The following is a 61703-nucleotide window of genomic DNA, read 5'->3' on the forward strand; positions in this document are numbered from 1 at the left end:
AGTTAGCCACGAGGATCCTGGCCCTAATTCTCAAAGACTTAGTATTTTTGCACAAAACTTGTGGGATTTGGAACTCAAGTCCAAGTAGTTTTGCTTGGGTATTGCACAAAACTTGTGGGATTTTAATTACGAAATAATTAAAATAACTATTCATAATGTTCATAATGAGAAGGAGGTTAAAATAGAATATTTAGGGTTTATCTTTTATTGTGTGAACACTTAAAAGAGTTCCTTCACTTGGTTCCCCGAACGTGATGTTGTGGCTCCCAAGGATACTAGGTCTATGAACCATGGAACCCAGAATCTCTGGTTCCTTGAACTGTAGGATCTTTGTCCATGCTTATTATGCAATGGAGTTTTGTCCTTTCCCTTTATTCCTATAGGTCTTGCATAAGAACACAATATACAATACACATATCCTTAAATAATTGTTAGTTTCTTAAATTAGGATATACATTTTAATACATATACATATATGTAAATGAATTTCATGAGAATGAGTTAGCCACGAGGATCCTGGCCCTAATTCTCAAAGACTTAGTATTTTTGCACAAAACTTGTGGGATTTGGAACTCAAGTCCAAGTAGTTTTGCTTGGGTATTGCCTTCCAAGATAGTTATGTGAGGAGGATTTTGTGGGAGAGAGTGATATCTGATGTGTGCATATTTTGGCATATGTTTCTTTGGAGGCTAAGTGATATTTTGAATAATCTCAAGGATATGGGATGAATTCCTACTCCTTGGCTCTCTCTTGTTTTGTCTCTTTTTTCTTTCCCTTCCCTTACTGGGCTCTTAAAGCTCTAAGAATATATCTTTTGAACCTCTGAACTCTCCCTCTTTTCCTCCTTCTGAATCCCCTTTCTTCCCCCCCCCCCCCCTTCTCTACTATACCTTAGTGTTCCTTTTATAGTGGACATAGTTTGGTACCCCGAGCAAGGACGTTTCTGGTTTGCTGGGTAAAACCATGTCCTTTGGAATCTAAAAAAGTGCATTGGGCAGAGGTTTAGCTTAGTTAGGCAATTATAACTCAAAAGGGGCAATTTGCTTTAGCTATAAATGAAAGATTCCTTCTTGGAAAGTCAAAGGAGTGGGTAGGTTGCTCAATGTATTGGATGACAGCTTTAGTTGAAAGTGACAATTAAGAGGAAATTGTGGGGAGGTGTCATGCACATGGGGGAACTGAGTTTTCCATTGGTTCATGCATTCCAAGCAAATATATGAACCAAAGGAAACCTTCGAGATCCTCCTTTCACCAAAAATCACTACCCTACCGACCAAACCACTTCTCCCTTACTATCCACTCTAGATCCCACGGGTTTGGACCATGGGTTACAAAGATAATACTTGGTTTTGCTGGATTTTTTAATGGTTTTTTGCTAGAAATCTGAACATACACCTTGGCTTTCCCATATGTCAACCAAGGTCCTCTTCTCAAGGCTTCAAAAGGACACATCAAGATCCTAGGGCCTTGATGTTAATTCTTCTTGCTGCATATCCTCTAGCCCGACTGAGATCCTTCTTCTTGCTACACGTCCTCTGGCCCGACCGGGATCCTTCTTCTTGCTGCACGTCCTCTGGCCTGATCGCGATCCTCTTCTTTTTTCTTTATTATTATTATTATTATTATTTCTTTCTTTTTCCTTCTTTTTGGGACTTTAGGCTTTCATGGTCCCTCTTAACTTCATGAATTGGGTCTTCTTTTGTTAAGGCCTATAGTCTTTCCTTACTTTTCATGGAATGGGCTATCAACACCCCTTTTTTAATAGGCACACTAGAGGAAAAGCCCACAATCAGGTCACACCCTGGCCAAGAAGTAGGGAAATCATTGGCATAGGACACCCAGCCACCCCTAGTAGTGTGTCACTCCATAAAACTAGTTTTGCTGCTTATTGCAGATGACACAACACCAGTAGTGGGAAGAGCTAAATGCTTGTTGTAAGAAGGAGTAGAAAAGAGATCAAGGTCAGGGTCAAGGACCCTTCCAATTGTACTTGAACCAACAAAGTCTAAAAAGGACTTATGAATCCTCCTCCAATAACCAATAAAGCCACTCAAAGCAAAGACTACTCATTGGGAATTTGGCACCACAAACTGGGGGCTCCTTCGTGACCAGTAAGAGAAGGCTTGAAGCCTTAGGAGTGGATCTAGAGATGGAAGAGAAGACACCACCTCTTTAAACACCGGTGGGATATCTTGATCGAAGCCAAACTGCCTAAGCACCCGATGCGCAGAATAATGAATGTACTTCGGGCCACTTGTTAAAGGAACTAGAAGCCATGAAGGGCTGGTGCAGGCTAGGTACGCCAAGCTGCTCTCATCTCCTCAGCATAGATCAAAAGTGTGGCCTGGAGAGTTCAAGAAGGAAAACAAGACAGAATCACAAGCAAATCCAAGACTAAACTCGCGAGGGGAATGCCAACTCAAATGCCACCTCTGATCAAACAACTTCATAAGGTTGACATTACCACCTTTCAAATTAGACCATCAAAAAATGATGAGGTGGCCATCAGTAGAACTGCCACATAAGCCCTTTGGTGACATTTAGGGACCCCTGGAACTTATCCTTCACATACTTCAGATTCCTACACTTTGCCAAAGTGGCAGAAGAACAATCCCACACAAACACTTGAAGAATGGTGTAGTGCAAAGATGAAGTTATGGCATAGCAAGAATTACCTTCAACTTCATCACCATGGAGTAGGTCTAACTGGGAATAAATGTGACCTAAGAACATGGGAGCTAGAGGAAACCTGGTACCCCAAGCCAACTTGATAGCTAAAGGGAAGAATGCAGACTTTATTCCATAGCCAGAAAATTCACTAAAGAGAAATTTACTCAGCTACAGTGCTAGGAACCCAGCTTGCTTAACAGTTTTGTCCTTTTCTTGAGAAAGGGTCACTACCCACTTACCCACCTTGGCTGGTTTACCCTCGAAAGAAGCAGTACACCCACCAAAATGCTTAAAGAGTCGCTCCTCAACCTTGAGATCCCCAGTGGAGAGCTGGATGTCAAAGGGATTCTCATCACCAAACACAAGGAGGAGGAAATTATTAACCACGTCCTCCAATGTAATGGTGAGTTCGCCGACAGAAAAAAAGAATGTATGAAGAGAGGGAGACCAACGGCGCACCAGATGTCTCAGGCCTTTAGCATCCCTAAAGCCTTCCAAGTTCCTAGAAATTGCCATTAATATCAGGATCCCAGCATGTTCCAAGCAATTGGCAAAGCCCCCATCAGATAGCTCCCCATCCACCCAACTAGACCAACCAATGATCTTCCCTGAAACAAAATCAAAGAAGATGGGAACCACCTCTCGGGATCCTCGCCTGATTTGAAGGTGCAGGATTTCCCTTGGGTGTGGAACTTATGCAAAACTGGAAAACTCGGGCTGACAAGAAAACACCCAAGCATGTGGAGAAGGAGAAGCATTACCGTGAATGACTTGAAGGAAGAACAAACTAGGAGTATACCAGGGGTTTCACTACGAGAAGGCTGGGCGATCTGAGGCTTCCTACACCTTATATTGCACTGACCTTACTGACGAACCCTCACCTTCAGAAGGAGTAGGTGAACGCTCTTTCCTTTTTCGTGTAGAAGAGGAGGAAGCCATGAAAGAACAATATAGCAGAAGAATAGAAGAGGCTGGAAGCAGAAGAAGATGGTGGAAGAAGAAAGCAAAGGGGAAAGGGTGCACTGGGAAAGATTTTTTGAAAAGGGTGAAAAGTGCTTGAAGGAAAGGATTGAGGTGATGGCAATAATGGCGTGAAGAAAAAGTTGAAGAAGATGAAACATAGAAAATGCGCTAGTTGCCAAATTCAATTTTATTGGAAGGTTATTTGTCAGTTATTAATGGGAGTTATAGGAAATGTAAAAAAGAGGAAGAGCTTTACCCAGACACTTAATCTTCAATTGCCACGTTTCTAGAAAAGAGGGGAAGTTACAAAAGAAGTGGGATATGTGAGATCAAGATACCAGAAAACAGTGTGAAGGGCCAAGATCCTAGAATAAGAAGGAAAAAGGACCCCGAAGGAAGTAAAAGTACCAACCACAGAGCTTTGGGGAGGTCAAAATCTTGTCTAGCTCACGCGTGAGCTGCAAGCAACCCATGAGCTCGAGGGGCTAAATGTTGAGGTCCAAAATATCACAAGCATTGTGTTGAGGCCCAAAAACAACATAAATATTGAAATCTAAAATCCAAAGGGCCCCCCCAAGGAAGGCAAGGCCCAATCCACCAACCAAGGCCCACTTAAAATGAGCAAGAGAAGGCCCAAACCCATGAATAGGCAAGCCTTAGGCCTTAGAAGGAAAAAGAAAATGGATGCTCAGCCCAGCCTTTGTGAGAAAATTTTCTTAGGGAGCCTAGAAAGGGACTGGACCAGGATACCTTGGGACTCCCAGAAACCTGGGATCCTCAGGAAATGTAAAAAGGGATCAGCTAGGATTGTGACAACTCAAGGGAGCATGCTCATGGACACAAGGAACGAAGATAGGCATGTCCTATCAGCCGCTCATGGTTTAGAAAAAGGCTAATAACTTAGGAATTAGCACTTCATGAAAAGGAGCCCGATACCTCAGGAAATACAGGAAGATGGCTGAGGATCTTTCAGCCTAACAAGAAGGAACCTGCCCATTTAGAGAAATGACAAAGGTGAAGCAGCCAAAAAGGTGGGTCAAAAAATGAGCATCTAAAAGCTTTAGGAAGAGAAGAATGAAAGTCAGCTCTTAGGACTTCCCAAAAGGGGAGGGTCAGTTGGGGACTTTTGGGGGGAAAACCTCAAAAGGGGAAAATAATGAGAAAATAAGGAAGGGACTAGCCACCAATGTTGCTGGCACAATATTGGTTCTGGTACTCAAGGCAACAAATGGAGGGAATTAGTGGTACACCAAAAACCCTAGGAAGGTACTATAAAAGGGGGGAAGCCATCAGCAAAAACCAGTCAGCAGTAAGGAATGATAGCAAAAAGATTATTTGAAAAACTTTTTTGAATTTCAAAAAATGAGAAAAAAAAAAAAAAGGGAAAACACTGTGAGGGATCCTAAGACAGGCACTAGAGGATACACTTGGATTCAAACCTCACAAGTCATAGAAGCCTACAAAGAGCTACCTAAGTCTGTGACTTTTGAATTTATTTGGACGTTATGACATATCCCAGTGGAGAAAGGACCCAATGTACTAAAAACTTAAAAATAATGAAATATATTATTTGTCATTCAGAGGATCCTTCACATCCTTCACATCCTTAATTGCCTTTTTTCTTTATTTCTTTGCTGTTCCTTAGCCATTTGCTTTGCAATATATATATATATATATATATATATATGTATGTATGAATATGTATGTGTTGTAGGATCCATGTTTTGTGCATAACTTGGTTTGTAATAAGCTCAATATAGTTGCAGTGAACCAAGCCCAATCCACTAAATCACAAGTACCAAACTCTTTGGGGGCCCAGGTTTCTTGATTCCACTTGGGCTTAGATACTGTCCAAAAAAAGAACCCACATAGGTTTACTTATTCCATTACATTACATCTTATCTATATATCTATATATAATAATAATAATAATAATAATAATAATAATAATAATAATAGGTGAAGCTGAGAGAAACTCAAATTAAAATTCCAAATTAGAATTCCAATTTTGCGCCATCTATCCTAAATTATTTATTTTTAAAGAGTTTTATTTCTTAATTTTAGAATCAAATGTGGGACCACATTATAAATATTCATCCAAGTGAGTTATTAAGTACAAAAACTAAAAAGTTTAGAATAAATGAATCGAAAAAGAAAAAAAAAAGTGCTTCACAATAATAATAAATAAATAAACATGAGCAATTTACATTTTATACCTAATAATATCCTTACAAAATTTTTAAAGACTTAATAAAATATAAAAATGACTGTAGGGACACGATTTCTTTAACGGCCCAATAATGATGTTGGGCTCATACATGAAAGATCCCTCACAATATGATTTGTAGAGAGTGGGCTTGAAAGGCTTGCCTTTGATCACGGGGCGATGGTCCGGTCCTGTTTTTAGAGGAATTCATATGGAAAATAAGAGTTGGATTTGAACATTTAAGCTCTATAGCATTACATCCTGAGGGGTTGGACTCCTCGGACTTAGTCCGAGGATCATTAAGGTCTTCCTCTGGTTATCCGGCGGTGATTTTTTGTGGTCTGCATACATCTTTAAGTGGTTTTCACCCATGGAGTCTTTCTCCTCGAGGTAGGATGAGAGTCCCTGATTTTTTATCCATTGTTTTCTCCTCTCCAGATTACTTACTTTCTCTTTTATACTAGCCTGTGTTTGCTGTCCTTCGTCCACGTGTAAGGTCAACTTTTACAAGACTGATATTTGTCCCGTCAGTCTAATCCCAGAATTGTTGGGAATGGTTGATAAAGCCGGAGAATCCGGCTCTGCTGAGTGCAGAGTCTTATCTGGAAGGGTAATGAGGGCAGCTTTCCCGAGATATTTTGGATCTCCTTTCCAGTCTGGTCCTATACCGTTTTTGCCCCTCTTCTTCGGTGGAATTTTGGGTCTGCCGAGGACTGAACTGTCCTCGGCAATATCTCCGGGCCATTTGGGCTTTATGTTATTGAGCTTGGGCCGTAGCTTTCTTTGGCTTGGGCCTTTGGACTTCCCACGAGCAAATGGACCTGACCCATAAATTATTGGGCCCCACAATGACTATTAATAGTATTTAAATTATATATATAGGAATTATATTATACATCTTATAGTATATCTTTGGGTACATTTGGTATGCTGTAATAGCTCCTGTAATTGAATAATTATTCATGTGTAATAGCAATTTGGTCATTTGGTTGCATTTTTATTACATGGATTAGTTATTACATTGGAATGACTATTCTTTAAATTGAAGAATAGCTATTCTTCTTTAAAATGGATGTAATAGTTATTCCTTAGTATATAAGTTTTAAAATTAATATATTTCCAAAAATATAAAGTTCCTTATACATCAATTTTTACAAGCTTTCCATATGTAACAACCAAACTTATGAATAATAATAATTATTCCATTACAATGTCTTCTATTCCCAGTAATAAAGATTACTATTCCTAATGTAATCTACATTCAGTGTACCAAACGTACCATATCCATGTATATACATGAAATTATAAACTAGTTCTTAGTAATGAAAATTACAATTTCTGTTGTAATCCTTAGTGTACCGAACGTGCCCTTTTAGAACCAACCCTATGAATATGTTAAGTTATTTGTGGGTCTGAGTTTGCTGATGAATGTCTGCACCAAAAACCATCTTCACTCCGTGGGCCGATAAAACTCAAACAGTCAATATCTCTGAGGGAATGTGTAGAATAGTTGTTAATAAAGATTCAAAGTAGTAAGTTAGGAACCGTTTCAAAGTTTTAAGAAAAGTAACATCTCGAGTTTTAAAAACTCGAGATTCAATTAAAAATCGAGTTTTATAAACTCGCTTTGCAGTTGTTGTGAACTGCTAAGTTGGCTAAAAACTGTTACATAGATCTCGAGTTTTAGAAACTCGAGTTCCTATTGTGGCGTTTTTAAGTCTTATAGTGACGTTTTAAGGCTCTATAGCGGTGTTTCCCTGCAAAAATTTTTTTATATGATCACCCCACACTTCAGGGAGCCCTATAGTGGCGTTTTTAATCCCTATAGTGGCGTTTTCCTGCAAATTTTTTTTTATAAGTATGATCACCTCGTACCAAGTTCAGGGAGCCCTATAGTGGCGTTTTTAAGCCCTATAATGACGTTTTAAAGCCCTATAGCGGCATTTTCTTGCAATTTATGGAACTCGAGTTTTTAAAACTCGATTTCCACGTGGATTTTTTCCACATCAAACTCATCCACTTACAAATCGAGACTTAAAAACTCGAGTTTTTTCTTGAAACTCGAGTTTTAGACACTCGAGATGCTACTTTTCAGCATTGTTTTGAAACGTAATAACTAACTAATTTTTTTGATATTTATTGATATTTGGAAAGGGTGTTCCAATATCTCTCGTTTGGTTAATTTGACTCAAACTTGGAACACAAAAAGCGACACCGTTTTCCTTCTTTCCCCTTGTTCTAAAACTCGCAGTTCGCAGAGAAACCCTAGAAGAAGCAAAAATGGCAATTGCACGGACCGGAGTGTACGTCGACGACTATTTAGAGTGTAAGCCCTTCTCTATATTCTCAATCCCTAGGAAACACCTTTTTTTTTTTTTTTTTTTTTTAATTTGCTAATGAAAATAAAATTTGGCGTAAAAATGGCACAGACGCAAACACATTACCCGCTGAGCTTCAGAGGCTCCTCAATACCATTCGAGAACTCGATGAACGCTCCCAATGTAAATCAATCCCTTTTATATTCTTCAATTTTTTCAAATTTTTTACTTTTCTTATTTAATTTTTGTGTGTTTTTGTTAGCGATGATGAACCAAACGAGGCAGCAGACGAAGTACTGTTTGGGATTGGCTTCACAGAGCTCAAAGAAAGGGAATAATTCTAATTATATTAACAACAACAATAATAATAATAGTAATAATTACAATTATAGTAACTATAATAATAGTAATGGTAATGAGGAAGACGATGCCGCCTTCGAGAAAATGCGAAAGGATATTGAGGCAAATCAGGACAATGCGTTGAGTTTGTGCACTGAGAAGGTTTTGTTGGCACAGCAAGCTTATGACTTGGTACCCTTCTTCTTTTTATTCAAAATGCCATTGGGTATTCTTATTTTATTTTATTTTTTTATCATTCTTTTTATGAAATTATGCTTTTTCTGTTGTACTTGATGCAAATGATTAATGGGTTTTAATAGTTGAAGTTTCAATGTTCTATTTGATGTACTTAGGATGTCACTAGTTCATGATAGTGTACGGTTTTGCTTTTCTAGTGGGATTTGTTCTAACGTAGGTATATGAGGTTGAACAAGAAATCACTGGTGGACGACGTTATTTTGGCATTGAAGGCTTCTAGGATTAAATTGTTTAGAAGTACTAATGCAAATAATAGGAAAGGTTTTCTTTATGGCCTTTTTTAATCAATGTAAGAGTTTAAAATATGTAGACGGTTCCATTAGTAGAATGTCCCCTATCTCAGAAATAGGATTTTGTTAATATCTTATAATGGAAAGCATTGGTGAATAAATCACTTTCTTGTATGTTCCCACATATCTGTGATTTAGATGCTTGATAAATATGCAATTGAAGAGCGTTTTCCTATGCAACATCCTTGTAACAAATATGGGCTTTCCAAATACTTGTCAAACAAGGCTTGAATATATGCTCATGATGTAATTCAGTTAGTCCTCTCTATAGTGACTATCAAAATAGGTGTTTTTCACACCTTATAATTTTATAGAGGGGATCTTGTGTACAATTTGAGCAAATTTTTGGTGTGCAGTTGGCTTAGACTTATATGCCCCCTCTATCTCCCTCTAAATGTAAACTATTTCATAAAATCCTTTTCAATAGAATGTATGAATGGATAAATCATGGATGAACAAAGCTGAAAGTTTTGTTAACATTGTATTGATGTCATCAACTTGAACTCAACTAACTCTAAGACCACTTGAGGGATATGTTATCATTGTAATTGAAGCTTTGCATTCCTTGGGATAGGCACTGTATATTATACATCAGCATGAGTTATATTGTGGAAATAAAGTTTGTTTCTCTACCCTAAAGAATATTTAGCTGTGGTATTGGTAATTCTTAAAGCTATTTCTACAGATGGAGAGATTGGAGCCATTTTCTTTGACCAAATTGACATATGTTTTTGTTGAAGTCTCAACTCCTCCAGCTGCTCTTTCTATCAACCATTAAAAGTTGACATTATTATTAATTAGCAATTAGAACATCTTTTGAGCATTTGCAGCAGATCCACCAAATGCGAAAAGTAGCAGAAATTTTGCGTAGCCACTCTGAAATCCTCCGCATCACAAATGCAGCAAATGAACAGTACCTTGCCTGAGTTATTGAGGTACTGGTCATAGCCAGTTCTTTAAAAAAACTACTTTGTTATTTGTTCACTACCATCAAAGAGGAGATGAAAAGTGGAGAGGTGAAACCGGTGGTCCATCAATCTGGTGCTGGTGGTCCAATGGTTGTGCAAGGGGCTTGGATCTGGTTCATCAATCTAGTCTGAGGTGCTTCAATCTGGTGCGACTTGGTTTGTCGATCTGGTGTGGGTGGTCTGGTGGTAGTTGATTTTTTGGGTTGATTTGGGTTGGATATGGTTGATTTTTTTGGTTTGGGTTGATTTTTGTGGTGGTTGCTGTGGTGGCTTGCAGTGGTTGGGATGATTTGTTTGGAATGGGTTGCGGTGGCTTATGGTGGTTTCTTGGGATGATTTTTGGAAAGAGAAAAAATATTATTTAAAGGGTAAAATATCATTTTCATCCCCAAACTTTCACAAAAGTTTGTTTTTCGTCCCTAAACTTTGCAAAACGTTATACTTTTCATCCTTCCGTCTATATCTGTTAGTTTATGTCCTTCATGGCTTAACAGAGTGCTGATGTGGTATCTGACTTGGACTAAAGTTAATTTATTTTTTTAAATTATAAACATATGGCACACAATGATCGGAACACATGGATTTAAATTTTCAGTGAGACAAAATTACCCTCACCCACACAACCCGATCCAAACAACTCAATCTCCAAAATCCCCAAATCAGAAAGGACGAACCCCAGGTCCCCAACACCATGGTTGTAATGTCATCTTGCTCAAAAGCATCAATAGATCTCCTTATTACCTCATCATCATCATCATCATCTTGACTTTCAATTATCTTCTTCCTGAAACGTTTTATAGTGGTATCTTTTTTTTTTTTTTGGTTACAGATTTATGCTCAAAAACAATATTATCTTCATCAATTTCATCATCCAAAATAGAATAAATCTTCTGCTTTCTCGCCAACATTGCAGCTTCCCTCTCTTGTTTCTGATAAAGGTTTACTACACCACTACCAATCCAGGGTACTCTAGTAAAGATTTGTTGAGCAAACCCATGAAGGCAATTCCTTTTCTTATTCAAAAGTCTTCTCATCTGTGTATAGCAAGAACACTCAAACTCTTTGTGTTGCTCTAGTACCTGTTAGCTTCAATAGCGGAGGGATCCCTGCCTTTGAACTCTTCATTGCCGGTTGGGGTCGCCGATTGAGGCCGGTGGGACTATGGCATTGGGGACCCGGGTTCATCATTTCATATTTGAGGATTTTGAGATTGGGTTGTTTGGATCAAGTTGTGGGTGTGAGGGTAATTTTGTCGCACTAAAAAATTTTAATCCACGTGTGCCGTGTGTTTATAATTTAAAAAATAAATTAGTTTAGTCCAAGTCAGATACCACATCAGCACTTCATTAAGCCACGTAGGACATAAGCTAACAGATATAGACATAAGCATGAAAAATATTACGTTTTGTGAAGTTTGGGGATGAAAAACAAACTTTTGAAAGTTTGGGGACAAAAAATGAACTTTTGTGAAAGTTTAGGGATGAAAATTATATTTTACCCTTATTTAAATGAAATGGATATAGAGTATTGAGGCTGATGTAGTGGTACCTGAATAGTAGATTAGTTAAAGTAACAAAAGTGGAGATTTTGGGGTCAATTTGGCTAAAAGTGCATTGAGCTTGATGCTAATGCTCTTAGTTATTGCACAATTCATCTTTACTGGTTTTTATTCTTTCAAATTTTAGAAAATTTATGTTCTCATTATCCTCATGAAATTCTCTACTTGAAAGAAAACCTAATTACGAATTAGGCCATAGACAACACATTACATGTGACAAAAATGTTTGTCTATGCATGTCCATTTTTGGATTTACTAATTTGTGTTTATTGCCCCTGCTGTAGTTTTAAACAAAATTAATACTTTCAAATGATTAATTTTGTTTATTATTCTTCAGAGCCTAGTTTACTCTACTATAATCTGATGTGTTACCGTAGAACTGCTCTTTTAAATTGTCTACATTTTTACCCCAAATTCCCCCCCCCCCCCCCCCCCCAAAAAAAAAAAAAAAAAATCTAAGATTTAAATGTCTTAGTATGTATTTATTAATACGTAAGGGAGTAGGAATTGTTTTGTTCAAAAGTTTGTTCCCCAAAAAGTTGTCAACCCAAACATGATGTTATGGTTTTTGTTTAAAGCAAGCCAGCATGATGCAGAACAATGAACTTGATACCCAAACTCATGCAGCTCAAAATTCTCCCAAATTTTTTCAGAATATCCAAAATAGAAAAATAAGATAAACCTAGCAATCAGCACCTAGAATTGCTTGGAATCTGCACCAAGCTGGATAGAAAACTTAGGAATCAGCACTTAAGGTTGGTGGGAGCCAACATCACATAATTAGAAATATTCAAACTGAAATTCTATTCATCATAAACTTGTCTCCATGGGAGTACAATAGCTTGCTACCAGGGCTAAACTTTGATCCTTATTTACCTGGATCAAAACCTAATAATTGAATCACAAAATAACCTTGACTCTAAGAAATTAAATAAAATACTAATAACCTAATTAGCTAGTAATACCTAAAATAAAACCCAAACGTACCAATAATAAAAGTACAATTGACTATTGAAATTAAATAAAACTGAATCAACATAAAATTGTATTCTCACTTTCCACATCATTCTCGCTTGGGTGGAGATAATTTGTCTTGAGTTTTGATAGTGTTTTAAGAATAAGAATTCTTCCATTAATTCTTGAAGCACCTTTGGCAACACTAAGAACAAACAAGCTTTGTGTTCCACCATCTCATTAAATTCATTTGTAATGATAAAATCTATGGGTGGATACAATATAGCCTTATCTTGATCCATAGAAAGCATCATTGTATCAAGCTTTTCTACTGCATGCATCATGGAGGATTGGTTAATAGCAGATGCATTAAACTCATTTTTCACAACCTATTCACCCTTTATTTCTTTGCCCTCCTGTAAACTTTCTCTTCATCAAACTCATTTTTCACAGCATGTGCACCCTCTAATTCTTTGCTCTCTTGTTAAACTCTCTCTTCATCACACTCATTTTTCACAACATTTGCACCCTCACATGATTAAATCTTTCTTCTCAGTGATAAACAATGTACTTGACTTTTCAATAATTTGTATTAAGTCTACTACACATGGTCCAGGTATTACAGCTCCACTCTTTAAACTCTGCAATATGTTCTTGCTGTGCTAGCATTGTGGCAACATCTATTGGCACCTTTTTTATTCTTTCAACACTAGGTTTTGGCAGTTCAACGTTGTCATCTGAGTGGGAAACTTTACCTTTGAGACTAGGGGGCAGAGACTAGTTGGGCAGTCTCTGGATGGAAGGCTTCTTGGATCCCAGCTGAGCACCCAAGATATCAAACCTAGTGTCCAACTTCTCGACCTTCGCTAACCGGTCTTGGATGGCTTATATTTTCTAGAATTTGTTATATGATCACTACCCATATGCTTGCAAGCTTATGCTAAAATATGGATGCAATTGAGATCAATAGAAAAAACTATTAAAAAAAAAAGATCAATAGAAAAAACTCTTTGCAAATTAATTTTCAATATAAAATTAAGGTTAACCAATCAAAATTTCAAATAGAAAATTTGGTCAATAATTTTAAATTAACTGCAATTAGATACTGATAGAGTTAACAATATTGAAGCAACTTGGTGAAAGTCAAAATTGTAAAACCTGTGTGATTGGCCGTCATGGTCTCACAGAAAACTTGGTTGAGCAGTGATTGCTGACTTAGTTTTGGTTGTACAAACAAGAAGCTTATTGACAGATCTTAGCAGTAGAACGACCATCAGAAGATGAGTAGATATGGCTTTTTGGTTTTGACATTGTCAACAACGTGAGGGGCGACGGTGGGGAGACAAGACCAATGGCATATCTTCAGATTTGCCTATTTGATATTGAAAAATCAGATATATGGGTTTGGAAATCAGGTATATTGTTTATCACTGAGAAGGAAAATTTCCTGCTACTTGAGGAAGAGAGAGTTCAATAAGAGAGCGAAGAATTAGGGGGTGCACATGTAAAAGTCAAGTATACTGTTTATCACTAAAAGAAATATTTATGGTGAGATATTAGCATTATTTGATCAATATATGGTATCCTAGTATTGCTTTATAGGCTGAAATTTTGACATATGTTATGTACCAAAACCTTCCTCCATGGCTCCAAAATTTATACCACTTGACCTATCTTTAGATCTTCTTATTTGATATTGAATTGATTTTTATCATTATTTACTACCCACTAGAAAAAGTAGGTGGCTTTCAGTTAAAGCTTTTTTCTCCACTCTTGATAATAGCTTGAGCTTAAAGAAATTCATTGAAATATGGCATCTCCTACTGATGAAAAGATGAGAGAGAGTCACTTGAGATGGTTTGATCATATGCAAAATAGATCAATTAATACATTAGTTAAAAGGAATAACTTGGTTCAAGTTAAGTGAACGAAAAGAGTTGGAGTAAGAGCTAAAATAACGTTGGTAAAGTAGTGGAAATAACACGTTAATTAAGTAGGTTATAGATAATATGATTTTGGAATTTGGATAGGATAAAATGAAATAAAAGAATACTTGTGGCCAACCCAATTCATCTATTCAATCCATAGCAGACCCCAAAATTTTGGAGTGAGGGCATTGTTGTTATTGTTTTTATTTTACGTTTTTTTTTTTTTTTTAAATATTAATTTTGGAGTCCCTGGATACCTGTACTTGGTCCCCTGAAACCTGTTCAAGGGACTGCTCCCCCCCCCCCCTCCTCCCTTTACTTTTTGGCGTGTTTATTATTAAATTTTCTTGTTTAAACTTTGATTTTGTATTTTAGCTGGAATTTTCCCATGGAGCATATATTATAAGATTTTCATTCATAATGTTAGCATATAAATTAGAGAGCTGTTCTACTCTTAAATATCCTTGACTCCTGCTAACAAAGATTTTCTTGTTTACGCATTGCATGATATAATACCCCACTCTACTTGAAAAACTCTAATATCGCCATAAAATCACATAGAGAGTCACTCCAGCCAATCATTAGCTGCTTCATACACGTTAAAACTAATGGCCCTCTTTTCTTTTTCTTATTCTTCATAGATCCAACTTTCATACCCAATAAGAACTATTTTCTTTTTTCTTTTTGTAACTTTTCTCTTTTTTGTCCAGGCAATAATTGAACTGGACATAACAGCCCAAACCCTCCAAAAGGACACTATTCCGTACTTGTGTCTTCCTAGGATAAAAGTACCTTGAAAAGGATTCATAGTTTTGTTAGAAGGGGGCAAATGCCATAAGCAAAGAGATTCATACACTAATATGCCTTGAAGGATTTAGTGGATTTAGGAATTCCTGAAATCCTTCTCTTAGATATAAGTTATCAGTATTAATGCAGCATCTGGAAAAGATTTAACAGCTTGGCAGACACCATTCAAATCTCTTTCTCATTCAGAATAGCCGCTGATGGCCATTCGATTTCTGGCTTTTATATATGTGTGTGTATATATATATATATATATATTTCCTTTGGATTCCTTTATTACTGTTTCCGAAATGTATAGTTCATCTTAATGATATGATTTTGATGATGTTCCAACTTATAACTAGCTTCCTATAAATTTTCAAAATGTCTTTCCAACTTCTCGTTGTTTATGTGCTTTCACTGATTGTTTAAGCTTACCTCACCTGGTAGCTTTATTGCCTCTTTGATTTCGTTTTATAATTTGTTGAGTTTGACTTTATTGCATAAAATTAACATGTTTGTGTGTGTGTGTATTTGACTTGAGAAGTTTAGGAATGGTTTAAGCTGCATATGTTTCATTTGAGTCTCACCTGTACACTATATGATGCTTTTAGTTGCCTCAACATTTTCTCTCTTACTTATCAATTATGTAATTGTATAATATATGACATCTGTTCAAGCACTTTACTGCATAATCTAGAGCCAGTTTTGTGGATTCCTTTTACCTTACAGTTTGTCTTGTATTTTGCATTTGTTTCAGATAGATAGCCATGTAAAAAGACTTGATGAGGACCTGAACTATTTTGCTGAAGATCTAAAGCAAGGTAGATAACTTCTCTATTATCTTCTATCATGTCTTGTATAATTTTGTAATAACTCATTAAAAAAACCAACTTAAATTACAGTGCATTCAAAGAAAAGAGAGACTCATTGACTGGAGGGTGGGGAGGTAATCCTCAACCCAGAGGGAGGTATTCCCCCATTATCAAACCCAAGTCTTAAAGACTAAATTCTCAGTCAATTATCAAAAGCTTCCTTTTACAAGGCTGTAACATGGCTCTTAATACAAGAAAGAGCTAGTTATGATTACATCATCATAACTAACTAACTAATTCCTAAGCACATGTATATGAATTTGTCACATGCTAAAATAATCTTAAGCTAAGCGAATACAACATTTATCCCACTTCTTAATCAATTAAGCACATGTTTAAGTAACTTCTAAATCAGTTGCACATACTTCAAATAAATGAGCACATGTTCTAAAAGATAGCTTTGCTTGGAGGTAGGACTTGTCCACATGACTTACCCTTGTGGAATGGCCTTGATTCAGCCACCTCATCAAGGCATACTCGGCCCCATCTTCAAGCTTTTTTAAAATGAAAATCCTTGCCTAAAAAGTGCTGCATTAGGACTCCCCCTTTGAAAGAAACATGTCCTCACGTTTAGCATTCAACTCATGAATAGGGTTCACATGATCCTCCATGACCATAGCTCTATTCTTCATCAATGATCAATCTTTCTAATCTTGACCGTGTGTTTAGGACTCGCTTTCTCCTTCTTGGGCAATGGCATAGGTAGAGTCTTGGTTATCATTTTTGTCAAGGCCCTTCCATTCTCAAAGTCTCCTCCACCCATCCTTCCAAAACGTTTTAAAATTTTGGGCTCCCATCATTCTTTGACATCCCATCAAACGAGAGCTTGGTTTACCACAATTATAGGACTTTGCGCACTCTTCTTGAGCTGTCTCTCACAGAACCAACACGGCTGGCTTTAGGTTTGGTTGGTGGAGGCGCAAGAACCTTGTCATTGCTTACCCTTCACTCCATCAAGATTGCCTCCTTGTCCATGCTTGTTGAAGAATCACCTTTGGAGTCACTTTGGCACTGCTATACGGGCTTTGAGACACTAGGATTTTTTGGTCTTTCCACCTTGAGTTCATACCTTTTGTTATGATTCTAGTGTCTCACATGGATTAAGTGTAAGCTTAAGCATGTGTTTATAAGCTCTTGGGCACCCTCCCCTTGCAAGTCGGTTTTCAAGAGTGAGTTCTATCCATGGGTTCTTAAGGGCTTGTTTGGATTAAGGAGGGAGTAGAGGGGAATAAAGTAGAGTTGATTGGAAATTAGTATTTGGTATCATAGCCAACCACCACGTCAAGTAATCAGACATAGCTCAATGAGTATGGGATCAAATGAGTTGCGGCATTATGGTCAAATCCCGAAGGGGGCGACTTAGAGGCTAGATTAAATTAACTGATAGGTGAGTGGAGCCGCCAAAAAGAGAAAGGGCTACAATCGGGTCAGTGTCAATAGAGTGAGCCATTGTGGATGTTGGCTGCAGAGCGTGGTAGTATGTTATGATCCTAGTGTCCCACATGGATTAAGTGTAAGCTTAACCATGTTTTATAAGCTCTTGGGCACCCTCTCCTTCCAAGCCGGTTTTCAAGGGTGAGTTCTACCCATGGGTTCTTAACACCTTTCGATAGAAGATCCAAAGGGAGTCTCAAAACAGCGAGAGCATTAATGGGTTCATTGCTTTTTGCACAATGACAATCCAAGTGTTGCTCTACACTTTTTGCCAAGCATTGCACCAGCTTTCTCTAGGCAGCAAATTGCCTTCTCAATTGCATAACTTCATTTTTTTGAAGCCAAGATTGATGAGCATCTTCTGGTTCCATGCAAGGAGAGAATTTCTGCATCTTGGTTGGAATTGGCTTCATTCCTTGTCCCTTATTCCAACAAGCCATTGCTTGAATCACATCAACAAGCATTCAAGTTCTTTGAGAATCCACTCATTGATTGGCAGGTGGGGAGGAAATCTTCAACCCCAAGGGAGGTATTTTTCAACCTCAAATCCAAGTCACAAAGAGTAAATTCTGATTCAACGAACATGGCTATTTAATCAACAAAGAGTTTGTTATGATGACGTCATCATAACTAAGTAATTCCTTAGCATATGTTAAAATAATCACAACCTAAGCTAATACAACATTTATCCCACATGTCTAAATGAATTAAGCATATCACTAACTTCCTTCTAAATTAATTAAGCACATGCCTAAAATAATTGAGCACATGTTCTAAAAGATGGCCTTGCTTGGAAGTATGACTTGTTCACATGGCTTGCCCTTGTGGAATGCCTTGATTCGGCCACCTCCTCATTCTTCACCCCCCCCCCCCCCCCCGCCCCCCGGCGGTTTCCACTTTCCCCATTTGTTGGACAAAGTAATATGTTGAGGAAGTGCTAAAGTTGTTGTTAGAGTTCTTCATCTCAGAAGCTAAGATACTTTATTAATTGATTATCTGTCTTATGTTTGATTTTCCTTTTTCCATTTTTTTTTTTCAGAGGGAAAAATAGCCTCAGATGAACCAGCAATTCTTCCCCCATTACCTATAGTCCCTAAAAGTGATAAGCGGAAGCCTTTCTATGGAACACCTCAACCAAAGAGGCTGGATTACAGTAATAGGGAATGGGATCGGGAGCGTGATAGGGATTTTGAGCTCATGCCTCCTCCAGGAAGCCATAAAAAGGAATTTGCTGCCCCCATGGATGTTGAGCAACCTATTGATCCCAATGAACCCACCTACTGCGTCTGTCATCAGGTCCTGACTTCTCGTTTTTAATTTTTAAATTTTCAAATTGAAAGTTTTAGCATATTGTTTCAGTAAATTATTTTTTTGGATGAACATATTTTATATTTTTCAGTTATGCTTCAACTGCTTTTACTCATTTACTAAAGTGCAATAATTTTCTTGATTTTTTAGGTGTCATTTGGAGATATGATTGCCTGTGACAATGAAAATGTGAGTGTTGTGTTTTCTGCATTATTTATATTTTTCTCTGATTATCTAGTTAATAATATTTTCTTATGACTGGAAACCAGAACCAATAAAAAGCCTCAGTTGTAGCTTACTTGAAAACTTTGCCAAATATGCCTGTGGATTCACTTGGTAATTGGATCTAGTTCCTTTGGGATATCCTACAAAATATGCTATAATTACATGTTTTAGAAACTGAACAACATATGATTAGAACATTGGGTTAACTACTACTAAACCATTTTCCTCTTTAGATTTATCTTGTAATATTATTATTAGCACCAATATGATATGAAAGAAAATTGGAATATCTGAACACCAACACCTTGTGGTTTGTCTTTCTCTGCGCAAGGTACTTTCTGGAACTTTTTAACATATCCACATAAACAAATTATTGCAAGTAACCATCACTTTTATGTATTTTAAATTTCCTCTCTTGAAAGTATGAACACATATTTCTATCATGATATCCTAAATGAGTTAGGATGGTTTCATTAGATTCTTTGTAGTTTCTGTATCACTTAATTGTTGTTTTCTATATTCCTGTATGGATTAGCTAACCTATTATAAAATGACAGTGCCAAGGAGGTGAGTGGTTCCATTACTCATGTGTCGGGCTGACACCGGAGACAAGGTTCAAAGGAAAGTGGTATTGTCCAACCTGCAGAATGTTACCACAATGTCAATGAAATTGCACAATTGTAGCTGCTTGATGTAATTAATCATTGTTATTTCATTATCACTTTCAGAGGAAATAAGTGGGTAAAAGTTTGGTGACTGATGTGATTAATTGATTTTGTTACTTAAAAGAGTTGTGATCTACTAAATTCCCACAATATTTTGTTCCATCCCCCGCTCCCCCGCTACTGAAAAATTATCTTATAAGATGGTCTCGTTAGACCTCTCTCTCAGAATGTTTGGGTTCCACATGCTGTGAGAGAGTGGTCTCGTGAGATGCCTTCTCCTCCCCACCCCACCTTGCAAGAAGAAAAATGAAAACCAATAGACAAATGATGAAGTCCTCATAAATCTGTATGCTGGGGTCTAGAACTGTAACTCAAAAGTCGATTGATTTTTGTGGTAAATTTGACTACTTTGAGGGAACTTGGAAAGAAGGGTGGGGGTGGGGGTATGAAAGGAAAGATAATTATTTTGATCAAGCCTTGGGTTTTTTTTTTTTTTTTTTTTTTTTTAAGTAATTAAAAAAAAAAAAAAAAAAAGGGTAAAACCCTGAACTAGCCTCAATCATTTGGTGTTGAGTTTGTTGTCCTCCGTGTGAACGCAAAATAGGAATGTAAATTGCGAAGGCGCGAATTGCTCACTTATAATATGTCACGTCTTACAAGTGTGACCTCTGGGCTCTGAGAGCCTCGTGCCCCTGCTTGAGGTAGAAGAGTAATGGTACAAAGTAGTGAAAATACTAGGTATTTTTTTAGCCCGTAGGAAACTAAATATGATAGTTGTACTAAGATAGGGCATGTTAATAGATAATTATATTAAGAGGAAAGAATGAAATTATATCATATCATATATTATAGATTATCAAAAAAAATATTATTATTATATAATAAAAATGAATTACAATAGGCTTACTAACAAAAATAAATAAATAAATAACAAAGGAATAAAAAGTAATTAGAATTGGTGTAATTAGAATTGCCAAGAGTTTTGAAGTTATAACAATAACAAATTTGATATTGTATTTTCTTTTCCTACAAAATGTTACAAGTTAACGTCTTATTTTTCAATTTTATTAGAATTATGGTGCAAACTTTGATTTAGTGGAAAGCAATATTTTTCTGGTCCAGTTTGTGTGATTGCCAAAGAGAGAATTAATAAAGAAAATGGTTATAAGAACTTTGTCATTGAGAGTGTTAGCATAGACTTGGATAATAATAAATGGACATATACTTTGAAAACACCTAGTGGTGTCAATCAGTTAAACTATAAGGCGATGGCAATGTGAGCCATCCTTTTTGCTTATGATCTTGGTCTCTCTTCCTTTATTCTTGAGGGAGATTTCATTATTTCCATGGTGGTTATTAATGCTCTCAAAAGCAAAGAGGAGTCATTGGCATCCTTTGGACATCTCCTTGCAATAGTGCAGCCTACCATAGCGGCTTTCAATCGTATTTCTTTTTTTATACTCGTAGAGTAGATAATATGGTAACTCACAACATAACTAAACATGCTAGACATGTTAGAAATTTATCAGTGTGGATGGAGTATGTTCTCTTCCACCTACATGATGTTCTTGCAACCGATTATGGCTAACTTTTCTTTCAATAAAACTTCGAGGTCTTTCTTCTTCTTCTTTCTTTTCTTTTTTTTTTTCTTTTTTTTTAAATAAATAAATAAACTACAAAGCTCTTGACAAACAATAATATAATTTCATTATGATTTTAGCTATAACCCTACAAGTCAAGAGATTTTACATATTTGTCAACACAATTTAAAGACGAATAGTAAAGAAAAGTAACTTTGCATTGCATGGATTATACTGCTCGTAAATTCAAATTCTCAAGATGCTTGTGAAATTAATAAAATGTTATGTTATGGTTAAGATTTTAGTTTTATTAATACAAAATACATATGATACTATATTTTTTAAGAGATGTGCTACGTTCACAATATTTTCACATCAAATTAGAGGTGGTTAGTTGTTATTGATTCAAATTTGAACTTATCACTAAAATTACATTTCTATCCCACCATTAACAACTCGTAACAACTTACCACATATGATTTGTTGTGAAAATGTTGTAGATATAGCATTTTCCATTTTTTAAAGGTTAAAAATAGCTCCCCGTTTGTTTCGATATTAACATTGTTCAAAAAATATACATTTTTCAAGACAAAAAATATATACATTTTTCAAGCCAAAAAATATATACATTTTTCAAAAAGTATTTTTGGAAAATTATCTCATATTCCTATGCTTTGTAGTATTTTTGGAAAACTATATCATTTTTCTATGTTTGGTGACAACCTTAAAAATGAGGTAGAGTTGTTTTCAATACTTTCCATATTGTTCCTATAAAAAATAATAATAATAATAATAAAATAATAGTTTCCATATTGCCTCTTAGCTTCCATTATTTAGCATGGCATGTGATAGAGTTGTTTTCCAAAATTTTAGCAAAAAACAATCTCTAAAAATAAATTATATATTTAATAAGATTTTCCATTGAGCAATGATAGTTTTTATTTGGCATTTTTTTTCTGATACTACCAAATACATGAAACATAAAAATAAAAAAAGTTTTTTTTTTTTTCAAAACATACAAAATTACAATTTCTAAAATGCATTATATTAACTTTTCCAATTAAATTCAAACACATAACTATGTTGAATTTAATTTTTTTAAGTTTGACTGGCCAATTGAACTAGGTGTTAAAATTAATTGAAAAACCTAATGCACTATATCAAAATTTGTCCCTTTTCAAAATAAGTAATTATCACTGAGAGTTGTGTAACTCGTATCATATTTTATTCTCATTTATTCAAAAAAAAAAAAAAAAACTAGAATTTGAATTTTTCCTTCCTGTTATATAATTTTAAATAATATAATAAAAAATTATATAAATCTGTTAATTAAATTACATTTTAATTTCTAATTTTTTTCTCAAAAAAATAAATACATTTTAATTTTTCTTTATATGGTAATGGTCTAATCTTTATCTAGTCAATATGGAAAGACTGAAAGGTGGTCTAATAAATACATTTTTTTTTTTTTTACTTTAAAAAAAAAAAAAAAAAAAAAAAAAAAAACACACATGGGAATTCGTTTACAGAGCTTTACTGGATGTCTAGAAAGAAGAGTAGAACTAGAACCCTTAATTTATAGGGCCATGGCCCAACGAGAAGGGGAATTGATGGTCAATTTGCTCTTTGACTTTTTGATTTTTGAGTTTCATAATCGTTCAAATTGTGTCCGTCAAATTTGCGGAGAATTTAAATACTAAGAGCGGGAAACGAAATTTTTAGCGCGAGACATTACGAGATAAATTTGTAGCCAAATGACCCAACTACCCTCAACCGTCCTTTAACGACAAGGCCCAAGATGAGATAAATGTTCTCTTTTATTATTTCCTCGTTTTATTGGTCCATGATTAATTTTGAATTACCATAAGAATGGCACCAATTTTCCTTTGTATATTCGTCTTTTTTTAAAAATAATAATGACCGCTGTTTCTCAAAAATAAAAAATAAATAATGACTAGCTTTTTATCTATGTATAGGCATGGATGTATTTAAAAATAAATACATTTGTTATCATAAAATTATAAATAATTAATCAAATTATTAGAAAAAAAAAACTTAATTATATGTATGTTATAATTCCTGCCTAGGTTTAATACTGCTTATAATCATTTTTATTCTAATTTTTAATAAGATAGAATGTGCAATAATTTTTGTTGAGTAAATATATAATTGTTTTATTTTATTTTTTTATAGTTAATTAATATTGGACTTTTTTTTTTTTTTTTGAGAAGGAATCAATATTGGACTTGAGTCTTAGTAGTTAGTATTTTGTATTCATTAATTCACTTGGCACAAAGATTTGAATAATTAAGTGGACACATGACACAAAATTAGCCCACAATTGAAATCTAATTTGGAATTTAATTGAATTTTCTCTCACGTTTTAAATGTACTAGTGTATAACTTGTGCATGAACAATTAAAAACAATCACAATTACACATATATATGAGTTCAAATTATACTTAATGTAAGAGTTACATTTTTTTAAAGTCATAGATATATACATGAGTTTTACTCTCTTTTTTATATATTATATATACACATTAGTTTACTCTTTCTTTTATTTTTTTTTTATGTTTATTGAGTTTTTGATGGTTTATTTATATTAGACTATTCATTTTTTGCACAATATTAACTCACCTAGAACAAAAAAAATTTAAAAGAAATTGATAAGACACGTGACATAAGACTAGACAACAATTAGAATCCAATTTTAAATATAATTGGATTATCTCTCAGCTTAAAATTGAGAAAAAAATCCAATTAGATTCTATAATTGGAGTCTAATATTGTGTCAATTATTCCATCTTTTTATTTTTTTTATAAAAATGTCAAGTGAGTTATTTAGTGCAAAAGACAAGGAGATGAACCATCAAAAACCCAATCATTCATCTAATTTATACTTCTATAGCATTCTTAAAGTTCCCATAATTCAAAGAACCAATAAGCAAGTTTGATCTTTTTATCATCTAAATAAGTAAATATTATGTTTTGGGAACTTTTTCAATGGCATAGATTTGTCTTTCTCAGGCAAAACATAATATTAATATTTTTTTTATCACATTAGTTTCTTTGATTAACTTACAATTATTTTATTTGCAATTTTGCAGTTTTGTCCTCATTTAGATATTTTCTATTTTGCATGTAGTAGCGGATGCAATACAATTGTTAGTGTGCGTGTTTCTACCAAAAAAAAGTGTGCGTGTTTGTAAGTATCCAAAGGTTTGCTTCAAAATTCATCTGTTTATTATTTTTTTTAAAGAAAATTACTTATCATGTCTCCATTATCTTTAACAAATTTATATTTGTACTATAAACTGTTCACTCAATATAAATATCTATTAATCTTTTAATTTTGCTCTAAAAAAAACTATCATGCTATTTAAATTTTATATCACTCACGTTTTAATGATTTAACTCTTAATTTATTGACATCTTTTTGTAGGGTCTTCATATACATAGCCAGCTCGATTTGAATGAACAAGACATAAATGCATAAGTATCTTCCCCTAGATCAATTATAATTTCTCAAATTCTTTGTGTATTCATGTATGTTTGCCAATCACCTCTCTAAAAAGAATTTATTTCTTTCAATTTCTCTTTGAATTTCAATTCTGAATTTTCTTTTTCCTTTTGGGATTATTTCCCAACTTCTTCTTAATTGTTGTTTGTTAATGGATTTTCGATAATTGGCTTTGAGGATTAGACATTTGTTTGTCTTATAAATAAAAATCATATGCATTTGCACAGGTTACAAGCTAGTAATAATAATGATTGAGTTCAAGCACATGATTTCGGATTCCACATGAGAAGGTCATGTCCTTGGATTGTATTTGGACAAAGTTTGGCTCTAACAACTAATAGAAAGATGATATTTGACATTGTCGTGTGCACACATGACTGACTTAATCCAACCAACCAAGTGAGTCATGTGTTACACATGAAGGGACTCATTTTATCTTCCTATTGGTAGTTAGAGCCTAATTCCAAAATTATATTTGGAGTCAAAGCCTTTTCATTGTATTTTGGATTAGGTTATCTTGAAAATGAACTTCAATATTTTACATAGATATTGATGTATTAGCAGTTTAATAGGGTTTGTGCTGTTTTGAATGAGAGTGAGTGCACATAATTTCAGGTTGAGCATTCACAACTATTATCTTTTGGAATCCTATGTGCAAGGACAGATCTATTACTTGGTCAAGAGGAAACAAGCCCCCCCCCCCCCCCCCACTTTTTAAAAAAAAATAATCTTTATAAATATATATATATATATTTGAAAGTAATATGCAAAAATATATATATATATATATATATATAATCCCCCCAAATTGAAAACTAATCATTCCAAATTGAAAGCTAACTCAATGAATCTAAAATATATAACAATTATTTGATCTATATGTGTTTTGTATTAAAACTTAGGATTTTGGGTTCAATAAATTGAAAACTAACCCTTTCAAATTGAAAATTGACCTAGAGAATCTAAAAAATAAAATGTTCACTTGATCTATATATGTTTTGTAGGGATGTTAGGCCTAGTAGAATATATTGGGCCGGGGGCCCAGTCCGAGGACATCTCATAGTCCGAGGATGGATAAACATGTTATAGAGGTCAGCATTAATAAATAAAGGAAGGGATCTAGGCGTGATGTTCCAGGGAGGTAATCTGAGGAGGAATGCTTCCTCGGCTGAGCAAAGCCGAGGTTAGAAGGTGCGCTCTGACATCAAGAGCAACGTTCCGAACAATTCCACTTATGAGGATAAGTATCAAGAAGGAACAGGACAAAGGGAGGCTATGAAATATCTAACGGGAAAGATGCTATCACTGCATTAAATGCTCTACAACTAACTCTCTGGCCGCATTAATGAGGAAGTAATACCTGAACAGTAACTTTCAACCTTACAGCTACTCCCCAAAGACTTCAAGAAGGTGCTGATAGGACAAGGATCAGCAATCTAATCTACACGTGGAGGGTAGAGATGAAGGAGGAGAATAGTATAAAATAGAAAGAAGACCCTAAGGGGAGGGGATCAGAGAATTAAGAGAGAAACACTGTAGCAATAAGAACTATACTTGTAATCAACTCCAAGAATTACATACAAGAACTGATCTCCTTGGACTGTGCCAAGGACGATTTTAATTAGATACAACCAGTCTATATTTACTTTATTGTCACTTGGATCCATGATAATTGCTATCCAACTCATTAAAGCCTAGTTTTCCAACCCACTCTCTACAAATTCATTTCATTGGACTCTTTAGGCCTAGATCCTTTTAACTTTTGGGCTTAGGACTTAAATCAGGTCCTTACAATTGGCGCCATTTGTGGGTAATTCTTGTGTTTTAGTGAGTTTAACGTCCAACTATGGTAAGTTCAGGTCCGAATCTAGAGGAATCTATGGGGTCCCAATGTCAAGATCATTTTGTTAATCTTAAGTGAATAAGGGATCGAAAGGTTACTATGCATACCACCCGTACTAGTAGGAGCCAATTTCGAAGCAAGAGCCACCTTTCTCATGAGAAGGATACTAGAGCCATGCAACTGGAGATTGATCATTTAAAGAGGAAGTTGCGCCACAAACGGCAAAGGCGAACTCCCACTAATTCTAACTTCTCTTCTAACGATGAGGAAGATGGTAGTTATAGACCTAGGTCAAGGACTCCTCTTAGTGAGTCTTTCTCGTATGATGAGGACTACCACCATGAGCGCAGAAACAGGAGCTCATCTTCCAAAGGTTTGGGAAATGATGTGATAAGCAGAGCGCTCAACCAAATTTCTAGATCACTTTTCACGCGCAGAATTGAGGGAGGGAGACTTCCTCAGCGGTTCACTCAACCCACGTTCACCATGTACAATGGTTGAACAGACCCTGTGGAACATGTAAGCCACTTCAACCAGAGAATGGCTATGCACTCCAAGAATGAGGCCTTGATGTGCAAGGTGTTCCTCTCCAATTTAGGGCCCGTGGCCATGATGTGGTTTGATGGCTTAGGAGCAAGTTCCATTAATTCCTTTAAGGAACTCACTCGAGTGTTTGGATCTCACTTTATTACGTGTAGTAGGGTTCCTCGGCCCATAGGTTCCTTGTTGTCTATGTCCATGAAAGAAGAGGAGACCTTGAAAACGTACTCAGACAAATACTGGGATATGTTCAATGAAATAGATGATGATTTTGAGGATGTGGCCATAAGAACTTTCAAGGTCGGCCTACCTGCCGAGCATGGTTTGAGGAAGTCTTTGACTAGGAAACTTGCTAGTAGTGTACGTCAACTCATGGACCGAATTGATAAGTATAAGAGGGTCGAGGAAGACCAACAACAAGGCAAGGGAAAGGCTAAGGTTATCCCTCAAGAGATGAGGGATTTTAGGTCAGATTGCTACAACAATAACCAGCCCCGAAGAGATGTGGCTGGGCAATCGGGATCTACCATTACTCAAATGGTTAACACGGTATTCCAATAACCAATACACCAAGTCTTGGAGAAAATTAAGAACGAGTCATTCTTTAAATGGCCAAATAAGATGGGAGGTGACCCTATGAAGCGCAATCAAAGCCTTCATTTCCAATACCACCAGGACCGAGGGCACACCACAAAAGGTTATAGAACTTTGAGGAGTCATCTGGAGCAACTAGTCAGGGAAGGGAGGCTGAAACAATTTCTACCTCAGCCCAATGGACCAGGGGGTCTAACAGGATCAGGATTTCAGGGAAATGCTTTTTCTAGAGTCCCTTTGGGCACCATCAATGTCATCTTCACAGCCTAGAAAGAACTGGTTCTCACCTTTCCAGGGTGATGTTTGTAGCCCGGCCACCAACTGAGGACTTTAGATTTGAGCCGAAGAGGGCTAGAGTGGAGAACTGGCTATTAATGAATTTCTCTGAAAAGGACAAGGTGGGAACCATACAACCACATGATGATGCCTTGGTGATCACCTTTAGGATAGGGGGATATGATTTTAGAAGGGTGATGGTGGATCAAGGTAATGGGGCAGAGATTATGTACCCTGATTTATACAACGGACTGGGCCTGAAATCTGAGGACTTGACAGCTTATGATTCGCCTCTGGTAAGCTTCAATGGGAAAGTTGTTATTCCAAGGGGCCAGATTTGACTTTTCGTACAAGGAAGGTCAAAGGTGGTGGAGGTGGATTTTATTGTAGTGGATGCTTATTCTCCCTACACGGCCATTGTAGCAAGACCTTGACTTCATGCCCTAGGAGTCGTTTCCTCCACTCTGCATTTGAAGGTAAAATATCTGTTTGGGGACTAGATTGAGGAGTTGGCTGGGAGCCAATCCGTGGCAAGGCAGTGCTTGGTCGCTACAATAATGCATTAGCCAGGAGTGGAGTTCTTAACCTTTGTTGAGGGGAGCTTATAGCAATCAAAGACTCCAGGGTTACCTGTGCAGGAGACAGACGAGGGGGCAAAGTGTGAGAATTTAGAGAAAAATGTGATAGATAATGATCTGGAAAGGTTTTTTCAAGTCGGAGCTCAGCTGCCTCCTTAGGAGAATGAAGAACTAATAGAGTTTCTCAAAAGGAACATTGATGTGTTCACGTGGAGTGCCTACGAAGCTCCTCGGGTGGATCCGAACTTCATTTGCCATCATCTGAATGTCAATCCATCCATCATTTCTGGAAAACAACCACCTCAATGTTCATCTAAAGAGCATTCTGATGCTGTCAAGGACGAAGTGATCAAACTTAAGTAAGCCAGAGCTATTAAAGAGTTTTTTTACCCCGAGTGGCTAACCAATACTGTAGTGGTGAAGAAGAAGACTGGAAAGTGGTAGGTATGTGTGGACTTCACAGATTTGAATAAAGCCAATCCAAAGGACCCTTTCCCCATGCCTCAGATTGATTAGCTAGTGGACGCAACTGTAGGCCATCCTTGGATGAGCTTTTTGGATGCCTTCCAGGGATACCACCAAATACCACTAGCTCTAAGTGATTAGAAAAAGACAGTTTTTGTCACTCCCACTAGAAATTACCACTACAAAATGATGTCATTTGGTTTAAAGAATGCAGGGTCTACCTATCAAAGGATGATGATCAAGATGTTTAAGCCACAGTTAGGAAAAAACATTGAGGTTTATATAGATGATATGGTGGTAAAGAGTAAGGTAGAATTCGAGCATGGTAGAATTCGAGCATGTTAATGACCTTGGGAATATCTTTGGGATATTAAGGAAACACAAGCTACACCTTAATACTTCTAAGTGTTCTTTTGGTGTTGGTTCAGGAAAGTTCTTGGGGTACATGGTCACTCACTGTGGAATTGAAGTCAACCCTAAACCAAATTAAAGCAATTAATAGTTTACAGCCACCTTGGAATCCTAAAGAAGGCCAGAAGTTGACAAGGATGACTACTGCTCTAAATCAATTCATTTCTCAGTTAGCAGACAGGTGTAAGCCTTTCTTCTAGTTGTTGAACAAGTGGAAGAGATTTGAATGGACCGATGAGTGTGTCCTGGCCTTCCAGCAGTTGAAGGAATACCTATCTCGGCCACCCATTATGTCCAGGCTTGAGGTGGATGAGGTTTTGTTTGCTTACATCGCAGTGGCTTCCCATGTGATGAACTTGGTGTTGGTGCAGGTTGATGGTGGTGTGCAGAGGCCAATTCACTATGTGAGCAAATCACTGTATGAGGCCGAGGTGCGTTACCTGCTGCTGGAAAAGGCCATTTTGGTAGTAGTGCATGCTACACGTAAGCTCCCCTACTATTTCCAATCCCATATAATTGTTGTCTTAACTCAACTTCCGCTTAAATCACTTCTTTGGAGTGCTGATTACACTGGAAGGATTGCCAAGTGGGGTACAATCCTAGGGGCTTTTGATATCAAGTACATGTCTCGCACCTCTATCAAGGGTCAAGTTTTTGCAAATTTGGTGACCGAGTTCGCTGAATCTCCTTTGGAAGAAAAGGTTGAAAAGTAGAACATGGATGGAAAATCAGTTGGTGTGGTCTCCTTGCAAGAACCTTCATCTTGGAGGGTATACATTGATGGTGCGGCGAATCAAAGAGGATCTGGAATGGGGCTAGTTATGATATCTCCTAAGAAGATCACTATTGAGAAAATCCTTGAGATTGGGCTTCTCGGCCACAAACAATGAGGCTGAATATGAAGCTCTATTAGTAGAGATGACCATGGTTTAGAAAATGGGAGGAAAAGCAGTGGAGGTCTTCTTGGATTCAAGGTTGGTGGTGGGCCAAGTAAAAGGAGAGTTAGAGGCCAGGGATGCAAGAATGTAAGAATATTTAAGTCAGGTTAAGCATTTATAGTCGAGGTTTGAGTCTTTCAACTTATAACACATCCCTAGAAGTGGAAACACCTATGTTGATTCTCTGGCCACTCTTGCAACCTCCTCAGCACAGCGCTTTCTTCGGGTTATCCTTGTTGAAAACTTATGTAAGACTACTGAGATGAAGAGTGAGGTGGTCCATATCTATCAAATTAGGGTGGAACTTAGCTAGATGGACTCCATAGTACTTTTCCTTAAGGAGGATATCTTGCCCAAGGAGAAGTCAGAGGCTGACAAGGTGCATAGAAAAGCTCCTCGGTTTTGGCTGTTCAAAGACCAGAAGTTATACAAGCGCTTCTTTTCTGGACCATCTTTGCTATGCATACACCCTGAGGCAATGGAGTTACTCCTAGAAGAGTTACATAAAAGGATTTGTGGAAGCCATACTGGAGGCAGATCCTTATCTCACAAGGCCCTCACCTAGGGATATTAGTGGTCAAATATGCAAAGGGAAGCATAAGAGTATGTGAAGAAGTGCGATCAATGCGTTGAAGTGTGATCAATGCGTTAAATGCTATGAAATATCTAACGGGAAAGCTGCTACCACTACAGTAAATGCTCTGCAACTAACTCTCTGGCCTCATTAATAAAGAAGTGATACCTGAACAGTAACTTTCAGCCTTACAGCTACTCCCCAAAGACTTCAAGAAGGTGTGGATGGAACAAGGATCAACACCAGCAATCTAATCTACACGTGGAGGGTAGAGATGAAGGAGGATGATAGTATAAAATAGAAAGAAGACCCTAAGGGGAGGGGATCGGAGAATTAAGAGAAAAACACTGTAGTAATAAGAACTATACTTGAATTAAACTCCAAGAATTATATACAAGAACTGATTTCCTCGGACTGTGCCAATGACGATTTTCATTAGATACAACCAGTCTATATTTACTTTATTGTCACTTGGATCCACGATAATTGCTACCCAATTCATTAGAGTCTAGGTTTCCAACCCACTCTCTACAAATTCATTGCATTGGGCTCTTTGAGCCTAGATCCTTACAATGTCAGGTCCTTACAATGTCAAAAGTCAAAACTAGGTTTTGTAGCAAAAATATATATAACTATAAATATATATATATATATATATATTTTTTTTTTTTTATAATGGATTTTTTTGGTGTTGTTCATTAAAAGGAAAATTATTGCAATATTTAGTACAAAATCAATTATAGATTGAAAGACTATTGAGTTGCATTTTGATAGATCACAAATGATTGAGTATAATTGTAAAATATAAATATATATATATATATATTTATAAATTTATAAATTTTCTTTTATTTATAATTTGTTAATATTAAATAAATGCTAGTTTTATTTTTCACATATTAATTTAATTTTTTAATTTTTGAAAGGTCAATTTCTTTTCTTGCTTCCCCCCTCTCCCCAAAGAAACAATCCTAGTTTCATCCTTGCCTGTGTGTGTGCTCCAACATGTTATCTATAAATTAATGTTCCTAAAAAAAAACATATAAGGAATCCAACACATTAACAAGAGATGTCAAGCACTAATTAAGGGAATCTTAATATAAAAAAAATTAAATGATTAATGCAATGATAAAGAAATATTTTATTTTAAAAAAAAGTATGTAAATATTTTCAAATTAAACTCTTTATGAAAAGCCAACTAAGTAAATTGAGTCAAATATGAAAAGTAAATCGCATATATTTAAAATATGGCGAGGTCAATCAATTAATTAAATCAAATCAAATATAATATAATAAAGGATGGAAAGCTACCCCATGAAAGCAAATAGAATCCCTTTAATGACGCAACAAAACTCACAATATTTTCAAACTAATGACACCTCACATATGGGCCGTTAAAAAATTAAATTGCAGACTGAGGTGGCCCACATGTGAGGCAGTAAACTAATTTGAAAATTTTGTAAAATTTAGTTGTTCCCATAGCTTTATTGAAGCAAATAATGGCAAACATAGAAATAATCAACTAATCTTAATTAACCTAATCCTACACATTCATGAGTCAAATAAAATCACAATTCATATAAGAATCATCAAATTTAGCAAACTTGTTATTTCATTAAAATAAAATTTGGCTCAATTTTTATATGGACAAAGAAGAGTATCTAAACCTCTTCGAATACCTAACTATTCTCTCAGGTGTATGCAATCCTCCCATCCCACACACAGGTAATTACAAGGAGAAATCTCTTAGGGGTGGCTCCAAGATGTTTCGAACTCAAAGTCTTATGGATATTATGAGGCCTTAAGAGCCACTAAACAAACCCCTTGGGGCTAAATTTGGCTCATTTTTTAGATTGGAATGTATATGTAAGCTGTTAGTATGCATTTGCATGTTTGGACATGTATATGTACAATTTCCAGAATTTGTTTCCTAAATTCTCTTTATCTGACTCAATACCAAATCATTTATTTGATATTTCATAGATACATGTGTGGGAGTTACAAACTTGGAAAAGTTTTTTTTTTCCTTTCTTTTAGTGATTTGAGATTTAAAACCTCATGGGCAATGCAGATCCCCCCCCCCCCCCCCCCCTTCTGTTAAGGTAGTTACACAAATGGAGTTGTAATTTAATTAATTACAAAGAAAATTAAGAAGACCTCAAGATGAACATCTTTTTTATTGATAAAAAGAATGCACAGTACCTGAATTATTACAAGACTTTGGTTCTAAGTACAATATATGAAAAGAAATATTACAAGACTTAATATCCTAGTTACAATCTAATAAAAATAAATAGATAATTACTTGTTACAACCTAAGAAAAGTAAATAGAAAGTTTCAAGGTAAAAAACCTAATCAACATTCCATAGACTAGGATCAAGCTAAATTACCAAGTGGAAAGGTGTTAGACACCCACCTCACTCAACCTAAGTTTGTCTTCTAGGATATACCAGCCAACATAAAAAATCCATTATTCCAATGCAAAAAAAAAAAAAAAAAAACATTTTATGGCAGTATGTAGGCAACGTAGTTACTCCAACCTAAAATAGGCATATATCACTCTTATGAATCTAAATTTAGTTAAATTTATGTCCATTTGAAGCCATGGAAGTCTACTTTTCAATGAGACAACACTCACTAAACTATTTATCAAAATTCAAAAGATACAAGGAAATCAATAATCAAAGGTCATTTTTCGAAAACAAAAACTTTTGAATATTTTGAAACATTTTTTTAATTACTTCTGAACAACCAAGAATGCCACAATTACCAATGAGAGACATTTTTGAAGCTCATCATTGGGGTAGTAAATCTAAGTCATTAGTTGATATAAAATTACATGTCTACATCCTAATTCCAACATATCTAGATACATTCACCATGGTCATCATATTATCATGGTCTAATTCCTAATCATGCAAAGCATACAATAAAACAATTATGCATATTACCTGCAAGCAAGATAAGTTAATAACCATGAGGGAGGGTACTTAACTTGCTTGAAGGGTTCTTGAACTTTATAAAATGAGGTGGCTATACTATTATTAAAGATTTTTAGTAAATTGTGCTGATCATATGAGGTTGAAGTTTGTGCTTAGCCTATCGTACTTGGGTGTGTGTGGTTTTTTCACCTGTTTGTGGTGGTGGCATGGTTGTACAAAGGGGGGTTTGGATTGAATAGCTTGGTATTTGTTTGGTTGAGGCTTTTGTGTGGTTATAAATTTATGGTGGTTGGGGTTTTGGACCTTTGGTTGAAATCAAGAAGTAATGATTGAAGCTTCTTTTGGTTGTAATTGGGCTATGGTGGCATTTGAAGAGAAAGAGGAGAAACTTTTAAATGGTTTTTTAATATTTAAAGGATTTTTTAATACTTGTAGTATTATGTGCAGTGTAGGCCAGGTGATATATTATCTTCACTTAACAAACCAATGTAATGGTAACAAAGGGTTAATTTGAGCATTTCCCATAGTTTAAGGGATTTTAATTTCAAATTAGAAGCATAAGGGTTAGTTTAATTTTGATTCAAAGTCCAAGATTTATTTATTTTTTTGCTTTTTTTTTTCCTTCAAAAATGTGAATATTAAGAAATTTCAATATATCACAACAAGAAAATTTATGCTAATTGCTAAGTGCATCAACAAATTACCTTCTAACATTATTTTTCTTACTTAAAAACGTTGCTAAAGCATTTTCCCTTTGCCCTCTTTCTTTTTAGTGGTGTTTTAAGAATGTCGCCATTTCCTACATAAAAACTAAAAATGTCATATTATTTAGTGGGGTTTTCGAAAACGTCACTAAAGGTTTTTGAATGCCATTAAAGAGTTATATATGGCAATGTTTTTAAAAACGTCACAACAAACCTATTCCGATGGTGCTATTTCGACGTTTTTTACCATTGCTATAAAAAACATCGCGATAGATCATTTGTGTCTACATCAACGTTGTTTTGGTTTTTTGCAACGTTTTACAAATGCCGCCTAAACCCAGTTTTTTTGTAGTGATTCTATCTAATGATATCTTTACAAGGTCTTTCAAGACACAATTTTTTTAAGGAATGAATATTAATAATATTAAACTTAGGTACAAACATTTAAGATGTATCTTATTATTATTCTTATATGCTTTTGTGTGTTTGTAGGAGTTACAATTAAGATTTAGCTTAACCTATAAAAAAAATTAAAGATTTAAGGGGCATACAATGCCTACAGAAAACATTTTATTAGATACAAACTCATGTCATGTACACATGTTGCCAAGTATTTCATAATTTGACCAAGAAGATAATCAAATTACAAATGCATAATCTTTAATATGATGCAATAATCTTTTTTTTTTTTTTTTTAAATTCTCCCTTGTAACTAAACCAATACGTGAATAGATTAAGTTGAATCAAACATTAGAGCATCAACATTGGATGTTCTAAAAAAATGCTACTTTAACACACCAATAAATTATTTTATCTATTTTAGCATAATATTTGAAAATATACCCTACATTTATCTTCTATTCTTCCATAAAACACATTAAAATAATACATATAACACATTATAATAATATTATATCAACACACAACTCAACCCAAAAAAGAAGAAGAAATTATTTAAAAAAACAAAAAAAAAGAAAGAGCCATTAAGAGGGGAGAGAAGAGGAAGAGAAATTATATATATAAGAATAACATGAGCTAGCAAAGTGCACTGTAACTCAATGCCAATTTTTTTTCCTTCAGTTTAGCACATCCAATGGAGCATGCTTTTTGGTATATTTGGTATGCTAAAATGCTAAATTTATTTGACAAGCATCCTAAGAGCATCAGTTGTGCCATCCTAAATGCCATTTTAATACACCAAAACTCACTTTATCTATTTTACCACACCATTTTACAATACATCTCGCATCAGATATTCTATTTTAACATTACAACACATTAAAATAATATAAACGTCTAATAAAAAATTATTAAATTTCTCCAAACCCAAAACTTCTTTCCCCATTCTCTACATTGGGGTCTGAACTAAAAACTCATTCACCACCATCACAACAGTAAACACACCACCACAGATCATCCCACCAAAAAAAAAACCCATAACCACAACATCCCAAAAAATCATCCCCACAAAAAGTCCTTCGACCAAAAAATCATCACCATAAAAAACAAAACCACAACAGCCCAAAAATTCATCACCACAACATCTCTCTCTCTCTCTCTCTCTCTCACAAAAAGTCCTTAATTTCCAAACTCTGTAAACCCATTTCAGCATAGAATTTCTTCTTTTGGGCGATATCAGCGATGTTGGATAAGAGGTGGCTGGACGAGAGCTAGGCAAGAGGAGTTTGGGCAATATCAGCGGTAGCATCTAAGAGTGAGAAGGATGTCATAGGCTAACATATCCATTGGAACTTAGGCTAACCCACCCAAACCCACCTACCGCTAATCCATTCATCGGAACCCATAGTAGAAACCACCCATCAAATCACAGCAAAAAAAAAAAAAAAACCACAAGAGAGAGAGATTGGCAGCACAATGAGGCATCAACTTGGTGAGGCTGAGAGAAAGAGAGGAAAAGTAGTGAAACTTCACTAAGCATTGCAGCAACCAACCAAGAATGTTAAGATTGGGTCAAGAACCAACCTATTTTGTCAAAGGGTAAAACCTTGGTGGTTGAAGAGATAGAAGATCAAGACTTTCTAGTTCGAGTGTTAGAAGATCAAGATTTACTGGTAGAAGCGTTCAAAGATCAAGATTTGCTGGTTAAAGAGTTAGAAGATCATGATGTGGGCCAACCTAGTTTTGATAATTACATTGAAAAACAGATTGGTGAAGAAGGGAAAGAAATGAGTGATTGCATGAAATATGTGGCTGAACCTGTTTATGATTAATCTATGGAAGAAGAAGATGTGATTGTTGAGGGGAAAAAGGATTTATCATTAGGAACAAAGGCCTTGCAAGTTCCAAAGCAAGAAATGGAGAAAGACAAACAAAATAAAGGTAAAATTTTTCCAATTAATTTCTGCATTGAAGGAAGAATTTGTGACTTGTTGATTGAGAAAGGTAGTTATGAGAATATGGAGTCACAAGAGATTTTGAACAAGCAAGAATTGAAGCATCAACATAAACTGTCTTGCTTACGTAAAGGAGATGAAATTAGACTTTCGAGAGATTGTTATTCGATTCTTTGTGATGAAGTAGACATACAATCATGTAACTATAGACAAGCCATCTTGGGAGGAAGGTGCAGCACACATGGTTTGCACAAGATAGTGCTTCACTACTTATTTCAACCAAAGAAGGGGAAAGCAAGTCCTAAACCAGTGGCCAAGATGAAGAAGACTTTAAAATTGGAGGGTCAACCAAACTTGAGGACAAGTTTGCTTTCAAGAAAGGGAGTCCACCTAATGCAAATGCATCTACATTGGAGTTTCAGTTGTGTGGGACTTCACTGTGCAAAGGCAACAACATTTTGTGTGCTACAAACAACAACAAACTGATTATACAAGGGAACTGCATCATCCTAGAAGGCTAGAAATTCATACAAATCTTGTGGCAACCAAGAGCACTTGAGGTCAAGTGCTTCTTAAGAGTGAGAGTCCTGATGCAGGGCAATTTCGAGTAGCTATATCCTAATCCTTTTATAATTGATTAGTTAGTTAGTTAGATGATTTCTTAAGTATTAACCGATAGGATTTAGACACTTGTCAATCATCTAGAGCTTACCAATGCCAAACAACTAGTATAAGTAGTAGAATGTAAGCTCTTTGTAAATCAGGTTTTGGTAATTGAATAAATTGTTAGCCTTTGTGTGCTATTTGGAATTGTGTGTTCTTGTAGAGATACTTATCCACCTTCTAAGCAACTCAGCATTTCATTGTTTCTAAACCATACACAAACAGCCCATCACATTCCTTACATCAGAGTGGGAAAAGAAAAAAAGGGAAGAGATCGTTTTTTGAGAAGAAGAGAGGAAGATATTTGACAGAGGGGTGAGAGAGGAGAGAGAAAAGGGAATAAATAAATAATAAAAATTTTACAACTCTTGTCCGTACGCTTCCAAATTTGAGATTATATTGTTTATCTATGTCAAATATTTTGGCATATAGAATATCTCATGTGAGATGTTTTTTAGTTTTTGGCATTTGGCACACCTGATGGTAGTGCTTTAAAAGGAAGCAAAACCAGGCAAAATGATACAATAATATTTGGACTTGAGAAAAGCCAAAACCACCTCCCCTTAAAAAAAATAACAAAAACAAAAAGCATGCATTCCATCTAGTGCTCCATATTTCATGCTATTGAAATCAATAACTTTTTTTTTTTAATTACAAATTTCAAGTCATTGAACTTTGTTGTAAGCACCAAAAAGTGACAATTGAGTTACATGACTCTCTACAATTATATTATTGATTTTATTGGTAATGATTACCGCACAACTACTATTGCACACTACGCATATTGCCATGTTATTTGAAATAGTGTTTTAGTTAAAATTATGTTTCACCATTTTACAATTTTAATTGAAATCTTCATGTTTTCAAAGAACATGCGTTGAGAGTGCAATAACGAATTTGTAACAAAAATTTCTCTAACAATTATATGACTTGTTTTAATAATTTAATGAGTGAGATTTGCTTACTTTAATGGATTGGATAGATTCCTTATTTCCTTACATGCAGAGTTATATGTAAAGATGGAAATTAATTGAATAATTGCTATACGATTATTATGGAATTAATTGAATTGTAATCCAAATAGGAACAAGAACAACTCCCCTTCTTCCTGCAAAAATTGAGATATTAATATTATTGGTAATGGTATTGGTAGGTAAGCAGTAAAAAAAGAAGAGAAAATTTCGTGTCTCAAAAAAGAAAAAAAAAAGAAAGTAAACGTGAACGAGGGTATTATCGTCCAACAAAATAGTTAATCAGTAAGGAGGGATAGCGGTGGGAATTGTAAGAAAGATTTTGAAATTGAAGGGTATTTACAAACTACAAAAACATATTACGTTACATTTTGAATACAATCTCTACTGTCTGTGTCTGTGTCTACTCTTCAAAAAAAGGAAACCTAAATAAGACAGCCCAAAACAGAGAGCACTGTATCACAAATCCCACAAATACAATTCTCGAAACCAAATTGGTTGGTTTTTGATTCATAAAAGTAAAACCATTTCTTCTCATTCTGTTTCTACATATAATCAAGAAGAGAAAGATGAACGACAAGAAAGATCATTATAGGTACTCTCCTTTATTCTTCTTAGTCTCTTACTACTACATTTTTTTGTGCTCTTTCTGATTCATGAATGTCATGCTATTCTAAATGGAATTGTGATTTGTGACATACCCATTTGCTATTTTGACTTCTAATTCTTCTGCTTTAGTTAATTCATGTTTCTTGTTTGGAAAAGAGGAAAATTTTGAATTTCTGCATTTTTAGTGATAGAGAATATGCCCTTTTCGTTTTCTGCATTTTTTTTTTTTTGGATTTGGATACGCAGAATTGTAGTTTCATAATAGTAACTTCTTTTTTATTTTTTGGTTTAAAGATCTGTTTCTGAGGTAGTCAATTGCTCTTTTCTTCCTTTTCTCAAAGAATTATATGGATAAAAAAGTTATAGAATCCCAACTCAAAATATAGTGAGCCCATATCTTATAGAAACCATTCAAAGATTTCATCTTTCAGACATTTTCACAACTTTCTTGAAATTCTTTTTAGGTCTACAATGGGAAGGAATCTTAGCCCAAAACTACAGCGTGAGTTGGAAAATCTTCAAAAAGATGCTGATAGTCGTAAATCAGCAATGAAGGCACTGAAGTGTTATGTGAAAGACCTGGATTCCAAGTCAATTCCACTTTTTCTTGCACAAGTTTCTGAGACCAAGGGCACTGGTTCTTTGTCTGGGGAGTGTACAATTTCACTCTATGAAGTTCTTGCTCGCGTTCATGGTGTCAAAATTGTTCCTTTGATAGACAGCATCATGACATGCATAATCTCGACCTTGGCTTCAAGTGCAGGGTCTTTTCCTCTTCAACAGGCTTGTTCAAAGGTGGTTCCCGCAATTGCGCGATATGGGATTGACCCAACTACCCCAGAAGACAAAAAGAGGCATATAATTCATTCTCTATGTAAGCCTCTTTCAGATTCTCTATTGGGTTCTCAAGAGTGCCTCACTTCTGGGGCTGCCCTTTGCTTAAAGGCTCTTGTGGACTCGGATAATTGGAGGTTTGCTTCGGATGAGATGGTTAATAAGGTGTGTCAAAATGTTGCTGCTGCTTTGGAAGAGAAGTCTACTCAGACCAATTCTCATATGGGTTTGGTGATGGCTTTAGCAAAGCGTAATGGTTTAATTGTTGAAGCATATGCAAGATTGTTAATACGGTCTGGATTGCAGATATTGAATTCTGGGGTTTCGGAGGGAAATTCTCAGAAACGGTTGTTGGCCATTCAAATGGTGAATTTCTTGATGAAGAATTTGGATTCCAGGAGCATATTCTCTGAGCTTGAGTTGATAATTGAGGAGATGGAGAATTGCAAGGATGATAAGATGGCTTATGTTAGAGGTGCTGCTTATGAAGCTTTGCAAACTGCAAGGAAAATAACTCCCACAAAAGGGTCAAATTTTGAGAGTACTCCTGGCTCAATCACTGGGTCAAATTTTAGCAGGAGAGAGCATAGTAGGAAGAATTTATGGAATGCTGGTGATAGATCTCCATCTCCATCACCTGAATCACGGACTATTGATTCCTTTCTTGGATATGAGTCATGGGTTGAGTCGCCCATTTCAATGAGGCAGGTTTCTCAAAATTCAGATTATGATCGTAGGAGTGTGAACCGGAAGCTTTGGAGCTATGAGAATGGAGGGGTTGATGTGTCTCTCAAGGATGGTTTGTTTTCAGAGGTTCAGGGAAGTTTCATGTCTAATACACACTCTGGGAATGATGAATATGATTGTAATCGAGGAGATTACACAGAGGAATTTGCAGGGTTTTGCAACCGAAATCCTAGAAATGGAATGTCGAGAAGCGCTACAACTAGTCCCCTGGTATGTTGCTCATGCATATTATCATGATTTATTGTTTGATTTTGTTTCAATTTTGAATAAGAAATTGTAGTTTATGGTTTTTTGGCTGAGTGAAATTGAAGTTATAGGAGCTGTCATGCTTGGTTTTTTAAGTATAATTCATAAGTTAAACTGAAAGTGATGGGAGAAAGGAGATAAATAGTTTCTTGACAAATTTTAAATAATAACTCACAAATTGTGGTGACAGATTTTTTTATGGATGGAAAACTTTCAAATTTCTGGTTCTATCATGTGCAACTTATTCAAGACATCCTATCTGCTTTCCTAAGGAGAAGAAGGAAAGAAAAAAAAAGTAACTCCACCACAATTTTTTTCTTTTGAAACTTTGTTTTTTATATGAACTTGAGTTCCAACTGATCGAGCCTGCCAATGTTTGTAAATTTGTGATTCTGTCCTCTATTCTGCTCCTAGTTGTAACTCTCATTTCACCAAAGCTGTGATTCTAGTAGTTTAATTCTATTTTCTGTGTAGTACTGATATTGACGAGTAGTAGCCACTTCTTCTTTTTTTGTGCTTCAGAGGTCACGCACACAGATTAATGTTGACAACATCAGGATCTGTAAGACTCCAAGGAAGCTCATTTGCTCTCTTCAGGATCCAAATAATGGGAACTCAGACTTTTCTGAGAAACAAGCCAGAAGGTTCAAAAGTCTATCCTCAAGCAACATTGAGTGGACCCCAACAAGCAAATATGACCAGAATGGTTTTTCACATGTTGTGAACTATAATGACAAAGAAAATGGAGGTTTATATGCCACTGGTGAGCAGTTCCAAGGCAGCCGTGAATCAGTTTCATCAACTGATGATGTTCTTACTGATACTGATTTGCAAGCATCCAGTGAGGTGGTTCTTGAATTTAAAACTCGAACTCACAAGCCTGGCATTCAGAAGGCTCATCAAAAGACTGCTATGAAATTCATTTGTGGCCTCTTTTTTGTTTTACTTGCAGTATTTACTACACTACTTTGGATCAAGGATCAGGATGAAGGCTACTATCTTGTACCAACTTAATGTGCTCATAAATCATAATGATGTATATTGTTGATTTGATAATGTAGTAAATCAGGGTTATGACTAATGGTGAAAACCTTTCTCAAAATTGGGTTTTTACTGGAGGTTTATGCAAAATCTGTAACAGTATTAAGACTCATCACAATCTTTGTATTGGATGTTCGATGTGCTTTATAGAAGTAAAAATTTTGAGTTCTTGAGAAAGATTGTTTGTTCCTTTGCTTGATTGCTTTAAAATTTTGCTTTAACATCTTTTTAAATGTTTGGTGGAATTTAATTGCTTGCCTGAAATGTTTGCTGCAATCTAATCAGTAAATTCTTGTGATCAAAACTAATATTGATTTGTCTAGTGTTTTTTCAGAACGTGTTCTTTGCCAAAAAGGGCATTTGAAATTATTTCTAAAGAAAGTAGAAGACAACTAAACCATTCTTTTGCTTGGTTGATGGCTACCAGAATCTTTTTATTTCCACTCCCAAATAGTAACCTACAAAATATTCTTAATTTTCTTTTTCAAGATCTTGCATTTTTTTTCCAGTCAACCACGTAGTACACACAATTGGAGCATCTTACATCAACTTGATTTGCAGTGACTTGTACAGACACTCTTGATATTGCCTGCAAATAAGATAAAAGCAATGGCATGCTGTTATATAATTAGAGATTTGGGTTATGTAAATGCTGCAGACCTCTCCATTCTTCTTCAGGACCTAGGATGATAGGTTTGAGCAAGGCTGACTGGCCGACACATACATAAGAATATGTGCTGTAGTATTCATGTCTTGAGCCAGGACTGAACATGTATAGTTCATCAAATCCTTCCCTCCCTACTCCCACTGAGTTTCTTTTACCCTGTTCCATAATAGAGATCAGATCATCAGAAAGGAAACAAAAGAAAATGGTCAATATCTTTAGGATTGAATCCTCTCATGAGTTCAGGTAAGTGGCACTTGAGAAGCATTTTTATTTATGTTTGATTAATGTACTTAATTTTACAAAAATGGATAAATGGAGCCTTATTTTAATTCAGTCCCATGAATTAGTAAATACATGACACAAATGGGTGGTACATATGCTTTAAAATTAATGGACACAAAATCTCCTAGTTGGTTAACTAAATGTGGAAAAACAATGCTGGCGTTAGGGTTCTCAGGATGACTTGAATTTAGGCCTGTGGCATGAGTACATAGTTCACCAACTATGGTGGTGTCTTTATCAATAGTGTACAAAATATAAATTATGTGCAAGCACAGAGCAGGGAATTGAGATACTCCTAATAAGATTTGTTAGCATTTGATCCACCTTCTAGAAAAGACTCGGTTACAGAAACATAGCTCTCCAGAGAACAAAGTTGTGTGTGACTTGGTTCTAGAGGTGTAAGACACATGAATTGCTCTGTTAAATACAATTGTTCGTGGTGTAAGTACCATTTTTGCAGCAAATTAAATGGAGACGTTAGAATTTGGTTATTATAAGAAAATTACCCTGTCAATTATTGTGAAATACCGAGGCGCACTGGTGTATATCCGACTCATTTGTTGTTTTAAATGCTTGTAGTTGTCATCTTCTTCACCCTCCATTTCTTCTTCACTTTCTCTTGGGCTGCTTTCTGCATCATCAGCAGTGTTTTGATTTCTTGCACCCCAACCAGACGAAAGGCCTTTCAGTGTCATTTGACCCAAAAATTGGCCTAAGCCAAATTCATTTTTCTGGCCGAAATCCGGAGGAACTAAAGCAAAGTTTGTTAATAATGGTGACCTGTTGAAGAAGTCCGATCCTTCTAATCCGAGTGCATAAGTTGCATCTGGCGTGCTCACTACCAAATGGCTTACAATGGACCCCGTCAGTTGGAGCAATGAAGAAGAGTTGGAGTTTGAGACAACAAGCTCTGAGCTTAACATATCTTTTTTGAGAGTCACAATGTATTTTACTTCAATTTTGTTCTCCGAGTCCCTATCTATCAGTTCTACCTGCATTTTACAAGTTCATACGTTTAACCAAGTACTTATATCTACAAGACTAAATCATGAACCAAACAAAGATATACATTATGACAATTTGACCGTCGATAATTATTAACTAATTCTAAAAAATCTGAAATACATTGTTGGTCTTTGAAGTTTTAATCCATGCACGATTTTAGTCCCTCATGTGTTTTTTTTTTTTTTTTTGAGTGAAAGTCCCTCATGTTTTAAGTGGTCGCTTTAGTCCTTAATTTGATGACATGATCAGATTAAAAACTGACATGTCATTATTCCATTAGACGCATGAAGTAAAGTGATCTCTTTAAATTTGTTTGAAACTAAAAACGATCACTTCAAATATCAGGGATTAAATCACTCATGAACTAATGTATATGCACTAACTATTATTGAAGCCTTCTAAAAATACTTAATAACCATTTGAACCAAATTCACTGACCATCTATGATATATTCTATTCCGTTCAACAAAGAGGGGTCTCAATAAATTTATAGGCTAAAATGCCTTTATCTTGATTATAAAATAGTTTCAAAATAGGTCGATATAAAGTTTGGTTTCATAGAATTCAATGTTTACTCTTTGGTGACAAGAAAGTTTCATGGCCTAAAAAATTATACACGGACCTGAATGGATTCTTGAGCATCGCCTCTTATATTACGAAGAGCCCAATTACATGGAGACCAAGAAACTTCGTCATCACCATCACTGGAACAATTTAAGGCTAAAGACACCCCTCCTTGAATGACAGCACCACCATTCTCATCCTCAGAGACTGATGTGTGCAGCAACTCCACCTTGCCTCCATGCCACATGGGAGCTTTGTATGATGAAATTAAGCCACTTGGTAGCATCAAGTTGACTGTGCTTCCGTTTTCGAGTCCCATCTTGGCAACACAGTTATCACCAATACCTTCAAAGGTGACTCCATGTCCACTGAATTCTTCCTCCAAGTAGTCCACATTGATGGGTTGGTATGGGATTGAAGCCACTGATGGTAGTGGAAATTCTCTCTTGCTATTATAGTACTGACTAAAATTGCATGGAAGATAAGTGTGGGAAGAAAACAAATGTTTAGCAGGTGGTTTAGTGGATATGGGAATGAAATAATTGGGTGAGAATAGTGAAAGTGAATTGCAAGCCATGCTCGTGCTTCTTTTCAACTTCAAGTCTTTTCCTTGACAGTCTTATTAGGCGTTTCCATTGTTGATAATGTATAGCATTTTCTTCTTTAGATATTATGGACAGAATGAATTTTTTTTTTTTTTTTGGAGAGAGAGAGTGGGGTCGACTTATCCCTTTGGCTTGTGTTTAAAAACAACGCCTTATTGAAAATGGATAATGAGACAAATGTTATTGGTTACGTTTTTTTTTCGCTTTTTTTCCCCCTACTTTTTAGTTTTTAGTCAAATGCTTGAATAACCACTTAATTCTGCATATCCTTACTGAGAAGTATTACGTCCATAACATTTTTATAATAAATCTTGGATGGTTAGTTATTATTGGTTCAAATTTGAATTTAGCACTGAGATTACTTTTTTAACCCAACAATAACAACTAGTAACAACTTACCACTTAGAATTTGTTGTAAAAATATTGTAGTCATATCATTTCTCATCCTTATTTATAAAAGAGATTTTATATATATTACAAAATTTACTATATAGTTTTTATAATGTTGTTAATTACAAAAAATAATAATCTGCATCTATATATATATATATAATAGCAGAAGCTGAGAAGTCAATTCTTACAATTAAGAAGGTGCTGTCATGTAAAAAAAGTGTCTACCTAAAATTCAACCACGTATACAGTTTAATCTTTAAAAAATTGTACGGTGCATCATTTGGAGAGGCTTCCTATCACAGTGTTAAAACAGTCTAATGGTCTTTGAGTATAAATACAACACTAACTACTTAAATGGGTAAATTACATTCAAAAGGCTGGCCTGTATACGGAGAAAGAGAGAGAATAGAGTTGTTCATCGGACCCCAAGAGAAAGAGAGAAAGATCCAAGGTCGGCCATTGTCCATTCCCTGGTCAGACTTAGACCATCAGACAACAAACATAGAAAGAAACTGTTAGGAGCGTGTTTGGTTTATCAGTTTAAACAGTAGTGTTCAGTGTTTAAACACTAAACACTAGTGTCCAAAAACAAAAAAGGACGTTTGGTGTGTCATTCCTGTTCAGGGATTGTTTGGAAAATAGTGTTCAAAAATCAGTGTTTAAAATGATATTTTTGAAATCATCTCTGGCCTGTTTTTAAACAACAAAAACTAGTGTTTCAGTGGCAATTGTGTAATTATTTTGAACATTTTATGGCCCACCTGGTCAGACATCAAAGCTGTATTGTCTCGGCAGTCTCACCCATACAGTCCCGTTAGGCATTAAAAAAATATTTTTTGAATAAAAAAATGTTTATTTTGGTTAAAAGGTGTCAGTTTTTTTTTTTTAATTTTTAAATCAAACACACGTACCAAACACATTTTTATGTTTTTTGAACACTAAAACATGTTATTTAAACTATGATACCAAACACATTTTTTTTTGTTTTATAAACACTAAAAAAACGTATTTTAACAACACTTTTTAAACTACAATTTTCACATCTTTTTAAACAACAATTTTTAAACTCTATAACCAAACGGACCCTACGTCATGCATCAACCACCCAAATCAATGGAACCACACCGGTAAATTTTTTCTTTTTCCATTTTTCAGATTTGGGTATGAAATGTTACTTTTATTTATTTATTTATTTATATTTATTTTTTGCTGGGTAGGTTTAGATTTGATTCGTTTTTGTTTTGGGTTTTAGGGTTTTCTATCAAAATGTTTGTAGATATTTGCTTTTGTTTGTTTTTTTTTTTTTTTTTACTGTCAATTTAGGAATTTGGATTCATAACCTTTTTCCTCTCTATTTGTTAAAATCAGGGAAACCCCTCACGGTTTAAAACAAAACTACCGTTAAATTGAAAGAGACCGAAAGTCTGATAAACAAAGAGTCAATTAGGCGTAGAGAGTTGGGAGAGGGAAAAATCTGAGAAATCAAACATAAATTTATGCCACATTTATGTTTAAAAAAAAAAAAAAACTGGAAAAATTGTGCCTTTTCCCTAAAGCCATTAAAGTAACCGTGTACAACGTTTGGTTTTTAGGTAATTAACGTTGCTTTTCCCTTACTGCTTATAAGTACCATCCCTTAACCAAGCTGGAAAAGCCTTCACAAACAATTTCATTTTGCAAACCACGCACCTGTGTCTTTCAAAAAACCACTGACAATCCCAAGGCCAATTGACTATGCTAACAACAAACACAACATTTTGTACACTGGGCAATTACAAATTTTGCCCATTACATATTCCTATCTTCTCCTAGTCTCTGTATTTTATCCCCCTCTCCTGCACTCTATCCTTTATTTCTTGCAACACAATTTTTTCCCTATTTGTAAGCAAAGCCTCAAAGCAAAACATTCACAAGGCACTTTGAGAAGAAATAAAGAGCCAGAGAGAGAAGTCTGAGGGCTGCCAACATTGTCAAGCCAACACCCACCTTCAGTTGGCATCCCATCACTATAATACTGCCGTCACCACATCGGTAAATGTATTTTCTTATGCATAAAAAATTTGATATGGAATAATTAGTTTTGATTTAGGCATTTAGCCTAGATTTGGTTTTGATTAAGGTTTAAAATTTGGAATTGGTTTGAGGGAGTTAGAAAGATGAGAAAAAGAATGGTATGATTGGAGGACTCTGAAAAATGTTGCATGTCACGTGTTTTAGGAAATTTCTCTTTGACAGCTGGTACATAATCCTTTGATTCAATCTTTTCTTTTCCCTATCTTGATATAAATTTTGGCCTTTTGTTGGATTCACAAAATTCAATTGACCACAAGTGTTTAATTTTTTTGTGTAAGGTTTTAGTTGTAATTGATTTCTTCACTTAGCTAGTTTGCAGCAGTTTTCTGCTTTTGGGAAATTCTTAGATTCCAGCATAAACAAACAAGGTAATATGTGGCACTGGTATGAAAACCATGAATATTGGCACACCTATGTGGTTTGTAAGTTGGAAAATAGGATTACAAACCATGTGCATGTTACAATAGTTTTTAGCAGCCCCTAAAAAGAAGAGACAGGTTATTCTTATTCTTAATTTAGTTCGTGTAAACTACATGTCTAGCCTACTGTTTTTGCTGCATAATGCAATTTTGGGTGTTGGTCCATTTCTTGAAGACAATGCATGAGGTAGTCTTGATCTAACTCATTGTAAAGGTCGAAATCTTAGAGGCTGTTTGGATGGCTTGTTTCCGTAATTCAATTCTCTATTTTCATAACTCATAACTCAAAAATAGTGGGACCCATAGCTAGAAATCCGTTTGGTTGCATGATAACTCTATTTCCATCACTCAATTCTCTGATTTTTGAGTTATGAGTTATGGAAACTGAAAACACATTTTAGCTGTTTTCAATTTCCATAACTCATAACTCAATGGCATTTCCGTAAATAACACTACATAGAGGGACCCACTGTCAATCTCAGCAGCAACTTTTGACCATCTTTTTTTTTTTTTTCATTGGGTTCGGTGTGTGCGTTTCTTCATCTTCTTTTTTTTTCTTTTTCCTTTCACACTAGGTGGCTTCTTCTTCTTCCTTCATTGCGTGCGGTTTCTGGGTTTTTTTTTTTTTTTTTTCTTCCTCTTTCACTAGGATCGGTTTTTTTTTTTTTTTTTTTTTTTTTTTCACTAGGTTCTTTTTTTGGGTGGGTTTCTTTTGTTCTTCATCGGGTTTCTAGATTCAGTTCTTTCTTCTTCTTTTTTTTTTTCTTTTTTTTTTTTTTTTTTTTTTTGTTCTTTCACTGGGTTCTTTTTTTGGCTGGGTTTCTTTTGTTCTTCATTGGGTTTTTGGGTTCAGTTCTTTCTTTCTTTTCTTTTTTTTTTTCTTTTTTACTAGGTTCGGTGAGTTTGGGTACTAAAATTAAAAAAAAAAAAAAAAAAAAAAAAGCTGCATCGAGTGACAGGTATAGGGCCCACAAATAGTATCGAAAATATTGAGTAATGGAAAGTGAGTGATGGTGCCAAACGGGTGTGAAAAATTAAGTGATGAGTAATGAGTGATGAGTTATGAGTAATAAGTGATGAGTGATGGAAATTGAGTGATGAAATTTTTGCATCCAAACAGCCTCTTAAGTTCATGAATTACACTTCATAAGTTGCCCAAAAAAAAAAAAAAATCTATTTTTAACATTGTCCTGGAACTGATTCATTCATGACTAATTATAATTTAAAATGCAGTTTCCTTCATACTGATGATCCATTATCAATCACATGACCATATATAAATGGCTGTGGAACTTGACGAATTGATAATGAATGTATCTTTCTAATTATTTTTACGATAAGCTTTTGATACCATTTTTAGATATTTGGTTGTGTAATGATTGGACTAATCGTTATACTAATAGTTGGTACATGTTAACAATTAACTGATTGGCTTCTATAACATGTGAGAGTTGGTAATGGTATTATTAGAAAGAAAAAAATTTTAAAAGGTAGAACATATAAAGTATGAATGACAGATTTGCTTGAAAACATTAATTCTTTGTAGTTGTAGTTCTTTTATTGACAAGCTTTGGTTTCAAATTAAAATTTCAATTTTGAATAGATTAAGGCAAAGAGGAAGATGTTGTTTTTAATGGTAGGTCATTTACCATGAATTCTAGACAATTGTTAAAAACATATACTTTTCTAAATTAGAAAAACTTGGAACTTACATTCAACAAAAAAGAAATTGAAAACTTCTCAAATTTTATTTTCATTGGGTTGAATAAGGTGAATTAGATTTGGTTACATGTATTTGGAAGTATACTAAAAATATGCTAAATGATTTAAATTCTTATATCATTTTCTTTCATTCTTGCATAACATTTTTTTTTCTTATTTTTTTATTGGTGACTTTAGGGGTCCAAAATTGAGGTAGATTTCAAGTATAGGTTTTAGTTTTAATATAAGGCTCACAAGGTATGTTTACTGCATACAGAGGTTTTTGAGTTTTCAATTCATTTCACGACATGAGAAAATCAAATCTGTATTTTAGATTGGGCATTGAAGACCCTTTCCGCATTTGATGTTAAAAGGATTGCATCTTAATTTATTGAAAGCCATGGCATTTTTGTTTATGTGCACAAATACTAAATTTACCGTCTCATAACAATATGATAGTGTTAGCTTCTTTGCATTTTATATTTCTGCTTAATGAATTCAATAGTTTGAGAAGTGAAAGTTTCTTCATGACATATGTCCTAATTGTTCAAGTTCATCAAACAATTCTTAGCTTTCTCAAAAGTGGGTTTGTATTTTCAATTTTGTGGTTTTTGTCAAGAGGTCAGTTTTTTCTTTTAAGCCTTTGTGCTTTTCTTGGTTTTTATTTTTACTGGGATTTGTTAGTTTTGAAAGGATAATTATAATGTTTTGTTTGATGGGGTTGCAAAAATATTTTAATGCTCCCATAAGGCTTGCATTTTTGTTCTTCAAAAAGAAGTTTATACCTGCAAGTGTAGATCTTTTCTAGTTGCAGTTACATTGAGGTTTATTCAATCTATTCTCTTCTATTAATGTTTCCTGAATGTGGGTTGAAAATTGGATTCTTATTGTTTTACTTACAGGGATTTGGCATTTTATTATCTAGGTTATTTGGAACTGTGGATTCTCTTCATTTGCGTAAAACTCTTAATACATTACACAAATCCTACTACTTGAACAATTTAGAAACTATGAGACTAGAATAGCTAGGTATTTACCAGTCTTCTCCTTTATTCTATATGGTTTCTTGCATATTTATTGTTAATATGTTTCTATAAAGAATATGAAATTGGAATCTGGTTGCATATTTATTGGTTTTGATATAGGAATTTTATTTTTAAGTTGAGGTTGTTTTTCCTTTCATTTGCGGTTGAGATTTTCTGCTTCACTCTCCTAATTTTGACTTAACAATTGAAGTTTTTCATTGAATTTGATCCTTCTGCTTCACTCCATCATAGAATTTTGATTACCCTATTGGAGTTGTTAATCGAATTTTGGCTAGTACAAATTTGCATGGATTTGGTTTGAAAATTTTAAAGTTGGGGTTATCAATGTTTACTTCTTTATGATGTTTTGTATTTTCTGATTTTTTTTTTCAGGTTCCTTCTCAGGTGATTTTTTTTAAAATTAAAGTCTAAATTTCCACTAAATCTGTACCAATTCTGAGTTTCTAATGATATCATTCAATTTACCACCTAAGCAAGAGTGAATGGGTGATTTGTTGTCCCTTTTATATATCAACCTGTTTAGTCCATAACTTAAAGAGTCCCAAAGTTCTCCAAATCGAAAACTTTTGTTTAGAGGGAGTTCAAAATATAGAGAACCAATCATGAGAGCAGTGCTACATTGGCTGCAAGTTAGGAATGCTATGTGATATATTGGACTGAACTTAATTGAACTACTGGTGTGGTTATCAGAGAACTAAGTCTTTATGGTGAGCATCGCCCCTATTGCCACGAGAGTATAATCGGATGCATGTGTGTGTCTGCATGCGTGTGCACCTGTGTGTGGCAGGGGCATGTTGTAAAACACAAGTCAATCTCAGTCCCTTGCAAAACTCATTTCTATTGTGCATGATACTTGGTTTGGGTTGACATTGTTTAGATATCATAAATATGTAAATGATGGTTCTACTAAATGACCATCCTGTGCTTAAATCCTAATAGAGCACAAAATTCATGCACGTTTGATATTTTAACCATAACTGGCCAACCCTCACAAACCACGATAGTCCTTATTGACTAACAGTGGTAGTTCTATATCTCCTCTAAAGCATCTTACACATGTTTTATGGAGACATATTGTGAACTTCAAGCTTTATGAGTCTCTCTCTCTATTAGATGAATAGATTTCATTACACAAAAAATACTTGAAACACCTAATAAACAGTACTAAGTTCAATTTTTTCCCTTTAAACAAATCAACTTTTTTCCTTTCGTATTAATTGAGATGTTGCCTCTTGACTGTTTCTAAAATCCTTCTTATCTATATTATTTTTCTTTGTTAGATGAATAAATTTCATTACACAACATATACCTAATGATAGTAACAAAACTTTTTCAAAAAAAGAAAAGAAAAAAAGAGTAAAGAACTAACTATTGAAAATATCAGTATGAATACCCGTTTACTACATTATCTGAAGAAACAAAAAAGACTGTTCAGTGCATTGTGCAACTCCTAGGCCTAGCATTCTTTTAGAACTCAGACCATATGAAGAAGTTGTTTACTTAATATTTGAAAACCCATTTAAGTAGGTTGGCAATTATCGTTTCTGCTAACCGTAAGCTAAGATTGATGGTGTTCTTGGAAGTTCAGAAAAGAAATCTGATTCTTTACTGAAATAGAGTTTCATTAATCTTTAAAACCAAAATAAAAATTTTCAGGCATTCAAGTGATAATAGTATTTTTGTGGACCCTAGTATCAGATTAAACCCCACACTTCCCTCCCTCATTATCTACCTACCTCAAAAAAAATTAAATGAGCTTAAATATTTTTGTGCTTAATCTATTATTTAGTTTGTCTATATATGTATTTATGTACGTATGTGTATGAATCTTAGTGCTTGAGAAAGCAAAAGGTTTAGGAATTTTCATCTTGGGTAGAGTATCAATTGAAGTGGAAAGTGAATGTTCCAAATGGACGTACCAAAACATCTGAGGAGAATCCACCAAGAAAAATATCTCAACATATTGCAATGTACTACACGTGAATTAAGATGTTAGAATGCTTCAATTTGTCTCCTAGGCAAAAGGTGTGATTCACTTTGGAAATTTGATTTTATGCTTTTAATTATTTGTTTTATGAGTTACTACACAAAGGAAAAATGTACTATCAACTTCTGTCTTTTAATCTATAGACATTTCATACTTTCAATTTATAAAAATTTTGCACAATTGTTATCAACAATCTTTGTAATGGTTTCTAAATTTTTTTAAAAAAATTAAAAATTAAAAAAAAAAAAACTCTTTATAACAGCTAAAACTACATTATACGTACAAATGCTTTAGGTATGAAATTTTTTATGGTGGCATTTATTGTTGCTAAGAACATGTTCTACTTGAACTTACATGTTTCATATCAAAAGCAATTCAAAGAGATAAACTCGTGCATCGCACAGATTAGTGATTAGTATTACTAAAAGCTGAAGCGTAACATTTATTATTGCTACACTCCTATTGAGTCACATCAGCAACTACATCATTCATTTATTTTTTTATATTTTCTTTTTTCTATTTAAACTTTTCTTCCCCCTATTTTCAAAAAAAAAAAAATATATATATATATATATATATATATTCTTCTTCTCCCTATTAGTTCACTCACCTATTGTTACACTTCTTCCAAATTTTTCCCTTCTTTTTTGCCTCTTTATCCCCCCACTACTTTACCGTTATACTTCCTTCCTCTTTTTTATAATATGCCTCTTCTTTTACCCATTTCATTTTGTATAAATTTGATATCGTTTTCCCATTCAATCCATATTTTTCTCACACAAAACTATGAGTACTCTCTCTCTCTCTCTCTCTCTCTCGGCGAATATTTATTCTTTCTTATAACTCTAATTAAGGTTGATGGTTTTTTTTATTTTTAATATGTGTTTTGGTATTGTGTGTGTGTGTGTTTTTTTTTTTTTTTTTTTTAAATATCCTATCAGAAAGTCTTCTCTTTCCTTTTTATAACTTTGGTTGAATTTTAGTTTAAGTTAATACTTAGTTTTTTGGGAAACATGAATTTGAATATGCCTACCAATTGTTTGAGTAAAAAATTATTTTAAAGCTTATTATTTATTCCTTTAGTTTCATTTTAATTTTGGTTAAGGTAACATTGTAATTTTGTAATGAGTTTTGATTATTATGATAATTTCCTTATTCCTTAAGAGATGAGAAATTTGAATAATAAATTTGAAACTTATAAAGTTTAGTTGTATATTGAGCAAATATAATACACTACAATAGAAGTTAGAAGAATATGGTTCACCTTAAAATAATATTAATCAAACATAAATAAAATAAAATAAATAATAATAATAATAATATAATGATATATTTGTAGAGATAAAAAGATTAAAAAAAATACTTGTAGAAATATTTGTTTTTTAAATAGACAATACTTGAAGTAATCATTTTCTTTCTATATATTACACCTCATTACATAATATTTATATTCTCACGCGTTGTGTGGGTCTGCAGCTAGTAATAATAATAATTCAACATGAATTTGTTTTACTGTTGAAGTGGTATTAACCACATTCATTGTCATATCAATTTATAATTTTTTGTAATAAAATTTGTAAAAACTTTGCTGCTTCATTTTTTAATTTTTTTATAATCAAAAGCTTGAGTATTTTCCTATTTATAATAATGGATTGGAACAACAAAGTTCTACTCCAACAACTTAACCTCCCTTTGATCACAATCAATAGCACATTCGATCTGGCTAATATAACCTTCTTCTAGACACAACCAAGGGCACATAACACCAAGCCTACATATAACATGGTATCAAAACCACTTTATTGTGACCTTCACTAAATTTCAAGCAGCCTGTGTCAACCATCACCCAGCCTAGCCGTTGACCACTGCGAACTACTATTGTCCAGTCACTTATGACCCTTGCTTCATCATGACATCGTCTTCTTCCAATATTCCTAAGGCCACCAGTGTAACCATCCTCTCTAGCCCTGGTGTTCACTTTTTGGTCATTGGTGCAACCATTCTTAGGCCTTTGTAGTCATCTTTCGGCATTTATCTATCGTGTAAAGTTGTGATTTCCAACTATATTGTGTTGGCTTTAATTCCATACCAAATTTGATTGTAATTTCTTCAATCATTTTCCCTATATGTATGTGGGTTTTAATTGTAAGGGATGAGTGTGAGAGATCGGTGAAGAATCAAGCTACAAAAGTTGAATAAGTGGATTTTGCGACTGGCTCACCATTGTCTCACGAGAAGCAACCCGCGAAAAGAGCCACATGTAGAGCACATGACTAGAAGATGAAGAGTCATGCCAAATAGAAAGTTTCGCGGGTCCTTCGTGGATTGGCCTTACCCGCAAGACAATCGCAAAAAATCTAGCCTGGCATGACTCTTCATCTTCATCTTCAGCTTTAAACGAAAGCATTATAAATATCCAAAAGTTATAAAAACTTAAAGTAAACTAGAAACCATCAAAATAAACCAATGTATACTAAATTTGCTACTTTGCTACATCCCCCTCAAGTTGTACTCCCCCTCAATCTACTCCCCATTTTTTACCAGAATGGCCAAAGAGACTAGAATGCATTGGACTCTGAATCTGACTCCGGCTTCGATTTCCTCATCATGTCATCAATTTGAGACCAGAGGGCAATAATATGGCCTTTAAGGTATGTGAATTGAGATTTGGAGTAGTTGATATGTGAAGCTAGCATTACATGCAACTCTTCAACCCTTCCGATTAGATGATCAAGGCGATCGGGTGCTCTTGCGCGTGCTTGGGAGAAGGTTGCGCAGTGTCCTCCGGAACTGAAGTGAAATGCTCAATTTCCTCTTTAGTGTCTCCTCCTTCTTCTGCAGCATCATCTCTTGGAATTTGAGAGACACTAACAGTTGGTCTGGGGATATGAGCTTTGCTTCGGATGATGGTTTGCTCACTAATAGGTCTTCCCTTTGTATCACTTGAAGTTAGGGGTGTCAATTCGGGTTAGCGTGTCGGGTTCGTGTCGTGTCGAGGTAGGGGTATTAGACTAAATGGCTCAACCCTAACCCGACCCATTTAATAATCGTGTCAGGATCCTTCAACCCTAACCCGACCTGTTAATAAGGCGGGTTGACCTGACCCAACCCATTTGACACATTTAATAAACAAATCGTGTTGGGTTGACACGAATATAACACAACCCATTTCAACCTGCATAATATTAAATATAACATCCATCTATAAATTATTATTTTTTACATCCCAAAAACCAGTGCATACACTTTATGTCTTCGACCCACATTCAAAATAATATAGTCCAATAAAAATATAACATTCATCTAGAAATAAGTTCTTTACACTCTAAAAGAAGTGCAACACTTCAACCCAAATTCAAAATAACATAGTTTAACAAAAATAAAATAACATAGTTCAACAAAAATATAATATCCTTGGAATTCGCCAAATGCTAAGTATCAATATCGAAAGAATTTGAGCAAATAGTAGACTAATCCTGACTATGACCACAATTATTATCCATAAATTCTTTGTTGATGTCTAAGTTCATAACATCTTCTACAAGCTCATCCAATTTCATTTGTACAAGTTCTATGCCAAAAAAAAAAAAAAAAAAGTATTAGTAGTTACAAAATATGATCATGCCTCAACAGTTTGACAAGAACTAAATAATAATAATGTAAGAGTAATAATAACTAATGAAACAAATAAGATTACCTTTCTCATTTGTAATTACTTACTTTTCTTTTTAAATTTAAAATATATGTTGGATATAAAAGGTATTTGAAAAATCTAAAATAAAATAATTATTTATTTGTTATACGAGTTAAACGAGTTGTGTTAAGTGGGTCATTTTGGGTTTGACACAAATAAATTGGCGTGTCAAACGTGTCTATTGCGAGTTACGCGGGTTGACCCGCTTATGACACGTTTCTTATCGTGTCGCTTTCGGGTCGACCCATTTATGACCCAAACCCATTAAAGCCCAACCCTAACCCGAAAAAAACCGTGTTGGGTTCGGGTTGTGTTCGCGGGTTGGGTCGAACATTGACACCCCTACTTGAAGTCCACTTGAAATCTTCACCCTTGCCCTTAAAATAAGAGACATGACTAGGCTTGGGAATGGTAGAGTTAGCCTTGAATTTCTTTTTGTGATGCTTTTGATGAAGAGGTGATAAATGTGACCGCAGATGTCGATCTCCTTGTGAGTGAAGAGACCAAATAGGAATATGGTCCTTGGTCCTAACAAAGTTGTCAAGTTCTTCACCGCGTAGAGGTTGAAGTTCATGATGTAGGCCGAAGCCCGCATTTCCGAGGTGAACGTAATGGTGTGTAAGGCCTTCTTCTTGAGTTTTCCACCAAGAATTTCCACGAGGGGCTCTAGTTTCTCCTTTCTCTCATCATATTGCAGAGATGTGTTCAGAGTTGTCGGTCAAATCTCCAAAACATCTTGAATTGATTCCCTCGTGATTGAGAACTCTCTCCCTCTTAGCCAACAGTTGATGTGATCACCTTCCACAATGGCATTTGCGAAGAATTCTTGAATGATATCTTCAAACACATCGCCCATCGAGTTAAGCAACTTCATCCATGTCCTTTATTTGAACACATCCGGAATGAAGGCACCCTCTAGGGAATCTAAGTCCACAAGCATCTCTAGGATGATTGGGGCCCGTTTGTAATGATCAACAAAGGCCATGTTAGCATCATCATTTTGAAATGACTCTGAGGACGTGCGAGGACGCTTTGAAGGCTTCTTTGTGGCCTTTTTCTTAATAGGAAACATCTACAAAACAAACACCAACACAAAAAAACAAAGACAAATACAAACAAGGAAACAAACTTGATTAGACACAAGTTAGTCCATAAAAAGGAACAAAAAGTCCTAAAAAGCATAAAGACAAACAAACAAAGTCACAAGATCATGCATGTCAAGTGATCAAGTGTGTGCATGTGGTGTGCATGTGAGATGCATGAGCAATGCATGACAAGGAACTCATGGAGCAAAGTGTGTGAAACACACAACCAATGTTTAAAACATGTTAAGAATGTAAAAATATAGGAATCCCCAAAATTTGGTACTCATCAGAGTCCAAAAAAATGAGAAAATGTTATTTGGGCATTTTTTCTAACACTTAGAGTGCATACAAACCACTCACATGTAAAACAATGCATGAACATGTTGAAATCTTGCCTAAATACATGTTAAAAATGCCACTTGGGACCAACACAAACACAAACAAACACAATGGGACACAACCCAATCAAGAAAAAAGAAATTTGCATGAACATAAGTTTTTCCAACCCCTTTCAAAAAAATAACCCAACCCTAGAAATCCTAAAATCTAAGATTTAATCTAAGGAAACAAGAGTGAAAAAGTGTTAAAACATACCTTAGATGAGTCTTAGGGATGAAAGTTCTTAGATTTGGGTGAGATTTTGAGTGAAAAGGTGTTTTTGGGTTGAAAGAGGCACGAAGGAGGCAAAAAGATTGATTTGAAAAACGATCATTGTTTGCCCTTTAAAAATTGAAAATCCGCTCATTTCGCAGGTAAGCTACTCATGAAGTTACTTACGAAATGGCCTCTCATGCACAGAACATGTTTTGCGGGAAGTTTCTTCTCGCGAAAGAGTCGCGAGAGAGTCGCGAAACTCTCTATGTAAATTTTTGGAAAAACTGAAATTGGCTTCCTCATTTTCACGGGTAGGTTCTTACTTGCGATGTACTGGCGAAAATGCCTCTGAATGAGTTTTTCAACAAAAATAAAATTGACTGTTTGGAAAAACTCTTAACACACAAAAATTCATAAAAACACTTTCAAAAACATATAAAATACTCAAAAATCTTTTTGGATTTGATCATCAAGCAATTGAGTATACACATATTAGATTTGAAGTACAATCACACAAATAAAATAGGCATTCATTGAACATTAGATTTGTGTGTTGTGTGTGTGGATCAAGTATGAACTAGTCCATAGTCTAGTATGAAATTTCAATCATTAATTCAATCAAGTCATACACAACTAGTATGAAGTCAAGTGACCTATCTCACTTATAGAAATGAACATATATGACCCTTCACCAATGTGTTTACATTTGATTGAAAGCTTTTCATTTGGCTTTCATGTTTCATACTTTTGATTAAATACAATTCAATTTTTTGAGAAACGATGTCATGAACTTTTTATATATCTTTGACAAATAAGCATTTGGCTTTGGCACCGTACATTTTAATACATATTTGCTCCACATTTTCCTACTCTAACTAGTTTTCGAAGCAAGACTTTTTCAGCTCTTTTCTCGTTTTTAGAGATAGACATTTGAAGAGCTCTTTTGAAAAAGAAAAAAAAAATGTGAGAAGATATTTAAGCACAAGTGTACGCATGTATGCAAGACCATTGATCAATCATTCATAACAAGCTTGAAGATTTATTTACAACAATCAAATATAGATTTCTAGATGTCACTCACACTTAAAAAATGTGCATACATAACAAGCTAAGCTCGTAAATGCATTATGCCATTAGTACGAAGGTACTAGGCCAAACTCACATGTGATATACACAACACAAGTGATCAAACTTTTTGAGATTTTTCACTTTTTATGGGTTTTTAAATTTTTCAACATACTAAAAAACAAAACAATAAAGTAAGATCAACAAAAACAATGAAAAACAAACAAAGACTTGTAAAAGAAACACATGATGACATGTGAGACCTTTTCTACATGAGAGCATTAATAAGCAACTGTGGGTCACACAAGAAAAGTGAGTCAAGGGATAATACTGACACTGATGGCCTTACGAAGGGATTCAAATTGTGGACCATCAAGAGATTTAGTGAAGATGTCAGCCTTTTGATTTGTGGTGTTGATAAACTCTAAACACACAATCTTCTCTTCCACTAAGTCTCGAATGAAATGATATTGAATTTCGATATGCTTCGACTTTGAGTGTTGGACTGGATTCTTGGATAGATTGATGGCACTATTGTCACAAAAGACGCACATAATGTCTTGAAAGATTCAATAATCATGAAGAAGCTTCTTCATCCACAATAGTTGAGCACAACAACTACCTACTACAATATACTCCACTTTAGTAGTTGACAAAGACACTGAATTTTCCTGCTTGCTCATCCATAACACCAAATTTTTTCCAAGATAGAAACATCCACCTGAGGTGCTTTTTCTCTCATCAACACACCCAGCCCAATTGGCATCCAAGTATTCGGCTAGACAGTCATTTAAGTCTCTTGAGTACCAAATTCCATAATCGGATGTTCCATTGACATATCAAATGATTCTTTTAGCCGCTATCATATGGGACTCTTTGGGTGCTACTTGAAAACGAGCACATATCCCAACACTGAAAGCTATGTCTAGCCTACTTGCAGTGAGATATAGGAGACTACCAATAATACTCCTGTAAAGGGTTGGATTTACTTCCACACCGACTGGATCGGAACTCAGTTTTATCGAGGAACTCATTGGAGTAGATGCATGTTTCTTTGAGTCTAAACCGAACCTCTTCACGAGATTTTTGGCATACTTCTCTTGAGATATAAATATCCCATCTTTTTGTTGTTTCACTTGAAGACCAAGGAAGTAGTTTAGTTCCCCCACCATGCTCATTTTGAATTCTTTCTTCATTTCTTCTAAAAATTCTTGAGTAAGGGCATCAATTGTTGAACCAAATACAATGTCATCCACAAACACCTGAGCTATAAGTAGATATTTCTTATCTCGTTTGACAAAAAGTGTTCGATCGGCTTGACCTCTCTTGGAACCATGATCCAGAAGATATGATGTAAGATGATCATACCATGCCCTTGGCACTTGCTTCAGTCCATACAATTCAATCGTAGTACATGGTTCAGAAAGTGAGGATCTTGAAATCCCTTTGGTTGCTCAACGAATACTTCTTCATGTAAAATCCCATTCAAAAATTCACTCTTCACATCCATTTGATAAAGTTTGAAATTCATGATACATGCTATGGAGAGAATAATACGGATTGACTCAAGTCTTGCTATAGGAGCAAATGACTCATCAAAGTTTATTCCTTTAACTTGAGTATAACCATGAGCTACCAATCTAGATTTGTTTCGCACAACTTCACCATCCTCATCGAGCTTGTTCTTGAAGATCCACTTGGTACCAATGATATTCGCAAAACTTTCTGTTTGGCAAAAAGTTGTGTTTTGCTTTACCAAGTCTTTACCCACACTATACATATCTTCATTACTCACAAATTGTTAGGAGTGCTTTTTAGAGAGAAAACCCTAGAAAATACACTTGAGAGTTAGAGATTGTTATATCCACAATCATCTACACATTTCCTTGTTGTTTTCCTCAACTCCTACCTCTCCATCTTTATATCTTTGAGAGGTTGCTAGCCCAAACACTTACCACACCCATTCTGAGTGTAAAGTGAGATTTTAGTGCTGCTGGGAAGCATTGGAAGGTTTCATTCATTGGTGGATGCAATTGGGTTGAATTGTGGGATTTGGAAAGCTAGAGAAGACAAGGCTCCGAGAAGTCAGTTGGTAGTAGGAGCTTAGAGGGCTCAAGTACATGGGGTAGACTAGGCTTGGAGAGTCTTTTGTTATTCGTGTACTCCAACTTTATTCTCTAGTGGATCAATTTCGACTTAGAGGGTTGCGGAGAGTTTTTTCGTCGAGTTCTTCGGTTTCCTCTTCGATAACACGTTTCGGTGTTATCTTGTGTTTGCATCTCTCTTCCCTACTCTTTAAGCTTTCATTTTATTGGTTGTTTGTGCTTATTTACTCTTGTTTTGCAC

General features: G+C 35.0%; 3 protein-coding genes and 1 long non-coding RNA gene across 4 annotated transcripts; 3 read left to right on the forward strand and 1 right to left on the reverse strand.

The window, feature by feature from the left end:
• Positions 1–7998: 7998 nt before the first annotated feature.
• On the forward strand, positions 7999–19892 carry LOC126693040 (PHD finger protein ING2). The gene is made up of 7 exons (XM_050388903.1): positions 7999–8165; positions 8269–8340; positions 8420–8688; positions 15996–16059; positions 18584–18840; positions 19003–19041; positions 19635–19892. The coding sequence occupies exons 1-7, from the start codon at positions 8120–8122 to the stop codon at positions 19743–19745; spliced, it is 858 nt and encodes a 285-aa protein (XP_050244860.1). The 5' UTR covers positions 7999–8119; the 3' UTR covers positions 19746–19892.
• Positions 19893–39085: 19193 nt separating this feature from the next.
• LOC126693041 (protein SINE1) lies at positions 39086–42354 on the forward strand. Its single transcript, XM_050388904.1, has 3 exons — positions 39086–39295; positions 39774–41100; positions 41659–42354. Exons 1-3 carry the CDS (start codon positions 39270–39272, stop codon positions 42148–42150), a joined length of 1845 nt encoding a protein of 614 aa, XP_050244861.1. The 5' UTR covers positions 39086–39269; the 3' UTR covers positions 42151–42354.
• Positions 42355–42570: 216 nt separating this feature from the next.
• LOC126693042 (protein NDH-DEPENDENT CYCLIC ELECTRON FLOW 5) lies at positions 42571–45369 on the reverse strand. The gene is made up of 3 exons (XM_050388905.1): positions 44754–45369; positions 43633–44118; positions 42571–43000 (listed from the first exon to the last, which is right to left on the reverse strand). Exons 1-3 carry the CDS (start codon positions 45270–45272, stop codon positions 42806–42808), a joined length of 1200 nt encoding a protein of 399 aa, XP_050244862.1. The 5' UTR covers positions 45273–45369; the 3' UTR covers positions 42571–42805.
• Positions 45370–47116: 1747 nt separating this feature from the next.
• On the forward strand, positions 47117–51843 carry LOC126693043 (uncharacterized). The gene is made up of 2 exons (XR_007645182.1): positions 47117–47724; positions 51305–51843. It is a non-coding gene; the product is annotated as an uncharacterized LOC126693043 (long non-coding RNA).
• Positions 51844–61703: the final 9860 nt, after the last annotated feature.

Source organism: Quercus robur, chromosome 7 (assembly GCF_932294415.1).
Source record: "Quercus robur chromosome 7, dhQueRobu3.1, whole genome shotgun sequence".
Taxonomy (NCBI): domain Eukaryota; kingdom Viridiplantae; phylum Streptophyta; class Magnoliopsida; order Fagales; family Fagaceae; genus Quercus; species Quercus robur.

Bases quoted from the DNA above. Each gene is read 5' to 3' on its own strand.
- LOC126693041 (XM_050388904.1), top strand. From the start codon at position 39,270: ATGAACGACAAGAAAGATCATTATAG. The intron at 39,296-39,773 runs GTACTCTCCTTT...AATTCTTTTTAG, and splicing joins GACAAGAAAGATCATTATAG to GTCTACAATGGGAAGGAATC. The intron at 41,101-41,658 runs GTATGTTGCTCA...TTTGTGCTTCAG, and splicing joins GCGCTACAACTAGTCCCCTG to AGGTCACGCACACAGATTAA.
- LOC126693040 (XM_050388903.1), top strand. From the start codon at position 8,120: ATGGCAATTGCACGGACCGGAGTGTACGTCGACGACTATTTAGAGT. The intron at 8,166-8,268 runs GTAAGCCCTTCT...AAAATGGCACAG, and splicing joins CGTCGACGACTATTTAGAGT to ACGCAAACACATTACCCGCT. The intron at 8,689-15,995 runs GTACCCTTCTTC...CATTTGTTTCAG, and splicing joins CACAGCAAGCTTATGACTTG to ATAGATAGCCATGTAAAAAG.
- LOC126693042 (XM_050388905.1), bottom strand. From the start codon at position 45,272: ATGGCTTGCAATTCACTTTCACTATTCTCACCCAATTATTTCATTCCC. The intron at 44,119-44,753 runs GTCCGTGTATAA...TGTAAAATGCAG, and splicing joins ATGCTCAAGAATCCATTCAG to GTAGAACTGATAGATAGGGA. The intron at 43,001-43,632 runs GTAATTTTCTTA...ATTATGGAACAG, and splicing joins ATTTCACAATAATTGACAGG to GGTAAAAGAAACTCAGTGGG.